Here is a 72,089-nt window from a genome sequence, read left to right on the forward strand (position 1 = left end):
CACTTGTTTGTACAAGCAATCATTCTCGCTTCATTCATGTATGTTACAGTACTTACTATATAACCAGGAGAGGGACAAAATCGAACCGTTCTGCTACCTGGGGAGTAGGGCTTACTGTCACTGCGGATAGGGGAACCTCCTCCTTAATCTTTTACCCTTGACATGGTATAGCAGCGTTTATGATTTTACTATCCTGATTTTATTTCTCGAAGTCTGTCGGTCTGTCGCTATATGCGTTGCCTCGTGGAACGATTTCCCCACCAGAGGGTGCATCTGCTCCACACATCTGACTGGATGTCTTCCTCGTGATCTCTTGTCATTAATCCTTCCCTTCACCACAAGCCTCTCCAGAGTGCCCGTTCTTCCGGCGGTAAGCCTGGCTAATCCACTCGAGAAGCCTAGTCTGGATGCCTAGTTCTTCCAGCACGGACGCATTAGTTCAGTGTTCAGTCCAAGAAATTTGGAGAATGCGTCTGTAAACCCTCATCTCGATTATTAGAAAGAGATTCAATAAGGCTAAAGGTGCATTTGCGATGCTGAGGCCGATCTGGAGAACTAGGGAGCTAAACACCAACACTAAATTGCGAATATGAAGTCTGTCCTGCTCAATGGCTGACCAGGAACTTTCAGACTTTTCTGACCAGCAGTCTAAGAAACATCCTGAGGATATGGTGACACCAAGTTATCTCCAACGAAGAGCTGTGGAGCAGAACTAAACTAACACCTGTCGATATCGAGGTGTGCCACAGGAAGTGGAGCTGGATTGAGCACACGCTGCGATGCGATACGAACAACATTGCCAGACAAGCATTGGAATAGAACCCGAAAAACACAAGACGAAGAGACAGGACGAAGAACACCTGGAGGAGGAGGGTAGAGACGGAAGGCGTTGGGGAAAAGAGAAGAACTGGCCACAGATAAAGGCCATGATGGAAAATAGAGTCCGTTGATGCCCTATGCTCCACATACTCAGGATCTACGTCTATTAAGTATCATGAGCACATTTACTGTTGTCCTAGGTTGACTTTGTATTGTAAAACGTAATCAGTCTATTTCTCCATAACTAAGGTAATCATGAAAACAAGGTGAAACTCTTTAGGTTTCAGAGAGAATGGTGCTCCGCGCCTTGCGAAGAAAATCTTGACTGTTACTTCTCCCGCACGCATCGTGTGATAGGAACGTCTTAATTGGAGCAAGGCCGACTGGATCCCTCGCTGCGCTCCTTAGGAGCTAGCTAGAGCGACGCATCAAGTCGGCCGTGATTAGAGCTTAATGGTGTCGTCAGCTCCCGCTTGGAGTGCTAGCGCTGTGCCAGCACACAAGGTCTGTCTAGGGAGGTCTGGTCACGCTACCACAATCCTTTGCGGTGGCGGCCATATTGGGTCTCAAATATAGTTGTTACGTGGGCGTGCCCGATGTAATAATGTGAGTTATTACTTGTGTTTTGAAGGAAAACGGGATACTGCGCCGCACCAAATTGTCAAAATAAGACAACTGACGGAATTAGAGTGTTTCGCTTCCCGAGAGATAAGCAAAGGAGAGCACAGTGGGTACAAAACTGTAGGCGTGACAAATGGCAACCTACAGATATTTGCTTCTCGTGCGAGGTTAGTGAAATTATACATTCGTATTATTCCTGAATAACAGTATGTTTATATGAAAACGATGTTTTATATTTATAGGTCTTATTATGTGTATATACTTCTTTTTTTTTTGCTAGTGGCTTTACGTCGCACCGACACAGATAGGTCTTATGGCGACGATGGGAAAGGAAAGGCCTAGGAGTTGGAAGGAAGCGGTCGTGGCCTTAATTAAAGCACAGCCCCAACATTTGCCTGGTGTGAAAATGGGAAACCACGGAAAACCATCTTCAGGGCTGCCGACAGTAGGGTTCGAACCCACTATCTCCCGGATGCAAGCTCACAGCCGCGTGCCTCTAACCGCACGGCCAACTCGCCCGGTGTATTTTCTTCTAGCATCATTTTGAGGAATCGCAATTTGAACTAAAGAGGGTAGATGGACGGAAACTACTCAAGTGGAATTCCATCCCAACAATTTTCAAAGTCCCTAATCCACCGAAGTCTTTGACATATAAAAGGAAACCTCCCAAAGAAAGGGAATTGTCTTTCAAAACAAGCAAGAAAAGTAACAGGAAATGTGTAATACTAGTATTAATGTTTATGAAAATTTCCTTTTCATGTGTCTGGCTCCATGGCCAAATGGTTAGTGGCCTTCAGTCACAGGGGCCCCAGGTTCGATTCTCGGGAGGTTCAGGAATTTTAACCATAATTGGTCAATTTCGCTGGCACAGGAGCTGGGTGTATGTGTGGTCTTCATCTTCATTTCATCCTCATCACGACGCGCAGGTCGCCTACGGGAGTCAGATCATAAGACCTGCACCTGGCGAGCCGAACTTGTCCTCAGACGCTCCTGGCAATAAAAGCCAAACGCTATTTCATTCCATTCCTTTTCATGTAAACTAGAGACAGTATCATTCTAACCCTACGTGCAACGTAGAAATGTTTCACAGATATTTGAAATGCTTGTTCCTGTTCAGTTACCAATTATAATCACAACAAACAATAGTCCTATCACTTCAAACCAAAAATTTATGTCCAGCTGGCCATCATTACAACGATTGTATTGATAATAAAAGACAAAGACACCTCCGTACAGGCCATGAACGCCCTTGGAGGAGTGGAAGGTAAAGGCTTCCACCATTGTTAACCGCGGCACGTGATGGGGTAGAGTGGTTAACTCTACGCCCGGCCGCCTTTGCCCCCAGGAATTAACCTGGTTCTCATTTTTGTGTAGGCTGAGTGAACCTCAGGACCATATGCACTTCCGGAAGTGGAAATCTCGTTTCTTAAATTGTCGATTTCCTGACGGGGATTCGAACCCACGTCCTTCCGGGCGAACCGAGCACGCCTTTACTGCATCGGCCAGGCAGCCCCTGTTGTATTGATAATAGCAGTCTTACTGTACTGCAGTTATTATTTACAGCTAAATTTCATTCATCTTGAATGCTCTATAGAGTACATTATATGGCTGGACAAATACTTAAAGATCACAACACTCGCTTCACTCGCACTAACCAACTACTGTAATTTAATGTATCGTAGCCTAACATTATATCCTAATGTAATCCCTAAAATAGCCTAACCTAGGTTAACGCAACTTAATAGTGATTGAATTCCTATTTCTTATGAAATCGTGTCTACCAATGGCTTTAAATTTCTTAACCATTATTATTATTATTATTATTATTATTATTATTATTATTATTATTATTATTATTATTATTATTATTATTATTATTATTATTATTATTATATGCACGAATATTAGGACTCAGCTAAGAGCCCCGTGGTCGCCAACTCACGCTCCCTCGTTAGGAGAGCCTGACGCCCCTTTCAGTCGCCTCTTATGACAGGCAGGGGATACCGTGGTTGTTGTTCTATTGCCCCCACCCACGGGGGAATCTATTTTGGGTTGTGACTACGAGGCCCTTAGCTGAGTCTTGATATTTCTTTCACTATTCTAGCCCATCCGACCTCCCCTGGTCAACACTTGTTCTTTTCCGACCTCGACGGCATTAGCGCATTCAAGGCCTAGGAAGTTTTTCATTTTCACGCACTTTGTGGCCTTTATCTTTCTTTTGTCGATACCTTCATTTTTCGAAGTTTTGGTCCCCTTCTATTTGTTTTATTCTGATTAGTGATTATAGAGGATGGTTGTCCAGTTGTACTTCCTCTTAAAACAATACTCACCATCACCACTTTGTACTATATAGCTGCATGGGTTATCAATAAACTAGTTAAGAGTAGCTAAGAACATCACTCCTGTTGTATACGTGCAGAATATTCTTGCCTTAGAACCGAAAGAAATACCACACGAATGGATAACAACAGTTACCATACATAATTTAATGCACTCAACTCAGGAGGCATTCAGTGTTTGTCAACATACTGGGGTAACCTTTTAGAAACGCAGTATCGGTAATTACTCTCTTAATAAAGAAAACGCTGAAGGTAATTTATTACAACCGTCGTTTAGTACTTTAAATACAGTACTTCAAGTTCAGTATTTCATGTACCGGTAATCATAATATGACGCAGGCACTGTATCTACAGATTTCTATGTTTCTGTCAGTAAGATTACGTATTTGACAGATGTTATTAATTAAAAAACACAGTAAGACAAAGTTGTAAGGAAGTAAAAAGGAAGAACATGAGCTTTTCTGTTGATTCTTGTTTCTCAAAAAAGAAAAAAAAAATAGAATTTCAGGCTCTGTTAATTATCTTCCTATTGAAATAGCTGTGGATGTATTCATATCATTTAAGTGTTATACAGTTATATATACATGGCCAGGAGATGCCCAATTCAATTCTTTATCAAAATTGGTTGGTATTTTGTTTTTATTTCATTGTACGGTACCGAAATCCTCTAAATTCGAATACACTTACCTTTGGTTACGCTCGCTTAAAGACCCAATATGGCGGCTCCATAAGTAGCATTCGTGACTTGACCTCCCTAGACAGACCTTGCAGCACACAGCGAGCCGTCTGCTGACAAATAAGCGTACCACTAACAGCGACGAATGGTAACTGCTAACCCCATGCCACTAGAGCCCTGAAGGGCCTTGGCCTATCAAGCCACCGCTGCTCAGCCCGTAGGCCTGCAGATTACGAGGTGTCATGTGGTCAGCACGACGAATCCTCTCGGCCCTTACTCTTGGCTTTCTAGACCGGGGCCGCTATCTCACCGTCAGATAGCTCCTCAATTCTAATCACGTAGGCTGAGTGGACCTCGAACCATCCCTCAGATCCAGGTAAAGCTCCTTGACCTGGCCGGGAATCGAACCCTGGGCAGACACGCTACCCCTACACCAGGGGGCTGGCGGGACGAACGGTGAAGCATTCTTTCATTCAACCCTCATTATTGTAGAAGTCTTCCACGTGAACAGTCGAGATTTTCTTCTGAAGACGCAGAGGAAAGTTTTCCGCGAAACGTAAGGAGTTTCGCCTTGTTTTCCTGACACAAGTACGGGCCGTGAAGGCATCAATGTTAACACATTAACGAGGTTTTAAATAAATACTGCAGATCTCTGAATTTGGTAAAGAGGGTATTTAGGAGTAGTAGTAAGGATGTAAAAGAGAGGGCATGTAAGTCTCTGGTATACCCTCAATTACCAGTGTATGGCACCCGCACCACGATTACTTGATTCCAAACTGGGAAATATCCAGAGAAAAGTAGCACCATTTGTTCTGGGTGGCTTCCTACAAAAGATTAAAGTATTTCCGATGAAAATATTGCAAACTTTGGGCTGGGAAGACTTGGGAATAAGGAGACGAGACGTTTGACTAAGTACTATGCTCCGAGCTGTCAGCGAAGGGATGGCGTGAAATGATATTAGTAGTCGAATATGCTTTGGTGGGGTTTCTAAAAATAGGAGATATGAAGATACAGTTGGCTTTCATGGTAAAAATTGGGCCAAATATTCATTTATTGGAAGAGGAATTAGGAAATGGAATAATCTACCAAGACAGATAGGTGTTCGATAAATTCTTCTTGCAAATCATTCAGGAAAAGCTAGGTAAACAATTGTTTGAGACTCTGCTACTTGGGCAACAGCCCTGAATACAGACCAGTGGAAAATTCAACCCTTCATCAAAACTGCAGCAGAAGTTAGCAAAATAACAGAAAAGGTGGAGATTTGTCCAGCCAGGAGTGGCAAGATGGGAGGGTAGTAAATGAATTTATGATACAGCTTTTACTGTATTTTTTGTGCATTTCATAGTTCGCATTAAAAATAATAAACAGATTTTAAAATGCAGTACAAGGAAGGAAACGTAACATTGAGGCACTGGCCGGTCTCGATACCCTCCAAGAACCACTAGACCAGCGGCGCTAGAGATACTCACACCCAAATCTCTTCAGTATGAAGAAAGGAATTAATATAACTGATACTTGGAGGTACCGATTACTACTAACCTTTGCACGTTTGGTTCATTGATGTGGAGTGGTTTGTTAGGTTTGATCAAATTAGTTCCTAAGTTGAGCGATATCGACCTTTTAATAGAACGTAGGTCTACTATTTGATTAAGTGATTGATTGGTAAAATATCCTTTTAAAACAAAATAAAAACTTATTTATGTACATGATTATTATATTATTAAGAAATAAAGGCACTGAATTATTCTTTGGAAACAGCCGGCGGGTGGATATAGGAATTAGGTTCTATGTTTTTAAAATGCAATTTCTTAAAACTTGTTTCACAACATTTTATTTAAAACTTTTGGTCATCTTGGCAGAGGAAGTTATTTGACGTGGAAAAACCAAGGGAGACACAAGGGATGTACTTTCCCGGAAATATAGTTTTTTTCCTCCCCTGAAAAGTGAGAAAATATAACTTAAATCCGTTCTCCACCGACTGATTCAATTACATTCTCAAGTAAGTTATTTGCGAATATGAAGTTTGCACACCATGGCAGACATCAGTCATACAGGTAATCAAGGGGTACACTGAGTAGATGAGGCTGTTGACCGTGATATCCCAAGTTCCTTACATGAAGTTTTAAACTACTCTAGGTACTAAAAAGTAAATATTTCCTAATTGTGACCTAACAATTCATTGATCTCACCCGCTGGATGAGATTCAGGTATTGGATGGGTAATAAAAGACCTGCCCTTATGAACACTTTGCAACTCGCTCAAAAATGAACACGTAACAACTTCTATTACCCACATGAAAATTCGTCTGAAATGAAAGCTGTCGACGGGTTTGGTATTCTCATCTGTCCTTGCGCAATCATCAGTGCAAACGAAGTAATGGCCACGTCTAGTACAGCACGGGCATGATTACTGCTTGTGTGCACTGAGTTTGCTTTTTTACAACGCACAGTAGCACATTTTGATATTTAAAATTGTACTCCGGGTGCGCTAGTGAGTGGTAATGATTTTATTTACAGGCCTGGTGCAATTTAACATTACGACCTACCTACAGTTTCCATGATAGCAATGTTTCAGGCACGGTATTAAATGTCACATGTTCAAATCCAATTTGTTCAAATATTTCTTTTGTTTTGTCAACCTTAGAGTTCGACATTTCTCTTATGTGTGTATGAGTAGCTCGAACTTTAATCCACTACAATCAATGATTGTCACCGGTTCGAAGGTTTTCAAACACATTTTTATACTTGTTTTAATCAGACGTTCAGTTATAAAACTTAATAATAATAATAATAATAATAATAATAATAATAATAATAATAATAATAATAATAATAAGCATATTAGCTTATATTATTTGTATCGGGGGTACACATTCTCCGGCCAGTTAAACTGCGCGCCTTCTATAAGGCCATCTATGCAATCAAACTTGAACTGATGTTCTGCAAGATACTTGGGTTTTCAACTGTTAGATGTCTCTACCCTCGGTCTAAGTGCCCCCTCTGGCGGGATCAACGATAATTAATTCTTCAGCGAAAATTGATTTTTACCATTGGCTAACCTTAGTTCTTGAAGATTGTTTTGTTCATGTATCAAAGTCAGCTACACTTCTGCTACTTCCTTCTTCAATAGCTATCAACTAATAAGAAATGGATAAATATTTTCGCTATCCAATTAAAATTGGGAGTGTGTACTGAAATCCTGCCTATCTGTAAAGAGTTCTGGAAACTTCCCCTCAACATGCTATAAAAGCTGGGCGCTTTAGGGTCGTACGTTCATCTTCATCGCTCCAGTTTAGTGAGTGCGGCATTTTCTTCGGAGGCAGGGGCCGCGGTCGGCGTTAGGAAGGCCCAGCAACTCAAGGTAATGGCAGAATTTTCTTAACATGTGATAACTCTGGCAGATAGCTTGAGGGGAAGGTTTCAATCCTGTTTAATTTTATGTAAATTTCTAAACCTGGTGGTTAAAATGTAGAATTTTCGGCCGGTCTGAGGACTCCGTTCTATTCCATATTGGGAAATATGAAATGCAAGGAAACAAAGAGTGATTGCCCTCTGTTGATTCCCATTCAACTTGGTATGGGGTGACTAAAGTTTCTAATTATCTAAAAACAATCTTTTGGTATTTAATGTTTCTCATTTAGTCACCCCGGCGTAGACTAGGCTTAGCCTCTGTATCTTTGGGTCATAAGCCCACTTAGGGTTTTAAGAACGTCTAGGAGCAAGTGTTTCGCCTCCTAGCCTTTTGTTCATGGCCAACCATGTTGAACCTTTTATTTTTTACATTAAGACCATTGAGTATGGGCACTCATTGCCCCTGTTTATGTTTTTGGAACAGAAAGTAAAAAAAAAAAACTTTGAGCAGAAGATAAGCGCAAACCAGGGCTAAGTGTCTGTAAATACCTTATTTCAAAATTGTCAGGTATAACCTTACGCGCTGTAAGAAATGTATGCCTCTGAGAGACTGGACTTTATTAGCTTTGGAGCTCAGACTCCTAGGCTATGTAATTCAGTCGAGCAAACATGCTCCTATAAAATAGTGTACCTGAGCAGAACTGTAATGCTCATCCCTTGGTATATTATCATGTTGATAATTCTCTCTAGGTTTGTACCAGATTTTTGGACTGTCATTGTTGTTGGAACTGACGAGCTCATTATTATATTGCTATTGTTTAATCAGAAGAAAAGGAAATTAATAAAATTTCAAATTTCGTTGTGTTAAGTTATGCTCTAGTTAATTCCTTGTCCACCCATTCACTCCAGCCGCTTCTTATACCTCTGTGACCCACGATATATCCGTAACATTATTCTTTACATTTCTAAAGAGAAAAGACGCAAAGTGGAGAGAAGCAGACTTAGACTTTAACATCACCGACGTCAAGCTGGAGAGAAACTGGACCAAAGAGAAACAGGAACAAAGACACGTCCTAACATGCTACGATGTACGCCATACATTGGTTTCACCACAAGACTTGCACGGACAGGGCATACGCTTAGTGAGGGATACTTTTATAATTTGTGCGATCGGAGATGTGACAGATATCCTCTAATAGCATACCATAACAGATAATAAACATTGCATGAATACTGCAGTAATAGTTTTTTAAATTTATCACTTTTTATGTCCATTCGGGTGACCATTTCCTGTTATTATTATTATTATTATTATTATTATTATTATTATTATTATTACTACTATTGTTGTTGTTGTTCCGAGGTTTCCGAGGCTTACCGGTGATGAAGAAACTCCCAGGTTGAATGGCTGGACAAGGAATTGCTTAGAGCAACTTTTAATGTAACAAATTTGAAAATTTTATTTCTTTCCCTTTTTTTTAAAAAAAATGAGAACATTTGAAAGAACAACAGTGAATATAACAAGTTATTAACGAGCTCGTCAGTTCTAACAATATCAAGGACTTAGAAGTCCGAAAATCAGGTACAAAAGCTAATGATAATTAATAGGTAGTTAATTTACAATATTGCTCTTGACAGGTAAAATATTTTATAAGAATAGGATTTGCTCCCAGAAGTATGAGCTCCACAATAGCATAGTCTAGCCTCGCGGAGGCATCAGTTTCTTACGGTGCATTTAAAATTCCGCATCACAATAAAGTGTTTATGCACCGTTGCCTCAATGTGGGATTATCCAATGCACAATAGACACTGTTCCCAAATGAAACTAACACAAGAAAAGAAATACGCTATAAAATTAAAATACAAGGGCCCAATTGCCCATAGTAGGTGGCCTTAATGATAAAAGAAAAGGTTGCACATGACCGGCCATAAACAAGAGACTAATAGACGAAACACTTGCCCTCCTTACAGAAATTGTTAAAACCCTAAGTGGGCTTTTGGCCCAAAGATACAGAGGCTAATACTATACTATAACTTAAGGTGTGACTAAAGGAGGACATTTAAGGCCCAGACAATTTTTACTGAATTTTCAACTTTAAAAACCGTTAGTCACCCAATGCAAGGTTGAATAGGAAACAACAGAGGGTCGTCACTCCTTGTTCCCTTGCATTAGATATTTCCGAGTAGGGGATAGAACAGAGTCCTTGGACCTACCGAAAGTTCTACATTTGAACCACCAATTTAACAAAATTACATTAAAATAAAAGAAGTTGAAACCTTCCTCTTAAACTACTTGCAGAAGCTATCACATGACTTGGTAAATTCTGCCATTATCTTGTGCCGCTGGATCTTCCTCGCCCCTGCCTCCCTCCGGACACGCCGCCCTCACAAACACAGGAGAAATTCAGACATACGACCCTAAAGCGCCCTGATTCTATGTACCATAAGGGAAAGATTGCAGAACTATTTACTAATAGGTTGGTTTTCTATACAGCCTTACCCCCTCCCCTCCCCCCGGTGTTAATTGGCTAGAGACAATATTTTCAAGTTTTTGATAGGTTGATTACAATCGAGGAGTAATCACCTGAAGTGTTGACAACTTCGGTACATTAAAAAAACAATCCTGACAACCAGGTTTAAAAACATCAAAAATAAACATTACTCTATGAAATTATTATTATTATTATTATTATTATTATTATTATTATTATTATTATTATTATTATTATTATTATTATTATTATTATTATTGGTCAGTCATAAGCCCGGAGGTTAGCTGCATCCTCACGGAGCCTGATCGGAAGTTATTCGATTATTTTAAAAATCCTAAAGCAATGTCAATTCTATCCTTAGGTGGCCTATACTAGGTAGGATGAAGAGTAAGATCATTTACCATTGCTTCCCTCACTGGGTCATAAAGCGCTGTATGTGAGGTACTGAAAAATAAGAAGTGCTGTTAGTCGTGTAGAGTAGTGATACTGAAGATAGGGAATAGTGTAAAAGTAATGTACTGTAGAAGGGGTCAGACACTCCTACTTTATAAAACTTTATATTCAGACATAGGAAAATGAGATCTACTGGTGAAGTGTTAGAGATGCTCGAAGAAGGAGAATTGTATTGCCAAACTTTTAACAATGGGGAGTGATCATGTTCTGTCTCGGCGCGTAGGAAATCACACTCATGATCGACCTTACATTCGGCTGAATAGTGTCGGCTCTGACAAGAAAACCAAACAACGATATTCAGAACAAAATTTTGCAATGGCAAAATGGTGAAATGGACAGATTGCTTTTTTTGAACTCTGTTTCGTACAAAGTTTAAATGTTATCTTTAGCTTAAAGATATCTTCTGATTAAAAATACTTGCAAGTTTCGTACAAATCTTCAATGTTATCGTTAGCTTAAACATATCTTCTGAATAAATTTGCTTGCAATGAAAGTTACTTATTATGTGGCTTACTGATGTGTTGCGGGAAGTGGCCAAGAGAAAACCACAGGTCTGCTGCTAGATGCGGAGTTCATGTACTGGTGGTAAGGACAGTTTTGGGCAAGTTGCGGAGTTCGGATTTTGAGTTGATAGAAGTTGTCAAGTTAATGTGAGCTACATCTGACCGGAAACGGATTCTTTCAGCATGACCCGTATGTGGAAATCTGGGTAGTAGGAAGGGTACGGGAATTCTGTTTAATGGGAAATTAAGCCATCTACTAAGTGTTCTTGCAAAAGGGCAAGAGAACCCCTCGCGGTGTGGGCTGTAAGATCTATCTTGCTGTAACCATTGTCGTGGCAGTGATAAGTTATGGAACGCCAAAAAAATAGTGCAAAGCCCGCACAAATGGGGCAATAATGAGGTTTTTGTAGCGTCCTTGGTTTAATGTTAGCGGATTCCGTGCGTCATCCTCCACAAAATAAGATCCCAATATCTCATGTCCGGACATGGCGGAACAAATTGTAACCCGTGCACTGCATATTGTTATTCTGTACGATGCCACCAGGCCGTTTAAATTCTAGAAAACGGGTTGTTTGTCGGTTCATGTAGCCATAGTTGAAAATATTGCTTTAATCTGTAAACCATAAGTTATGCTGCAGAAGATATACGAGTCCGCATATGCCATGGTCAATACTCAGGTACGAAATTGTACTCGGGCACGCTCATCCATTTCGCTTAGACCGGGGTTTTTTAACCTGGGGTTCGTGATTGGATTTCCGGGGGTCCATGGAATTCAAATAAAAAATTACCATTGATATTTACTATTATTATAACGTGAACAGCAGAAAGGTAGCCTATCTTAGAATTCTATTTTTAGCCATGCATGGTAATAATGATAGTCTAAAGAATCACAGTTAAACGATAAACTTGTATGTTTTTATTGTAAATTAGTTCCAATACATTAATTTGTAATCACTGACTACTACTTGTAAATGCACGAAATGTGAATATGGCAACAAGAAACGTTTGCCACGAAAATTACGCAGCTAGTAGCGGGCAAAATACCAACAATCTGCATGTTGCCTTGTCAAAGATTATTCCACGGTTTCATATTTTTCTTCATGCTAAACAACAAAACAACAACAATTTTAAATCCGATTTAAAGGTTTATTTTCTTTTATTCAGTTTGTATTTGATGACCGTATTTCATTTATATTTGGAGCGGCTACTCATTTTTGAGCGATGAAGACTGAAAAGCATGATTTTTGCTTAAAGCTGCTTGCTTCGTGAATGTCATACAAGGTATGAGACCGAGAAGACGCCGCTAGGCGACCTGCGATTCTAAGAGGATGGCGTCTTACCTGTGATGAATTATGATGAAGAAGTCACACACACACCCAGTCCCCGAGTCATCGGAATTAAGCAAGGAAAGTTAAAATCCCCGACCCGGCCGGTAATCAAACTCGGGAACGCTGTAGCCAAAGGCCAACCCGATAACCATTTCGCCACAGAGCCGGACACTTTAGGTACGGTATCACCTGTTGGAGAAGTCTTCCGTGATTCTCGTTTGTACCTCGCGCGCCCGTAGTCCCCTTCCGTTGCCACAAGACTGATCTCAATGTTGCAGGCTATTCAAAATATAGTCGGAAAACTCCATCAAAGTGATCAGCTATTCATTGAATGGAGAATATACCTCCAAACGAGATCGGGTGAACGAGGAAATTTTCGAATTCCTGAACTTGAATGGAAATTCTAAAATTGAAGCAGGAGTGCAGCTTCGTACATAGTGTCTGCTGTTGTAAATTGCATTTTGCTCATTGGTATGTTGAAATATTTGCTTTATATTTGCAGTGTTCAATTCTGTTTAATGGGAAATTAAGCCATCTACTAAGTGTTCTTGCAAAAGGGCAAGAGAACCCCTCGCGGTGTGGGCTGTAAGATCTATCTTGCTGTAACCATTGTCGTGGCAGTGATAAGTTGTTATTTCTCACGCGGAACCTTACAGGTATTATCTTTATTTCTTGCACTACTTTTGGCCATTCCATACTGTAACTTTGCATCCAGTCACATTATTCATTGAAATGTACGGACATAGAAGCAATGATATAAAGTTAACAGTTAATATGGGTTACTTCGCATCAGTTTTTAGATCACAATAACACTGTCATTAAATAACACACACGTGCATTCCTACCAACTTAACCTTTAAAGGGTATTGTGTATTTTCCGGCGTTGTAACGTCTCTGAAACTGTTTCTTCTTATGAACTATAAAACAAATACAAAGTATATCCATTTTACGATAATAATAATAATAATAATAATAATAATAATAATAATAATAATAATAATAATAATAATAATAATAATAATAATAATCCCTAATAGTTGCCTCAGTGGATCAGGGATTGAGTGTCCGACATACGATCTCAAGTTCCAGGTTCGATCCATCGTATAATTATTAACGTGGTACAGACCTCTGGTCGTGCAGTCTGCATCCATTCAATAAAATTCATTCGGTTTTAGGAGCCTCCCAGTATATGACAATAATGGTGAGATTATGATTGTTGCTTTCGGCGGCTTTCAGTTCATTAGCCTACCAACCAGTAGTTGTGCGTGGTTGATGGTGTTGTGATCATACCCACAAGACCTCCACTTTTACGTCGAATGTTTACAACAGTACCTGACGTTTTTGTTTTACATTTAAAATATCCTGCATGCATTGACTGAGATTTGAACTACGGCCTCCTTGGTGAGAAATCAGTGACGATGTCACTCTTCGCCTATATTGTACCCAATTTGAAGCCCGTCTTTACTGCTTTTATAAGAAAATAAACTAAGCAGAGATAATGTAGCCTACATAGGGTAAATAAACCGCTTTATTTTGCCATAAATATTGCGAATGCTGCTACTGAAACTGCTGAGTTTTGTAAAAATCATGAAATAATATTCGCCAAATTTCTTGCACATTCTTCCATCATTATGCGATTTCCCCATTTTTAAATTCCGGGTTTACACCCGATATTGTTTACTATTTTCGAACGATGTCATATAACACTCCTGACTGTTGTTAAACGCTACCCGCGATGCGTAAAATGTATGAATTATTTTGCCTTGCTAACTCTAAGAGTTTGGTCTCCCTTGCCACAGCCCCCGCGATCCATTCACTCTTGCAATAGCATCAGAATATAAGTGGGGCGATAAGAGGAGAGAATGGAGAAGATAACAAAAATTGATGTTGCGGCAAGGAGTACATCATATCGCAGAGTAAAACATGGAACGAGGCACTTAAAATAATAAAAGCGATTATGTCTCAGCTAGACATATTGTGTTGGTGTAGTTTTTTCCTGATATTTACATATAACTGGAAGTTTCCCAACTATAAATATGACTACATAACATGGAAGCAAAAACACGACATCCTGTATTAGCGAGTTTTATGAAGCTAGTAGAACACAATGATCACATTTCTTGCATGCGAATTTCATTTCATTGGACTAATTTAATTTAGGATGGCCCCATCACGACATAAACAATTCGACTTGAAAATGAATGACAACAGTTCACGAATAAGTGGCTATGTACAAAGTCTGTAGTCCCCACAGCAGATCTCCAGCTTGTTGGTATTTACCTGGAACGGGCAATCCCTCTATAATCTTGGTTCACAGCTCTCATCTTTCACTTCGCTACGCATGCACCAGTTCCCTATAGAATACAAGTCTGACGGTTATCGCAACATACGACTCCTATACACTTGGCTCGACTCCAAACAACGCCGATAACTCTGCTCCACACACTGAACTATCTGACACGTATCACTCGAAATTAACACAGCACAAATTCAGCTAATCTTCAACACTAACAGCGCAACACTCCATCACGGTCACACTCTCTCACCGAGTGAGTTGGCCGTGTGGTTAGGGGCGCGCAGCAGTGAGATTGCATTCGGGAGATAGTGGGTTCGAACCCCAATGTTGGTAGCCCGTGTTTTCCGATTTTCACAAATGCTTGGACTGTACCTTAATTAAGGCTACAGCCACTTCCTTCCCACTCCTACCCCTTTCATATCCCATCGTTGCCATAAGACCTGTCTGTGTCGGTGTGACGTAAAGCAAATTGTAATATATATATATATATATATATATATATTTCTCAGTTCTCTTCAATCATATAATTTTCCACTCTCCCTTTCCATTAAGGAAAGTCATTTTAAAAGTTAAATATTAAAGAAAATCAAACATTTCCGGAAAAATAAGATAAAAATCTCCATAATAGGCTGAAACCACAGCCGAGTGTATTATTTCCACTTGTAATCACAGTTAGAAAACAGTGACGATGATGATGATAATAATAATAATAATAATAATAATAATAATAATAATATTAATAATAATAATAATAATAATAGCTTTACGTCCCACTAACTACTTATACGTTTTTCAGAGTTTTTCTCACGAGAGTTATTGTATGTGCCAGTAAATCTACATACACGAGGTTGATATATTTGATCGCCTTCAAATATCACCGGACTGAGCCAGGATCGAATCTGCCAACTTGGGCTCAGAAAGCCAGCGCCTTAACTGGCGATGTCAATATTTTCCTTACTTTGCCCCAAAACCTTGCCAACGCTTTTATGCCTAAAATGTCACTTATTCGCTTCGTACGAGGGAACATTTTCGATCGTTGGGCAGAATTATACCAAAGACCTGGTCATTGACACAAAAAATAGCGAAATATACGTACCCCACTTCTAAACGAATGTTGTTACGAGAAGGCATAACATGTACAGTAGATTTTTTTGTGTGTTACTTAACTGCACATGAACACCGCCCTCTTCCATCGCGCATTTCTCCTGTATTTATGCTTTTTGGGCTTTCTTTCTAGTAGACAGAAGCATCACAAGTATACTGTAGTTTACAGTAGAATATTTACATGTAAGCATTTCAAACCATATCAGTATCCACACAGTTTTAAAAGTCCCCTATTTACATTAATGAGTACAGCCGAACAGCTGAGATTTCAACATGCTCCGCTCGCTACAATGATTCTCTCGCAGACGGTGGCGCCGCTGCTACCTCTAGTGCAGGGCCTCTCAAACGCCCAAAATCTCACGCGTGCAGAGCGAGGCGCAAGAGCTCCGTGCACTGTACATCGCTGCCGCTCGGCATGGCTCGGATCAACGCTTCGTCTCTGGGCTACTCGGCTAAGCTCGGCTCAACTCGCCTATACTCGGCTCAAGTCAGCCCGGATTTGGAGCGCTACGGCGCAAGTGGGGCAGAGGGAGACAGGCGGAGCGAGCGAGACAGGCGTGAGGAAAGAGAGAGTAAGCGCTATTGCTCCAAATCGAGGAGTGGGGGGTCTGCACTCTGGTCAACCAAGCCAAGTCGTCTTTTGCACCGTGCACAGTGCATGCACCACGCGCGTGCACCCTGAGAGGCCCTGCTCTAGTGTATTATTTACTAACTCTATGGTTGATTCTAGTTTCTAGTTTCTAGTTTCTAGATTCTAGTTTCTTTCCAAAGTTCCAGTCTCGTTTTCAAATTTCTAGACTTTCAAGTGGGAATAGATTCTACGCCCAAGCCACATCGTCCAAGCCCATACTGATAACTGATAGAAGACATATATCCAGTTATAGCTAACTGTATTTAACAGGAGCCCTGTATTCTACTGTGTTTTGAAGTCAGTTTTAAAGTAATGTAAGATTTGAGTTAGTAAATGTATCACCGCATCTTCTTGACAAGAAATGGGCTCGTTTATCAGTACTAACTACGATATTTGCCAATTTGTACATCATCAACTCATCCTATACCCTACGGAGTGATAGCCGTTTGGCTTAGTCACTGCATTCACACCAAGGCAACAGTGGTTCGAATACCTACCGACATATCAATGGCTTACTTCTAAAATCTCGTACGTCCCAATGCTCTTCCTACCCATTATATTCCTTAAGACTGGTCACGCCTCCCAGCCACAAGGTGGAAATGCAGTCCATCAGTTCGTGGTGTTCATTGTGGAAAGGAAAATGAACCTTAAATACATTATGCAGTAGGAGTGCGTGAATTCGTTTGCAAACAACATCCCTACGATACGGTAGGCCTATAGTAAGGTGTGACTAGTCTTAAGGAATATAATGGGTAGGAAGCGCATTCGGACATACGAGGTTTTGTAAGTAAGCCATCGATATGTGGGATTTTTAAGATGAGAAGTCGTAACCTTGTAGTTCTTATTTCACCTGAAACTGAAGGTCTTCATCTTCACCGCTCCTTTCTGCGTCTCGACGTCGGGCCTTCACTCATCTTCAGTACTCTGTTCTGTCCCGTGCTACTTGTCTTACTTCATTTGCATCTATTCTTTGATACTTCGCAATTACATTGACCATCTATTCCCAAGTCATCTCTGACTTCTGTATTCCATCACGTGTAGCCTCAAACACTTGTTTAGATTTTCTCTCAGCATTCATACGGATCAGGTGACCAAACCGTCTGAGGAACTTCTTGACAATGTCACCCACTACAGAGTCACCGCAAGCTGTTCTCTTACAACAGGCATGTCAAGCTACTGACAGTTCTGGAATCAGCTGCTACGAGCGCTAGCCCAGGACGTCACCAGATAGCGCAAGCCTGGAGGGCTGTACATTACACGATCATAACTTCGGTAATCCGTGCAATACACGTATATATTATTTCATGTAAGGATATACATAATTAAATGTGTTCAACACTGTGTTTGAATAAAATGCTTTGTAGTGACCGCGTACGAGGAAAATAAATAACTACATTAAAAGTTTCCATAAGCAATGAAGGCATTTATTCGTAGGCACTTAACAGGCTCAACTCTCCTATGAGCAATTATGAAGCAACATAATACCGACTACTATGACGCTACTTAATCACTTCTGTAGCAAAACGTCATGCTTTTATAAACATAAACAAAAGAAAATGGGCTATCATAAGAGCAGTGCCGAGCGGGTAGCTGCGCGGCTTGGGTCACGTAGCTGTCAGCTTGCATTCGGAAGATAGTGGGTTTGAACCCCACTGTCGGCAGAGCTGAATATGATTTTCTGTGGTTTACCATTTTTACACCAGACACATTCTGTAGGCCACACGGTCAATACCTTTCTAATCCTAACCCTTTCCCATCCTTCCGTCGTCAAAAACCTTTGACCTTCGACGTGTTAGTGCGACGTTAAACCACTAGCAAACAAATGAATATAAAAATAAAATTGTATACCTAATCCGAAATAAGAATGAAGTAAATAAATGGCGTATGGCCTCCGGAGAGGTATGGTGCAGGTCTTTTTCTAGTAGACGGCCTATTAGGCGACCTGCATGTCTGTGAAGATGAGGGTCCTACCTAGGATGATTTCTAATGTTGAATACGCCACACATACACCCAGCCCCCGAGCCATTGGAATTAACCAATTAAAGTTAAAATCCCCGACCCGGCCGGGAACCGAACGCGGGACCCTCTGAAAAGAAGGCCAGTACACTGACCATTCAGCCAACGAGTCGGACAGAACGAAGTATAAGGCGACAATTTGAAGTGCACAGAAGAATAACCTAATTTATTAAGATATGAACAAAAATTGTCTCCTTTAGTTTTGAGTATAGACCTACAATGTCTTCATAATAAAACTTCATCACAGCAACGAAAAAAAGGGTGCTCTTCATCTCCCTTGATATCTGGTCCAACGTTGTAGATGACCGTCAACATAAGGAAGTAAGAAGAACCAAGAAACTTACGTAACCACGGTAAAATATTTGCAAAATATTCACTCGCTCTTTCTCACTAAAAATCTTCACATAATAATAATAATAATAATAATAATAATAATAATAATAATAATAATAATAATAATAATAATAATAATAAGTCCGCTCCTGTGGTGTAGTGGTTAGTGTGATTATCTGCCACCCCCGGAGGCCCTGGTTCGATTCCCGGCTCTGCCACGAAATTTGAAAAGTGGTACGAGGGCTGGAACGGGGTACACTCAGCCTCGGGAGGTCAACTGAGTAGAGGTGGGTTCGATTCCCACCTCAGCTAGCCTGAAAGTGGTTTTCCGTGGTTTCCCACTCCTCCTCCAGGTAAATGCCACGGCCGCTTCCTTCCCTCTTCCTTGTCTATCCCTTCCAAACTTCCCATCCCCCCGCAAGGCCCCTGTTCAGCATTGCAGGTGAGGCCGCCAGGGTGAGGTATTGGTCATCCTCCCCAGTTGTATCCCCCGACCCAGAGTCTGAAGCTCCAGGACACTGCCCTTGAGGCGGTAGAGGTGCTATCCCTCGCTGAGTCCGAGGGAAAAACCGTCCCTGGAGGGTAAACAGATAAAGAATAATAACAATAACAACAATAATAATAATAATAGAAGGTGTTTAAAAATAGAAGGATTCTAAGGTCGGGAGGGAAAGGAAACAGGCTCAGAATGGTCCGAGGAGAGGAAAAGAAGGCGTAGTGAGCAGATGAAAGAGTATTGGAGGAGGAAGAAGGAACAGCAAAGGATGAAGCATTGAAATTGTCTCGTGTTCCTCAGAAGACTCTAACGGAGAAATAATAATAATAATAATAATAATAATAATAATAATAATAATAATAATAATAATAATAATAATAATAATAATAATATTAAATGGAAGATCGCAAACACTTCGAAGGATAACATTTAAATAATTCTTTTTTTCAACTACTGTATATGTTTCTCGAAATCCTCTCTGTTTAATACTAACTTTTGGAAAGAAAAAAAAAGGGAACAATCCCGGTTCTCACTCCAAAGCGCTTTGAAGGAATAAAAAAGAACATCCGAAACCTCCTCTTTTATATCGCCATTAAATGGGCGCTGCCAAACAATGAAGACAAATGACTGTCAGCTCCCGCTCGCTACAGCTCAGCGTGTTGGTTGTAATAAGGGTAGGGGGCCGTGGAAATGGAATTAAAGCTATTGATCACAGGGGGCGCAGGTGTCGCTTCTACCGACAGAGAAGGGAAACAATTATGTTGGACAATTAATAAGGATCTAGTAGTTCCGTCGTGTGTTAGCCTTCTAAATCTAAACTGCTAACACCTCCACACCGGTTTAATTTCATTACACGTGTGATTTAAGGACTCCCCTGCTCTTTTCGAGACTTACAAGCGGGAACATAAAACCAACCCACGTATCATTAAAACTGCTGGGCTATATACGGCAAGCAAGGGGAATGCACAGGTGAAAGAAAAAAACTATCTTCATTCATTCTCTTATGGATGCTGTAATATACCTAACAATATATTGTAATCCTCTACACATTATGAGACTATTCAGCGTTGAAACTTGAAACAGTGCGTCTGGAGAAAGAGCAATAAAGCAATGTTTTAGAGCCATTCTAATGCTATTTCAGATTTCCAAGACTGCAAAACGAGTGTCTCTTTCGCTCTCCCAATTACATTTCTTTCAAAGTAAAATTGATGTTTGAAGATACTTTCCTTAAATCTACAGTAGCTGAAGAGTGTTCGATTTTCTGTAGAGAGAGTTGATTGTAATGGAATTGTTGCTTATTTTGCGTTCTGGAGACTAAGCAGAACGTGGATATCAAACATATGTTTCCAAATCTTATGTAAGTTGTTGTATGGTAATAATAATAATAATAATAATAATAATAATAATAATAATAATAATAATAATAATAATAATGTCCCGGGCATGACGTTAAACTGCGTCCACAAACCGAGTGACCACCGGTATAAGTGGTCCTCCTCTACCAAGTGCCAACGGCCTCTTCGGAGGGTGGATGAGCGGGTAGAGGTTCAGGGCACTCTCTTGCCCTTGGGGTGGGAAACTGCCCCTAAAGGCGGAAGAGCTACTAGATGGCCAACGGCATAGGATAATAATAAATCCAGTAGCGTCTGTTCACCTATTTGGTGCGGCAACTGGTCAGCGTCTGTACTCCGAGTTGGAGCGGCTGCCTCAGAAAACCTTCAGGAACTCACCCACCTGATTGTACTCCGATCCCTCGGGATCAACCGAATCGCTTGAGAACAAGCACACCATGACACGTGCAAGTAAGAACAACATTACTCCAGGTGGTAACCAATCCACCCGCCAACTGAAAACGAAGGCGGCAACCGGCCACTCGGATTCTGGAGGAGCCGGGCTGACACGAAAGAGAGAGTCGGAGCTCTCTGACAAACTTCCCACTAAAACGGCCTTCTACATCGGCACGCTAAACGTAAACACACTCCTACAAGTAGGAAAACTTCTCAGATTAACATCAGAATTAGATCAGCAAAAAATCCAGCTACTCGCCGTACAAGAGACCAGACTCACTGAGTCGGAGACGTCAGAATATGGTAACTACCGGATTTTCAAGAGCAAAACAACACGAACAGTGGGAAAAGCCACACCAATGTTAGGCATGGCCTTTTTCGTACACAAAAAGATCGTGAACTCCGTAGAAGAGATCATACCCATAAACAACAGACTAATGACCTTACGACTTCGCTGTGCAAATCGCCACTATACCTTTGTAAATGCCCACGCACCCACCAACGACTGCAAAGATCAGAAACAAACAGAAAACTTCTGGAACAAACTTGAAACCACACTCATCAAAATACCTGAAAAAGACACCATCATTCTCCTCGGCGATTTCAACGGTAAAATTGGTAAAGAAAAGTGCTACAGAAAAACCGCAGGAAGATTCTCAGCACACGAAAAGACCAACAAAAATGGCAAATGCCTCATCGAGCTCTGTCAACAACACGACCTGGAAATCATGTCAACATCCCTACGGAAAAACCCCAATAAGCTCTTCACATGGGAATCACCCAACACCTGCTGCGGCAAACACCAGATCGATCATATCGCCATCTCCTTCCCAGCACAAAAAGAAGTACACAACGTTCAAGTCCGCAGAGGAGCCAACATTGACTCGGGCCATCATCTAACAAGAATCAAAGTGAAATTTACCCCAAAATGCTTCTACCGGAAATCCAAGGCAAACAAAAAATTGGACACAGCACAAATAAAAACATCAAATCTCAGGGAAACATGGGAAAAAATCCCAGCCAAAACTTGGAACGAATTCCACGAAAAAATCATGAAGAGTGCATCAGAGCAAATCCCACTACAGAAAAAGAGCAGACACCCGTTTTGGAACACCGAATGTGACCAAGCCATATTGAATAGAAAAAACGCATACCAGAAGTTCATCAGCAACCGTACACCTGAAAACGAAGAAAAATTCCGCGAAGTCCGCAGACAGACCTCTAAACTCATCAGACAAACCAAGAGGAAATACCTGGAGGACCAACTGAAGTCGGCCGAACAGGACTTCCGCAACTACAACACCAGAGATTTTTACAGCGTCTTCCGCAACAGATTAAATGGGTACACGCCCAAGAACCTCTGCTTCAGAAAACAAAACGGAAAATTGGCACTCACAGATGACGAAAACACCAAGGAACTCGCGAGATACTTCGAGTCACTACTCAACTGCCCAGAACCAACGGAGAGGTTTCCACTTAAACCCCACCCGAACCCAAACCAGACTCATCCCCACCTACACAAGAGGAAATACACCGACACATACAACGACTGAAAAACAACAAGGCATCCGGAGACGACGGCATCATAGCAGAGCTTCTTAAACATCTAGGAAAGAATTCTCTCCAAGAACTCACACAAATCATACAAGAAATTTAGACAACGGAAAAAACTACCAGAAAATTGGACAAACGCCCTCCTCGTTCCACTTCACAAAAAAGGTGACCGAACAGATGTGAACAATTACAGGGGAATTTCCCTGGTGCAAGTCACATACAAAATCCTCTCTGCAGTCCTCCTCCAAAGAACACAGGAACAACTAGAACCACTCATAGGCAAATACCAAGCGGGCTTCAGGCCCCCACAGATCCTGTGCAGAACGGATACTCAACCTGAAAACCATCTTGAAACTACGACACACAAGAAAACAACCCACAATCTGCACCTTTGTGGACTTCCAGAAAGCATACGACTCCATTGACCGGCAATCTCTCTTCCAAACACTGAGTGAGTACGGACTGGACAACAAGACTCAAAAAATCATCAGACTAACTCTCACCAACACAACCTCCCAAGTAAAATTCATGGGAAATATATCTGAAAAATTTCAGATAAAAACCGGTGTCCGACAAGGAGATGGAGTTTCCCCACTACTCTTTAACATAGCCCTGGACAAAATCATGAGAGAATGGGAACAAGCTCTAAAAGCTCAAGGAAATTGGCAACCATTAAGTATGACAAGAAGACATGTAAAAATCTAAAAATCTCCTGTCTCGCTTTCGCAGATGATCTCGCGATCCTTGCAACAAACGAACAACAGGCAATCAGCCAAATCGAAACTCTCAAGAAATGCTCAGAAAAATTCGGCCTACAAATCTCCTTCTCAAAAACCAAGGTCATGTGCAACCACTGCAGCCTCCAGAATTTGAACACGAAATTTGGCACAATTGAAAAAGTAACTGAGTTCCGATATCTCGGAGAAATTATAGTACCAACAGGAAAAGAACAGAAGGCCCTCGAGGTCCGCATCCAGAAAATGAAGAGAGCCCTCGGCCGAACGCAAAACATTTACAACAAAAAATGCCTTTCAATCTTCACCAAAATTCGACATTACAACACTGTGATCAAACCTGAAATACTATACGCGAGTGAAACACTGGATCTCCACAGGAAAACAGTACTCGAAGACATCCTGAAAGAGGAACGTAAAATCATCAGAAAAATTCTCGGCCCAAAACTGACTGACGATGGATATAGATTGCAATCTCGTACAAAAACCGAGGAGCTCTCAAACCTTGCGGCCGACATCAGAAAAAGACGCCTGAAATTTTACGAACACATCAAACGCCTTCCAGAAAACAGACTGACAAGAATCTTACTTGAGGCAACAGAAAACTTCAAAACAAATAGGTGGACAACGGAAATCCGCCAAGACCTGGAAAAATCAGGAATCAAAGTGGCCGACATCGCTAACCGAACCTGATACAGAACGAAAATCAACAAGTGGGAAGTAGAGTCAGAGAGAAACCACAAGAAGAAGACAGGAGCTAAGTGGACAGAAGAACGAAGAACCACGATGAGAGAAAAACTGAAGGCTGCCTGGCAAAGAAGGAAATGCACAACTTCTAAGTGAGCTTTGCGTGATCAGTTTTCTGGTCTTTTTCGCATCTAATAATAATAATAATAATAATAATAATAATAATAATAATAATAATAATAATAATAATAATAATAATAATAATAATAATAATAATAATAATAATAAAGTCCGCATCTGTGGTGTAGTAGTTAGTGTTATTAGCTGCCACCACCGGAGACCCGGGTTCGATTCCCGGCTCTACCATGAAATTTGTAAAGTGGTACGGGGGCTGTAAGGGGGTCCACTCAGCCTCGGGAAATCAGCTGAGTCCCACCTCAGCCATCCTGGAAGTGGTTTTCCGTGGTTTCCCACTTCTCCTCCAGGCAAATGCCGGGATGGTACCAAACGTAAGGCCACGGCCGCTTCCTTCCCTCTTCCTTGTCTATCCCTTCCAATCTTCCCATCCCCGTGCAAGGCCCCTGTCCGGCATATCAGGTGACGCCGCCTGGGAGAGGTACTGGTCATCCTCCCCAGTTGTATCCCCCGGCCCAGAGTCTGAGGCTCCAGGACACTGCCCTTGAGGCGGTAGAGGTGGGATCCCTCGCCGAGTCCGAGGGAAAACCGACCCTGGAGGGTAAACCGATAAATAATAATAATAATAATAATAATAATAATAATAATAATAATAATAATAATAATAATAATAATAATAATAATAATTTCTTCTTGCTATTTGCTTTACGTCGCACCGACACAGATATGTCTTATGGCGACGATGGGATAGGAAAGGCCTAGGAAGTGGAAGGAAACGGCCGTGGCCTTAATTAAGGTACAGCCCCGGCATTTGCCTGGTGTGAAAATGGGAAACCACGGAAAACCATCTTCAGGGCTGCCGACAGTGGGGCTCGAACCCACTATCTCCCGATTACTGGATAAATAATAATAATAATAGGCCTAATAATAATAGGCCTAATGTATGTTGAATCCTCAGCGTCTGGCTCTTTGCTTGAATGGTCACCGTCCAGGCCTACGTTGCCGACGGTCCGGGTTCGATTCCCGACTGGGTCGGGGATGTTATTCGCGTCCGGTTAATTCTTCTGACTCAGGGACTGAGTGTAACACTCTCGTCTATACGCACTCAACACACCACACTACCAACTATCACAGTAATACGCTATAGTGAATACATCTATCCGTATAATGTTAGCGACAGGAAGGGCATCCGGCCGTAAGTCAGGGCCGAGTTCACATATGTGACACAGTTTGCACCAGTGACCCCACAAGGATGTGGTAAAAGTGGTAGAATAATAATAATAATAATAATAATAATAATAATAATAATAATAATAATAATAATAATAATAATAATAATAATAGATGATGATGATGATGCTTGTTGTTTAAAGGGGCCTAACATCGAAGGTCATCGGCCCATAATAATAATAATAATAATAATAATAATAATAATAATAATAATAATAATAATAATAATAATAAAGTCTGGTCAGTCCTCATTCTGTAGGTTAATTGGATCCCCAACACCCTCACCATCACGTGCCATACATTCCCTAGGCATCACTGAAGAGGTAAACTAGAGAAATGAGAAGTGTGGTAATTTCCCGTTGCTTTCCTCGCTGAATTAAAATTGCTGTTACATATTAATCCTCCCAGTGCACTGAAATGTTCACACCAACCAACCGTACGAGTGACACATTCACAGCATTCGCGACAGGGGTGGATTCATAAGGAACGATATTACTAGCAAAAGTCATACCTCAGTCAGTTTCAAATTGTCAAAGCCAAGGATGAGACTGAGATAGGCTCAATGAAAGTAACAAATTTGATCTAGCTCATACCAGAAGACGTAGTGCACTGTTAACATTAGGTCTCATCAGGGACTGATATAGGCTGGGAAGAGAAAAAGAAGAAGAAGAAGAAGGAGAAGAAGGAACGAAAACCCCACCCAACCCTAGGTTCACAAAGTCTTAAAAGAAGTTGGTGTGGAGCGTGATAGCTGAGTGGCATAATCCAGTATTTTCACCTAGGCGGCCATGGTACAGATCCCGGCTAATGTGTGTGGGATGTTTTTTACATGAAATGCCACATCTTTACGATTCGGATCCCACGTAAAACTGAAGGTCCTGTTACTGATCACGATATCAACAGTCGACATAAACTACAAGACTGCTTACTTTCTGAATGATTGTGGAATGTGAGAGGTACACGAAAAAGCAGTCTTTAGGAAGGAATGAGAGATACAATCGAGAAGGAAATTGTCAAGCCACCAAACATCTCGGTGGCAGAGTGAGAATTGAGAAATCTAAACATTAAAAGCTTCTGACAGGTTTGCAAAGAAAAACAATGTGAGTCCGAGGGATATAAGGACAGGTAGATTGTGCCCATAGATGGACGTAAAAATGAATTAATGAACAGTGAATCTCCTTTAAGTTGGACACCTGTATGTTGGGTATTCAGCCCAAAGGCTGGTTTGATCCTCTACAGCTCCACCAACAGCTGTCATAGATAGCCTAGGTGTTACTGAAGAGGCGTACTAGGGAAATGAGGAGTGAGGTAGTTTCCCGTTGCTTTCCTCACCGAGTCAGAAGTTGCTATTACATATCAGTCTGCCATGCCCACTGAAATGCAAGCACCAACTGGCCCTATGAGCGATATTTTCACACCATTCATAACAGGGACTGGCTGCATAAGAAATGGTGTTACTAGTATCAATCATACCTCAGTCACTTTCATATTGTCAAAGCCAAGGATGAGACTGAGACAGGTCAATGAAAATAGCAAATTTGATATAGCCCATACCAGAAGACATAGTGCACTGTAAACAGTACATCCTGCCAGCAAAGGCGTGTTGGACACCTCATCATCATCATCATCCTCTGTTTACCCTCCAGGTTCGGTTTTTCCCTCGGACTTAGCGAGTGATCCCACCTCTACCGCCTCAAGGGCAGTGTCCTGGAGCTTCAGACTCTTGGTCGGGGGATACAACTGGGGAGTATGACCAGTACCTCACCCAGGCGGCCTCACCTGCTATGCTGAACAGGGGCCTCTTGGACACCTACGGTTCTTTAAAAACTGTCCAATGTAGTGAGGTGTCCAATCAGGTGGGTGCGTGTGCAGTGCAGAAAAGGAAAAACTTGAGCTAGTGTGTATAGTGTATACGTAACTTAATGAATTTTTTGAATTCATATACAGTACACTGAATTCCATGCCTAGTAAAACTGCTAAAAGAAACACTACAGTATTATTTTTCGATTTTTGAACACGCCCATTCCGATTCAATTTTCTGGTGAAATCTAAATAGAGTTTCAAACATTTCTGGTTGGTTATGCACAAACACATAATGTTCCAACTCATTAATACACTGTACAGCTTTTTGATGAGTAAGTGGCTCGTTGGGGACAGCAACTTCTTCTTCTTCTTCTTCTTCTTCTTATTTTTCTTCTGAAGATAATCTTTCTTCTGAAGAAATCGCTTTTTGTAACACTCCATCGATTATTCCAGGCACATCATCATGGACTTAAACACATAATCGAAATCATTAGAAACACCGACGTTTGACAATGCACTACGAAGGACTTTAGGGATAAATCTGAATTCCTCAGTTAACGATATGTTATATATGTGAGATGGTTCTTCTTCTTCATTTGATTATGGCACAAATCTTGCATGATGAAAACACTTCACATTTCGTCGTTGCCGGGATAATCCTCCTATGTTATAATGTTTTTGGAGATATACAGACCCGCAGCACATACGTTGTGAAGAGCGAAATGCCTTGACAATATTCACACAATATTGCACCTTAGATGACAGAAGTTCGCCTCTGTGGTGTAGTGGTTAGTGTTATTAGCTGCCATCCCCAGAGGCCCAGGTTCGATTCCCGATCTGCCACGAAATTTAAAAAGTGGTACGAGGGCTGGAACAGAGTCCACCTCGCCTCGGGAGGTCAAATGAGTAGGGGTGGGTTCGATTCCCACCTCCGCCATCCTGGAACTGCTTTTCCGTGGTTTCTCACTTCTCCTCCAGGCAAATGTCGGGGTGGTACCTAACTTAAGGCCACGGCCACTTCCTTCCCTCTTCCTTGTCTATCCCTTGCAATCTTCCCCCCCCCCCATAGGGCCCCTGTTCAACATAGCAGGTGAGGCCGCTTGGACGAGGAACTGGTCATTCTCCCCAGTTGTATCCCCAACCCAAAGTCTCACGCTCCAGGACATTGCCCTTGAGGCGGTAGAGGTTGGATCCCTCGCTGAGTCCGAGAGAAAAACCAGCCCTGGAGGATAAACAGATGAAGAAGAAGTCTAGTAGTTGCACTTCATTAGTTAAGTTGGGAGGCATACATTTTACCGTGACATTTTATAGACTCAGGTCCACGAGGCTTGTAGTATTATCAACGAACATCCGCATTTTACGCTTAGCCTTCTTCATTGTTAGATTGATTTCTCTCACCCTGTCACCGAAAATGCCTCCTGCCATCCAAGCCTCTCTGTAGTGATGCAAAAATACAGGAAGAATCTGTCTTAACATGATTTTTTAAAGTGCACTTGGACGGGCAGCATTTCCAATGACTGTTAAAATTGCTTGCACTAAACCATTACAAAAGAGCAGAGCAAATTAAACTTTTGAACCTGTCCAAACTCTCCCCGCCCAGAGTTAAAGGAGTGTCTAAAGTACAGGATTTTTAACCATGTAAAATTGCAGGGAATTCAACAGTTCGTTCAATATATGTCCAATCAAAAGCGGTGTCTAGATTATAGGGGTGTTCAAAGTAAGCGTTTTCACTGTATTGATGGTAACTAGGGGTTGTGTGTCTAGATAACATTAATGAGGAATATAGGATACTCATTTCTATGTACTCAGAAATTCAAAATACAGCATGATTCAGCCACCCCTTCCAATGTAGTTTTATGCAACGCAAAATATTCATTCCGCTCTGAAAACATCTGCCCTGCCGTTATGCTCAGACAACACAACCGGTTATCTTGGCATTTACTGCCTCACCATGACAGGACGCCGTAATGTTACACTTGTATTAAACACTGAAAGACATGCGTGTGCCTTCTAGATCATATGAACCTGACACGCCGGCGAAACACTAAATTATTGATATTGTGACCGCAGTAACCGAATACTTGCTATAAGCTGCCTAGAGTGCCGTACAGAACCGTAGTGTAGTTGGTAAAGGCGCGGCGAAGCGGGCTTGCATGTCAGGTAGGGGCTTCGAGTCTGGGGCGAAGATTACAAATTTTTGAAATATTTGTTTAATACCTACCATACACAATGTAATTTCAATACCCGCTTTCATGCAAATTGTGTGTGAACGAATGTGTTTGTGGCCCTAAGAAGGGCCGTTTAGTTAGCAGGCCGGACACATACAGACGGGAAATACACTGACTGACAGTGACAATGCAACACCAAGGGGGAGTGGTTCGAAAGGGATGAAAGTTGGGGAAAAAACAGAGACGGCACGGACGAATAATTGATGTTTATTTCAAACCGATATGCAGGTTACACAATGCGCACGGCATCGACTCAGTAGGATGTACGACCACCGCGAGCGGCGATGCACGCAGAAACACGTCGAGGTACAGAGTCAATAAGAGTGCGGATGGTGTCCTGAGGGATGGTTCTCCATTCTCTGTCAACCATTTGCCACAGTTGGTCGTCCGTACGAGGCTGGGGCAGAGTTTGCAAACGGCGTCCAATGAGATCCCACACGTGTTCGATTGGTGAGAGATCCGGAGAGTACGCTGGCCACGGAAGCATCTGTACACCTCGTAGAGCCTGTTGGGAGATGCGAGCAGTGTGTGGGCGGGCATTATCCTGCTGAAACAGAGCATTGGGCAGCCCCTGAAGGTACGGGAGTGCCACCGGCCGCAGCACATGCTGCACGTAGCGGTGGGCGTTTAACGTGCCTTGAATACGCACTAGAGGTGACGTGCAATCATACGCAATAGCGCCCCAAACCATGATGCCGCGTTGTCTAGCGGTAGGGCGCTCCACAGTTACTGCCGGATTTGACCTTTCTCCACGCCGACGCCACACTCGTCTGCGGTGACTATCACTGACAGAACAGAAGCGTGACTCATCGGAGAACACGACGTTCCGCCATTCCCTCATCCAAGTCGCTCTAGCCCGGCACCATGCCAGGCGTGCACGTCTATGCTGTGGAGTCAATGGTAGTCTTCTGAGCGGACGCCGGGAGTGCAGGCCTCCTTCAACCAATCGACGGGAAATTGATCTGGTCGATATTGGAACAGCCAGGGTGTCTTGCACATGCTGAAGAATGGCGGTTGACGTGGCGTGCGGGGCTGCCACCGCTTGGCGGCGGATGCGCCGATCCTCGCGTTCTGACGTCACTCGGGCTGCGCCTGGACCCCTCGCACGTGCCACATGTCCCTGCGCCAACCATCTTCGCCACAGGCGCTGCACCGTGGACACATCCCTATGGGTATCGGCTGCGATTTGACAAAGCGACCAACCTGCCCTCCTCAGCCCGATCACCATACCCCTCGTAAAGTCGTCTGTCTGCTGGAAATGCCTCCGTTGACGGCGGTCTGGCATTCTTAGCTATACACGTGTCCTGTGGCACACGACAACACGTTCTACAATGACTGTCGGCTGAGAAATCACGGTACGAAGTGGGCCATTCGCCAACGCCGTGTCCCATTTATCGTTCGCTACGTGCGCAGCACAGCGGCGCGTTTCACATCATGAGCATACCTCAGTGACGTCAGTCTACCCTGCAATTGGCATAAAGTTCTGACCACTCCTTCTTGGTGTTGCATTTGCTCTGTCAGTCAGTGTAATAGGAACACAACTGCCTTGACAATGTTTTATAGCAGCAAACGCTCGATGTGATGACCGTTTTGGTATATGCACATTCAGGCCCGGTGTCCAATAAATCGTCTTGCGCGCTGAAGCATTCCAGTTGTAATTGCTCGGCAGGCGTCCGTGATGACTTGCCAGAACTGGTCGGGGTTTTCCGACCCTTGAGTGTAAACGACATTCTTCAAAGAAGTCTAACGGCATTAAATCCGGTGGTCTCGCGGGCCAAGAAACAGGGCCTCCTCGTCCTATCCATTGGCCTAGCATTTCCTCGTTCAGATGGTTACGAACGGGCAAAGTCAAATGTCGCGGAGATCCATCCTGTTGCAACCACAATCTCAAACGATCGTGCAAGGGCACATCCTCCAGCAGCAGTGGGAGTTCCTGACGCAAAACGTCCAGGTAACGTGGGCCCGTCCAATAGCCCTCAAAGAAATAAGGTCCAATCAGGCGATCCCCCAAGATTCCATACCAAACATTCGCTCCCCATCGTACTTGATAGGCCGCCTGTCCCACCCAGTGAGGATTGTCCGGACTTCAATAGTGCAGGTTGTGGCGATTGACGTTCCCATTATTGTAGAAACGCGATTCGTCCGAGAACAAGATATGCAATACGAATGCTGCATCATTGTCCATCCTGCTAATAGCCACCGACATAACTCCATTCGAGCTTCGAAATCCCTCACATGGAACTCTTGGTGTAACTCAAGATGGTATGAGTGAAATTTATGTTCATGCAGTATTCGTGTGACGGAGGGCTGGCTGGTGTTCACCTGTCGTGCACTCACCCTTGTACTGATATGTGGATTATTACGAGCTGCCTCCAAGATGATCTCTTCCGTTTCACCCGATGTAACGGGCCTATCGCGGTTTAGTGACCGGTTGGAAATCACGCCTGTTGTTCTTAGGCGTCTTTGAACTCGGCGGAATGTCGTAATAGTCGGATGTCGCCTGTCGGGATACCGTTCCTGGTACAGATGTAGTGCCTCGCACGCGTTTTGTCTTGCTTCCCCATAAATGAGGAGCATGTCAACGTATTCCTATGTGGAAAACATGCCGAATGACAACAGAGGTTACAGTGCATTCAGGCCTTTTTTTTTTTTGCTAGTTGCTTTACGTCGCACCGACACAGATAGGTATTATGGCGACGATGGGACAGGAAATAGCTAGGAGTGGGAAGGAAGTGGCCGTGGCCTTAATTAAATTACAGCCCCAGCATTTGCCTGGTGTGAAAATGGGAAACCACGGAAAACCATTTTCAGGGCTGCCGATAGTGGGATTCGAACCTACTATCTCCCGGATGCAAGCTCACAGCCGCGCGCCTCTACGCGCACGGCCAACTCGCCCGGTGCATCATGTTTTATGAACGGATGATATAACATTTCGCTAGGGTTCATAATCGTGTGGAAAAAAATGTGCTCACTGAGCATTAGTACCATACAGTACGCCTGCAGGGGAATAGCACCCCTACTGTATAACCATGTGCACGTTAGTTGCGCTGCAGCAAACGATATTGGAAGGGGCTGCTGAATCACACTGTATTGTATGTCATAACTAGAGCCCGGATTTCCATGCACTATCAAATCTCAAAATATGCATGCATTCATGCACTATCATATGGCAAAACATGCTCAATAAACTGGAAAATATGCACTATCAAAATTCAGTTCCTTTTGAAACATTGTACAAAAACTAACCTAATTTCTCCAAATCGTCTTGATTTAAGCTCATCCGTTTATCTGTCAGTACATTCTTAAGCACAGAAAATGATCTTTTTTATGTCACAAGAAGTGATAGATGCATACTTCAATGATGACATTTGGACAAGGTGAGGTCAAATTGTACGTCTTTTGCATTTTCACCGCAATACGTCTTTTATAAGCTTGACGAATTCAAAATCAGGATTTGAACGAATTAATTTGCTCAACTTATCTCTAGCTGCGGCAGCTACTTCTCCATGCGATGACTGCAGACACATTTCAATGTCCTCAATAACTGGTAACATTGCCTGCTGCGATAACAGTGATGTGTGACGTGTGAGAGTTCCGGGTAGGAAATTCCAGGATAACAACAGAAGAGGGTTCAATGCAAAACCAGACTTTGTAACGTGCCACAGAAGTGCGATACAAGTTTTCTTTTGATCGCCTAACATAGACGAAAAATGAGCCGTCAATGATTAATGCACAATTTACGGTTCAATTTATAGCAATGTACAAATGTAAAACTGGGACACCTTATTCCTAAGAATGATATGATGTATAAATCCAATGTAATGTTGTGCAACATAGGGTAATAGTCCGGAACAACGTATCTTTGTCACTAGAGTTTTACAGAACATTCGATTCATTTGTACATAGGTTATTGGAGACTCGGAGAATATTCGAGTAAAACATGTTGTGTCATACTTTTCTAGAAGCCTGGCCAGGCAATGTATATAAAGAGGCAGTCTTGGTAGTTGGAGTTAAGTTGTTAGCGAGAGTTGCTTGTGAAATTCGTGAAGTCATGCTGAGATTTTGTTGTGTTGGTAGTTGGTTGACGTGCTAATGTTGCAGTATCTTCTTCTTCTTCGTAGAAGTATTTTGTTCAAAATGGCGGAGTATTAATTCGTGTGTATAATTTGTGAATAAACCAGTGTACACAATTGACAGCATCGCTTGTGTGCGTCTTGGTAGTTACATGTTTCAGCAGCTTAACTGTTAAACCACGGATGCAGTCAAAAAAAGACCCATTAACAATTAATGTTAATAATCTTACAATTATTGTCAAGAATCCCTTTGTACATATAATTTGACAGTATATTTCATAATATCTACCTGCTGTAATGACATTTATATTAGGTACTTATTCATGGGTTTTACTTTTTATTTGAGGTGGCCCGAATTTTTATTTTGGTATGTAGGCCCGTATCACAGTCGTTCCGCCTCTGATAGGTTGTATGAATTTCCTGTGTTAAATTGACAGATTTTAAATGACCTGACCATCCATCTACTAAATCTCACGAAGAAGGCCAAAAAAGAGTAAACAAAGGTAAATGTGTCAAAATTAAAAAAATATATGCATTTACAGGGAGAAACCACCGAAGCGTCCGGCTCCATGGCCGAATGGTTAGCGTGCTGGCCTTTGACTACAGGGGTCCCGGGTTCGATTCCCGGTAGGGTCGGGAATTTTAAACATCATTGGTTAATTTCGCTGGCACGAGGGCTGGGTGTACGTGTCGTCTTCATCATCATTTCATCTTCATCACGACGCGCAGGTCGCCTACGGGGGTCAAATCAAAAGACTTGCATCTGGCGAGCCGAACTTGTCCTCGGACACTCCCGGCACTAAAAGCCATACGCCATTTCATTTACCACCAAAGCTAAAGCGATACGTTTGGAGAGAGATGATCTGAGTTATGTTAAGTCAAAGGAAGGAGAAAGAGTAATATCCTCTTTTTGCATACTCCTAAGTCTCATATGAGAATGATCAGAAGGGGAGGAGGAAATAACACAGGCGAAATGAATCGTATGGGACGAGGCAAGCAGTAGAGTTACTGCAAAATACAATGAAAAGTGATTTTGCTTGGCGGAGACTTCCAACAGTTCCTGTCAGTTATTCCTCACAGTCACAGACCAAATGTTGTCCAGTGAAGTTTAAAGTTTCATAAACTCTTGCCCAAAATTACAATTTTTAAACAAAAAATATCATAAGGGCTGTAGACGTAACTTCGGTGAATGGTTCCTAAAACTCGGCAAGGGAGAACTACAGTACGTACATTTTCATTACTGAGAATCCATAAAACCAGATTTTAAAAAAATGAACGGGATGTATATTGTTCATCTTTTCATCCAAGTGAGAGTTCATATTTTTAAGAAGCAATTTTGTGCCCATGAAATGAAAAAGTTATGTCATCAACCAAACAGGTTCTGGACATTTTGATAAATGACCAAATAACGTACGTTAGCACTAGTTCCCTAGGGTGCGAGGTTATCAATTAAGTTAATAAAGACCGGGCGAGTTGGTCGTGCGGTTAGGAGCGCGCAGCTGTGAGCTCTCATCCGAGAGATAGTGGGTTCGAACCCCACTGTCGGCAGCCCTGAAAATGTTTTTCCGTGGTTTCTGATTTTCACACCAGGCAAATGCTGGGGCTGTAGTTTAATTAAGACCACGGCCGCTTCCTTCCCATTCCTAGGCTTTTTCCTGTCCCATCGTCGCCATAAGACGTATCTGTGTCGGTGCGACGTAAAGCAAGTTAATAAAGCTGATTTGTGCAACGAAGAAAGATTGACTGAAGCTAGACAAAAGTATCGTTCATGCAGAAATTCTAATGGGCTTACTTTCACCTTCACGAAGAAAGTGTTTCATTCCAAGCACCTGATAGTCCCTATGTACCGTTAGTTCATAAACAGAGGCAATTTCCTCTAAATTTTTTCTTCTCTGTCATAATGAAAAGGGCCAAAGTCACAAGGACAAATTTTATAGAAATTTGGGGTGAATCTCTCCACTTCGGTGTTTAGTCATAGACAGCTGCATGTAGCTTTCTCGAGAGTACACAGATCCATAGACGTCAAAGTAGCCTACAGTTTCTATCTACAGCCTACCCCGTTTCTTTGTGAAAATGATAAACACAATATTCCGTTGAGTCTAAAAGATAGACTAATAATAATAATTATATTATATTATATTTGCCTTTATTTGTAGTGGCGAAGTTAGGACTCATGGTCCTCTCTTACACTTAACCACACTTCATTAACATTGTACATCTGAGAGCAATGTTCATAAACTTATCTTAAAACTACCGTTACAAACTAGAAACAAAATATGAAACAAAGTAACATAAACTCTATAAATATTCTTAGTCATGTCGTAAAACTATCGTTGCTAATTAAAAGTTGAATGACACAAAATACCATAAGCACAGTAAACGTACATTCATACACACTTTCACTCTACCAGATTCATTCAGCCTGGCGGCACACATCGAGATGTTCACGGCAAGACAACTTGAAGGAATTTATGGCTCTAATGTTGTGGGGGAGAGAATTCCATATTCTAGCTCCATTTGCAACAAAGGAACGGCTAAATGCTGCTGACCTGCTGAGAGGGATAGCAAGTGTATTGCCGGAGCGTGTGTTATGCTGGTGGAAAGAGGATAGGAAATTGAGTTGTGAAGATAAGTAGTATGGGATATTCTCTTTTAATACTCGAAAGTAATAATAATAATAATAATAATAATAATAATGTTATTTGCTTTACGTCCCACTAACTACTCTTTTACGGTTTTCGGAGAAGCTGAGGCGCCGGAATTTTGTCCCGCAGGAGTTATTTTACGTGCCAGTAAATCTACCGACACGAGGCTGACGTATTTGAGCACCTTCAAATACCACCGGACTGAGCCAGGATCGAACCTGCCAAGTTGGGGTCAGAAGGCCAGCGCCTGAACCGTCTGAGCCACTCAGCCCGGCAAAAGATAGATTAAATAGGGATATAATGTACTAAATATATCGCATTTACCCTTAACTCGTGGTTTTTGTCTATTTATCCGATTACCGATTTTTTCACGTACATTCATACACATATACATACATTGTATATTAGAGACTAGAGTAAAAGTGACGTGTTGTACATTTAATTTGTTGCACTTAATTTAACTAGACGCTTAATTTAGTGGTTACACTTGGCTTCATTTAATTTCTCGAAGCTTCGTGGCATATTTAATAAAAATTCGTACTTTTTTAGCTTTTTGAAATGGTGAAAATTGGAACAGTATTAAAACCAGTTTGTTTTATATTTCATTTTAATCTCGGATTAGCTATACAAAAGTCGGAGCTAGGCTCAGTTCAATTTTTGTTTGTCTGTTTGTATTGACATAACGGAAAAAACAGAATTTCTTAAAAATCGATATGTAGCCTAAGTACAGGAACAGCCTGATTGCGCTTTAGGCTATATATTAACTGTACATAATAACAGTTGCGTAATAGTTATTTACACAACTGCCACAGAAAGCAATCTTTTACGTTACGAGTGAGATGTGAATTTCGAAACGACGAACGTAACTTTACTGGCTGTTGCGTACACTATTTTATTTTGTTCTGTGCTGAATTTCTTTATTTCTTTCTTTCTTAATCCGTTTACCGTCTTGGGTTGGTTTTTCCCTCGGACAGAGCGATGGATCCTACATGTACCACTTCAAGAGCAGTGCCCTGAATCATGAGACTTTGGGTCGAAAGTACAACTGGCAAGGAGGGCCACACTTCCTATGCTGAACAGGAGCCTTGTGGGGAAATGGGAATATTGGAAGTGATAGGCAAGGAAGAGGGAAGGGAGCGGCCGTGGCATTAGGTTACGTACCATCTCAGCATTTGCCTGGAGGAGAAGTGGGAAACCACGGAAAACCACTTCCAGGATGGCTGAGGTGTCATTTCGAACACCCCTCTACTCAGTTAACCTCCCGAGGCTGAGTGTGTCCCATTCCAGCCGTCGTGCCATTTTTCAAACTTTGTGGCGGAGCCGGGAACCGAACCCGAGACCCCGCAGATCGCAGTTGATCACACTTACCACTACACCACATCGGTGGGGCGAATTTACTTATTTTAAATTAAATACAGTATTTAATTATAAATAATTTTGACACGGCGTCACATAAATCATCCATGTTTGACTCATGCAGTGACGTGTTTTTGTTTTGTTGTATGTTGCTAAAAAGGATATACCAGTTTTATGGTTAATAAACAATCAAAATAAATGTTATTTGAAGCAGTGAAAAGTCCACTAAGCTACCAGAGTCCGGTCCTGGATTAATGAAGTTAATACGAATTTTTATGATACATTGTGATATATGGGAGATTTATCTGTCGGAAATGGATTAACCTATACATTACTCAACATGTTGATGGCGACAGATTACTCGAGCTGGGAATATTGAGGCGCTTTTTTTCTTTCTTTTCTTTTTAGATGGGTACGGAACCGCAGTGCTGCAATCAGGCGGGGAAACACTTCAACAAAGTTAAGTTAGGTGTTCTCTGATTCATAACCTGATCCATTACTGTGAAGCGGTGTTCAACCAATCAGAGACGATTTTGAAAATAGGTGCAATGAGTATGGTATGAAAATTAGCCTCTCGAAGACTAAATTGATGTCAGTAGGTAAGAAATTCAACAGAATTGAATGTCAGATTGGTGATACAAAGCTAGAACAGGTCGATAATTTCAAGTATTTAGGTTGTGTGTGTTCCCAGGATGGTAATATAGTAAGTGAGATTGAACCAAGGTGTAGTAAAGCTAATGCTGTGAGCTCGCAGTTGCGATCAGCAGTATTCTGTAAGAAGGAAGTCAGCTCCCAGACGAAACTATCTTTACATCGGTCTGTTTTCAGACTAACTTTGCTTTACGGGAGTGAAAGCTGGGTGGACTCAGGATATCTTATTCATAAGTTAGAAGTAACGGACATGAAAGTAGCAAGAATGATTGCTGGTAAAAACAGGTGGGAACAATGGCAGGAGGGTACTCGGAATGAGGAGATAAAGGCTAATTTAGGAATGAACTCGATGGATGAAGCTGTACGCATAAACCGGCTTCGGTGGTGGGGTCATGTGAGGCGAATGGAGGAGGATAGGTTACCTAGGAGAATAATGGACTCTGCTATGGAGGGTAAGAGAAGTAGAGGTAGACCAAGACGACGATGGTCAGACTCGGTTTCTAACGATTTAAAGATAAGAGGTATAGAACTAAATGAGGCCACAACACTAGTTGCAAATCGAGGATTGTGGCGACGTTTAGTAAATTCACAGAGGCTTGCAGACTGAACGCTGAAAGGCATAACAGTCTATAATGATAATGTATGTATGTTCTAAATATCTCCATAAATATCATTTCTCCGGAGACACTGTAAATAACAAACGTTAAAGAATTTGCCGATTTTTGTTATATAGGCCTACAATTTTGACGTATGGAGATACTCCGGAATTTAGACTTTTATTGCCAAGTCCATCAACGGCGAGCGTGAAAATATTATTATGTAGTCATGGTAACGAAGTAACTAACGCTGGTGCTTGTGGTGGTGGTGATTATTGTTTTAAGGCGACGTGCAACTGTGCAACCATCCTCTGTTAACATTTAAAAAAATTAAAAATGCTATTTGTTCGGGGCGTCGACCTATAGAAATCTTTTGCCCCTACTTGCACCATATGATATGAACCTGCATTTAATTGTTTTTTTTTTTGTTATTTGCTTTACGTCGCACTGACACAGATAGGTCTTACGCCGACTACGGGACAGGAAAGGCCTAGGAATGGAAAGGAAGCGGCCGTGGCCTTAATTATGGTACAGTCCTAGTATTTTCCTGGTGTGAAAATAGGAAACCACGGAAAACCACCTTCAGAGCTTCCGATAGTGGAATTCGAACTCACTATCTACAGGATGCGAGCTCACAACTGCGCGCCCCTAACCGCACGGCCAACTCGCTCGGTGTAATTGGAATTGCGGAAGTGTAGAGTGTTGAATGTGATGAAAGGAATGTTAAAGACGACACAAACACCCAGTCCCCAGGCCAGGGATATTAATCATTTACAATTAAAAACCCCTGACCCGGTCGGGAATCGAGCCCGGGACCGCCGGGTGACAGGCGGACGCGTTGCCTCCTATACTGCAGGGCCGGACTCTGTTAACATTAATCGGAGTTAACAATTTGAAGTTGTCTGAAACTTCGAAAAATGGAGTTATCGGCCAAAGAAAGACAAGGACACGAAGGGCGTAAGGACGAAAGACTCCCTTCGCCTCGAATGCTCTAATACCGTCGGGGTCTGAAAAGAATAACAGTTGACGGAGTGAGGTCGGATAGGATAGATGAAAGTGAGGAGCCTGACACAAGTAAATGGAAGCAATGCTACAACTCCGCTAAGGGCCCCGAGGTCGCCAACACACGCTCCCTAATTAATCGTCAGGGGTCTGGTGGTAGTGGTTATTGTGACATTTGTATGTAACAATGTCTTTTAGTTGTTAATCTCTTCTACTATTTTCCCTTTTTTTTTAATCGGCAGTTGTCTAAGCATATTCATTGTCTTAGTAATGCTTTGTCCTTGTGGCAAACTTGAGAATTTTTAAGGAAGCTAATAAATTACAATAAAATAAGCTGGAAAACAAGCGGGAAGGGAAATAATGATAATGACTTTCGAAATGAGAAGAAAGACATAAAGGAGCGATCTCTCGACGGTTATATACTGTGACAGCTAATATAAAGTAAAATGATGTAAAATGCATGTTTCACTTTCAAAAATCCTAAATATGGGGTCCAGACTGATAGGCACTGTGATGCTAGCTACAAAAATCCATGAAAACAAGGGATAAAAGCAATTCTTGGCATAACTTAAAAGTGAAATTGTAGGGTAGGGAAGTGAGAGGAAGCTTGTGGTAGACATTCGTCACAAACAGGTCATATTCAGTATAACAATACCCGAGACTGACTCCGTAGTCCGTCATAAAACAGAGTAACCCTGACCCAAAACCTTACTTTCTCTGGTAGCACTTTTGCGACAGAGTTATCCCACCCTCACCCTCCGTCCAGAAATACGGTCAAGGCCAGTCTTTAACAAGGGAAAGTTTATAGTGACGACCATTATTGTGATGATAGCAGCTGTCAGTTCAACAATGATGAGCAACTGGCAGACTGTAAATAACCATGAGGTGGGAGCCCACAGGAAGGAGCAAACCTCAAAGAGCAGTTTGTGAGAAATAAGCTCTCAAAACTAGTGCTCCAAGAAATACGCAATGAAGTACAGAACTAATGCTAAAAATAATGAACATCTGATTTTAGAGGAGGTTTATAATTATTTTGATAAGAAGTTCCTTACGAGAATATGATCAGAATGGTGGTGGAAATGTTACTACTCAACTTGATGAGCGATAGTCTCGATGAGTCTGTTATCAAAATTGAGTGAAAGATTGCGTGTGGCCTCCGAAGAAGACTGGTGCAGATCTTTCTAGTTGACGCTTACGGGTAACCTGCGCGCGCGCGTCTGTGTGTGTGACATTATGAGGTAGGGAGAGGGTGAAACCCGCCGGCGGCACATAGCTCACTCCTGTCGAATAACAGCAAGGGGTCTGCTTAAGGCTTTACGTCTCCATCCAACGGACGAATCACCACCAACAGCGTCATATTTCCTCACTCTATATGAACATTTTGGAGAGGTTAGAATTTAATCCAGGCTTTTGGCACGTAATCTAGTGATTGGACGTTGTAAGCCTATAGACCACTTCTCCTACCCTGCCGGCCAGCATTCTGATCACGATGTTTTCACCAACGGGACTCGAACCAGCTAACCTTGGTGTCAGATCTTAAAGACTTGACGCCTTAGCGAACATGGCCCCAGGCGGGTGTAATCAAAATAATGTTTGGTATCTTGACCAGTTAATGAAGTGCCACGTACAGTATTTCGTCACGTCTTCGTTCTTCTATTATACGCTACCCAGCGGTTAAGATGAGTCGGTAATCACCGGTACTCGATACTGGTAGTTCAAATTGAGACTGCTGACAACACAGTCATCTCATAGAGGACTAAATTCTGACAATTTAGAGAAATATATCTATGACTATTTAGCTCATCGCTCCAATGACCATTCCGGTATTAAAATATCAGGAACTTCAATCAATGAACATCAGTCTATCGGCACAATTTTATCATTTTCGTGTTATCATTTTTATTTTATCGGACCTGTGTGCACTTGGCTTTATATAAACTCATCAGAATAGCGCACTGAAACATCTTAAATAATACATTTGTCCATAGACCACTCAATTATTCTGATGAAGCCGACAGCCGACACATTAGGGGACTGCGGCTTAAAGAGTTTAAATGCAAAAATAAAACAGTAGGCTGGGCAGCGGTCGTTTGGTAGGCCATGGCCCTTCAAGGCTGTAGTACTATGGGGTTTGGGTTTTTCATGTGTTTCCATGGTGAAAGTTTTTTTCTCTGTATAAGTTACGAATACCTGTGTATTTGATTTGTTTTATAAGTATCGCCTTTTATTATCATAACGTATTTAATTTTGTAGATGTTTGCTAAATAGTCAACGTAAATATATCTAATCTGGAGTTCCAGATTCCCTCTAGATAAATTCTGGAGCTCTTGTTATAGGCATATTACTACCGATAATCTTACTACTTACTTTTTGTTGTTGCTATTTGCCTAACGTTGCACCGACACAAACAGGTCTTATGGCGACCATGGGACAGGAAAGGCCTAAGAATTGGAAGGAAGCGGCCGTGGCCCTAATTAAGGTACGGTCCCAGCATTTGCCTGATGTGAAAATGGAAACCACGGAAAACCATCTTCAGGGCTGCAGACAGTGGGATTCGAACCCACTATCTCCCGGATGCGAGCTCACAGCTGCGCGCCCCTAACCGCACGGCTAACTCGCCCGGTTACTAATTACTTAGATGTGATGTTGTGATAATACATATATCGCACTCTCGCAATGTATTCACAACTACGATATACTATTATTATTATTATTATTATTATTATTATTATTATTATTATTATTATTATTACATTTGCATATTTAGATATTCCTAATATTTTAAGCTAGAAGGTATTGCGATATGAGCAATTTGTTTTGTACAAGTGGATGGAAAAACAGTGCTGTTTCCAACTCGCAAAGTTACCGTGAGTCATGTGGAACAGCCAAGAATCCGATGACGCGGCCTTGTTGGGACCCGGAAGAGGAGTGGCGCGTGGTCCTGGTACGGCAAGAGGATCTTCCAGCCGTGATTGGATGGCCAGGATCAATCTAGACGTACCATGTGAGAGTAGGGGAAGCTGAGGTCTATTTAGGCATGTGAGAAAACGACGCAGTGGATTTACCTTAAAACATTTGTGGAATGTGGTTGACGTGAAATTTTGTGGAATGTGATGTGTGGTACTGACCTACAAACTGTGGAGTGTTTAGGTATTTGGTATTATATCATTTGTGGCGGCTTGGTGTCTTATATGTTGGTGAGAGCTATGGGGTGCTGTATTTCAGAATTTCTATAATTTACGGTTTGGAACAACAAGCATGTGTTGCTCAAGTGAAAGTATCTTTAAACCAAGTGTTAGAATCAGTGAACACAGAATTATAATGGTACAGTATCAATGTGATATAACAAGTGCCATTAATGAAAAGATGCAAGTTGTGTTGTTACACATAGGCAGTGAAGGGTATTTATCTACATATATATGCTTTGTAATTAATGTTCATCGGGATGACTACAAATAGTAGCTTGGTCCTCGTTTTTGGTTTCCCACTGTTTGCTGTTGTTGGATAATTGTGTAAATATTCTGTCTTCCAGCAGTATTTTGTGAGTGTATTTCATGTATATTTTGGTGTGTTGATGAGGTGCTCGTGCACGAATATTATTCAGAATATAGTTAGTTATTTTAGACCAGTGGAGTTATTGATGAATCTAGGTGCAGTTCCTACCTATTTAGTCGTGTTCAGAAGGTTAGGTAAGGCCTGAAGCAGATGTAGGCCTACCAGTACGCAGCTTTATGTACGCACCCTGGGAGAGAGAATTTTCGTGCTCTATTAACATTTGTGGGATCTATTTTGGTGAACTCTGACGCCCATACTACGGATATTTCGATTACTTACTTTTATTAATTTATTTCATTTCAATTATTTATTAAGTTATTTGAGTCATTTTATTTATTGAGATGTCTTATTTATATATTAAAAATGGCGCCCAAGCGTTAGGCGATCAAATCCTTTATTTAATTATATTTTATTATTTTTAATCATATTTCTTATTGCACCCAACATTGGAGTAACGGTTATTAATTCTTATTTCGATATATTACCATGTATCCATATGAATAGCCAGAAGTCTTGGATACATTACACACAGTATAAGGAGTAAAGTAAAACTTATAGACAGTTTCAGGAAAAAATGAAGCTAAAAACAGACGATCTCCTCCCCCTTTGAGAGTATTGCAGTATCCACAGTAAACTGTGAACAAGCCTTGAGTTCAATGAATGAAATAGTGAGTCCTATTAGAAGTGTGCTTTAAGGAGATTTTTTTTAAATTCTTACGGGACCTACTGTTCGGTAGTTTGACCCAGTAGAGTATGTGAAGACTTTGTTGTCTTCCTGCAGATGATCCCAACTCTCGGAAAAGGAAAATGACAACAGGACCTTACCACTGTAAATAATACACTCACATTAGGTGAGTACCGGCAGTTGATATTTTCCAACTAAAGCCCTACTGGAAGTTTAGTCGTCACACTGTTCATAAAGATCTGGAACTAATATAATTCCTGTAGAAGATGGCTTTCTCTTGTGGCGGCCAATCAGATATCTAAAGCTATCTATTTATCAACCTATCTATCTATATATCTATTATATATAATTGTGTTATTATACCAACCGAGTTGGTCACACGGCTAGGGTCGCGCAGCTGTGAACTTGCATTCGGGATATAGTGGGTTCGAATTCCACCGTGGGCAGCGCTGAAGATTGTTATCCGTGCTTTCCTATTTACACACGAACTAAATGTAGGGACTATACCTTAATTAAGGATATGGTCGCTACCCCCTAATCCCACCCCTTTTCCACCCCTCCGTAGTCGAAAACCTTCGATATGTTAGTGCGACGTTAAGCAAGTAGCAAACAAATTATTATTATTATTATTATTATTATTATTATTATTATTATTATTATTATTATTATTATTATAGACCCACTCCTTGTCTGAATGATCAGCGTACTGGCCTTCAGTTCAGAGGGGCCCAGGTTTGAATCCTGGCCGGGCCGAGGATTTTAACACGGATGGTTGATTGCGCTGGCTCGGGGACTGAGTGTTTGTATTCATCTACATTCAACACACCACATTACTAACACGCAAAAGTGAATACAACCCTACAAATAGGGTTGACGTGACCAAATCTTAGCCAAGTACTGATTCTAGTAAATTGGTAAAAGGCTATTATTATTATTATTATTATTATTATTATTATTATTATTATTATTATTATTATTATTATTATTCATGCGAAAGACTTCAATCCTTCATTATTGTTTTTCAAACTAACGTGTTTCTGTCTGTTACGTAAGCTCCAGGCACAGCCATAGAGATACATAAATCATGTTATGTCTGTCCTTTAACATCGCAAAGAGCATAATTCAAAACCAGAAAGATGAACGTCGTTGAGTTCCGTATTATAGTTATGACCTTTCGTGTATGTGAGAATGATTAGACGTAAAAGTTCAAAATTCTCACCAGTATATTCGTAGGGCATGTAACGGGTGCTGTAGCGAACGTAGGGATTCACGCGTGGTAATTCAATGGTTAATGTGGTAAAAAGTAGGCTACTTTGAATTCTGGCCATCTCGAGATAAGAAAGAGCTTTAATTGTTTCATTAACAGCACAAGTCTGACGTCTCGACCGTGCGGTAACAAGACAGGTGACACGATAAAGACACGGGCTGAACCAATGACAGCTCTCCCGTTTATTGGTGCCAATAACTCAGCTGTTCGTGGCCTTATTGAGCTGCCCCTGAGAGAAGTTAAGCCCGCCAAACATCAACCCCAGTTAAAATGGAGCATCGCTCATGTCCGCCCTTCGAGCCGGCGATTTGCCCTCCACTTATTATTTGCTAACATTTAAAAAGAAATATTTACCTTATATACTTTCAGAACTGTCATACTGATTAAAATACCAGGAAGTATACGGGGTATATCAATGTTAAATACTCAAACTTCTAGGGATGACAGAAGAGACAAAACTAGTTAGTCCTTATTAAACAACCATAGGTCGAAAACGAATCGCTGCGAGTACATTTTCAGGTGGCTGAAAAAACTATTGCACGTCATTTAAATGCAATCTTATCAAAAGCTGTTCAAAAGTGTGTCCTGCTTCAACACACGATCTTCAATGACGTGTACACATTCAAAGACCCCAGGCATGTGCTGTAGAGAGCAAGTAGCTGCAAGCACCCGAGCACCCTCAGCTTCATTTTGAGTCTCGTACACTCTCTCGCTACGTTCCAAACCAGGAGTTCCCAAATGGCGGCCCGGGAACCGCATGCGGCTCGATTTTAATTTATTCTATTTTATTTGTTTAATTTTTGTTTTCATATTTATGTTGTCGAAATCTGTTTTTTTAGCTTATCTTTGATCTGATAATAGAATAGTACATTTCTTTTATATACATATTACCTGTAAATTATGTGGTTAAGTGTAAGAGAGGGCCATGAACCCTAACATTGCCACTGCTAAAGTCAATAAATAAATAAAATAAATAAATAAATAAATAAATAAATAAATAAATAAATAAATAAATAAATAAATAAATAAATAAATAAATAAATAAATAAATAAATAAATAAATAAATAAATAAATATACTTCGTGGCCCACGAGGGCTTTAAAATATTTAAGAAATTTGAAGACAATTTGTGAAAAATATTTCATAGCTCGTTCAAAAATGTACTAATTTTTATATAGATCCAAGTCAGAACCAATTCATTCTTTAGCATTATTTCCTTTTTTTAAGTATCACTTTGTCTGAATAGATTATTTTTGATTGAAAAAATAAAATCCGAACTTCGGCAGAAAATAAGCCCTCACAGATGCCAAAAATGGCTATGGGATCCCTACCAATTCTTGATTTCCATGCCAACCTCACTGTGGACATTTTATACAACGTAGCATGCAATGAATACCAATAAATACAAGAAATACTTTAATTGCCATGGGTGTAAGAAGTGGTTTAAATTCTTCGTTCTTCTCTCATTGGTAGAACGGACTGGTACACGGTGCTGCGCACTTGAAGACATTTTCAGCGAAGTACTCCTGGAGGCCACTGTGTGCCAATGCACTATGAGAGACTTTGTCTCATTACCAAAAATTGATGCCTGCCTCGCCATCAGATGATATAGATGTTGATTCTCATAGGTAACCTGAAATATTTGTCCTGAATAAGTAAATTTATAATACCAATATAAATGGTCCGTTATTGGACGGTATGGACTAGCCATGCGTCTTGGTAGGTGTGCTACGTACCAACAGATGAGCCCAACCTAGTACACGGGGGCGAAACGCTGGGAACCAGGAATGAGTTAGCTGGAAAATTTATAATGTCCAATAACGGACCATTTATATTGGTATTATAAATTTATTCATTCGGGACAAATATTTCAGATTCCCTATGGGAATCAACATCTAGGCCTATATCATTTTGTCATATGTCAAATAATTCAAATGAACTTGTATTGTTGGGTAATCTTCTTCCAAATTCAATTATCCTGGTTATAATTGTGCTTATGTTTAATTTCATTTTATGCAATTGTAAAATAGCGTTTTAAGCAATTAAAATTATTAAACCATTTCAATTGAATCATGCATATTATTTCATACTAATCCTTCTGTTCTATTTGCAGATTTTACGAAAATTGGCCTGTTATTACGGTGCGGCCCACGATCATACCTAAGGTTTTCCAATATGGCCCTTGAGCCCCTACAAATTGGACACCCCTGCTCTAAAGGGACAAAGGAGTACTGCGTGTTGTCACAGCACAGACGGCATGGCATGTTTAATAAAATGATAGAAATTCAGTAAGTGAAGCCTAAGTTTTATAGCATTATAATGGATTTTAAATGGTACAAATCTTATGTGAATAATACAGGGACTGAGTGGGCCAGGTTGTAGAATGTGGCTATCTGACGCCAAGTTCGTGTGTTCAATCCTGGCTCAGTTCGGTGGTATTTGAATTCTCAATAAGTCAGTTTCATGTTGGTAGATTTGCTCGTTAGCTGAGTTGCAACCGGTAGGAAATTCATGAGCAGCCGTATAAAGATCTGTACAAAGCCTAAGTCAATAAGTACCCTTCACCTGAACATTGCAAACCTTTCTTTTACTTCTTTCTTCGCTTTTGGACACACTGACAAGGGAACTGTTTCGTTCGGACCAGGCATATTTCAATGAAACTTGAGGGAATGATCAATTAACATATCCTGAATTTAATAATAATAATAATAATAATAATAATAATAATAATAATAATAATAATAATAATAATAATAATAATAATAATAATAATAATACAGTTGTGGTAAAGTCAACGGTAGTTAATTGCCGAAAACAGCTTGGTGGCATGATGTAAATGATGACGATGATGATGATGACGTAAATAGTCATTCTAAGTCATCATCATCGGCTAGCTGCTATCTTTCTTTCTCTCTTTCTTAATCTGCTTAACCTCCAGGGTTGGTTTTTCCTTCGGACTCAGCGAGGGATCCCACCTCTACCGCCTCAAAGGCAGTGTCCTGGAGTGTCTGACTTTGGGTCGAGGGATACAGCGGGGGAGGAGGACCAGTGCCTCTCCCAGGCGGCCTCACCTGCTATGCTGAACAGGGGCCTTGGTAAGGGATGGGAAGATTGGAAGGGATAGACAAAGAAGAGGGAAGAAAGCGGCCGTGGCCTTAAGTTAGGTACCATCCCGGTATTTGCCTGGAGGAGAAGTGGGAAACCACGGAAAACCACTTCCAGGGTGGCTGAGGTGGGAATCGAACCCACCTCTACTCACTTGACCTCCCGAGGCTGAGTGGACCCCGTTCCAGCCCTCGTACCACTTTCCAAATTTCGTAGCAGTACCGGGAATCGAACCCGGGCCTCCGGGGGTGGCAGCTAATCACACTAACCACTACACCACAGAGGCGGACTAGCTGCTCTCTACTGTTTAAAATACCAATAGTTCTATTTCTAAATTACATGAACACTTTATACCGAAAATGAGATAAAGTAAACAAGTAAATGTACTGTACTTTGAATGTGATATCCGTGTATATGAATGCGTGTGTTTATGAATATATCTATGGTTTTAGCCCGCCTGGTGGCCATGATCGGTAAGACTCTGAAGTCTAAAACGGTCTGACACCGAGGTTTGCTGGTTCGAGTGCCGTTGGTCGAAAACATTTTCACCATCAGAATGTTGGCCGGCAGGGTAGGGGAGGTGGTGGTATACAATTTCTAATCACTAGATTGCGTACCAAAAGCCTGGATTAAATTCCAAACCTCTCCGCAGTGCTCATATGGAGTGAAGGCATATGACGCTGTTGATGGTAATTCGTCCGTCGGATGGAGACGTTAAGCCTCGAGCAGACCCCTTGGTGCTATTCGACAGGAGTAGGCTATGTGCCGGCACCGGGTTTCACCCTCTCCCTACTATCATATATCACGTCATTCATTTCATCTTATTAACTCCTTTGATGCGGTTGACGTCAGGAAGGGCATCCGGTCATAAAAACCCGCCACGACAGATTCATCTCACCTCATACCCGACCCCGTAGGGAAACGGGACACGGGTTGGCGAAACAAACATTATGGTTTTAATACTTCTGTATCGCAAATAAGAGAAGCTAAAATATGAATTAGTACGAAATCTTAATCGTATACCGTTGATACGCTTCGAAATACGGCTATGTTGAGGGGATAAATACTGACCCGCAGCACATGTATCACAGAACGAAAATTCGTTTAAATGTACAGAACCTTAGATGATATCACATAGCAGTGTTTATAGGCGCAACGGCGGTGTACAGAATGTGTTTCAAATGTGCACCATCACATGCCACACATTCCTCATAACGTTTATGAACAAATGCTGTAAGGGCGCAAAAAAAAAAAAAAAAAAAAAAAAAAAAAAAAAAAAAAAAAAAAAACCTCTCGTAATTTGGGAATATTTGTAGGGGGAGGGATGTCATCTCCTTTGAAAACTGATTCTTTCAACATGCCCATGTGTGGGCATGTGAGTTCTTGAGATGCCGGGAGCAGGAAGGGTATGGAAATGGAGTTCCACGAGAAATTAGCTGATCACCAAAGTGTTGTTGCCGAAGTGTAAGTGACTTCACCACGGTGTGCGCTGTAGCTCCATCCATTGTCGTTCGAAGGGTGAGTTCCAGCGCGGCAAAAATGGTGCAAATCCCGCATGATGCGGTAGTAATGAGATCTCTGTACACTATCTGGTTCACTGTTTTTGTTGCGTGCGGCATCATTAACAAATTAAGGACCCAATATTCCACGAACGGACACATAATACCTGTTCGCTAAGTAGTCCATGATTTTCGTCTGTGGCGTCTGTTTTCTCGCATTTCGTTGACATAAGACTGATCCCTATGACGGAATTCATCAACGACAGCTGCTTACAAAACTATTTGACCAACATGTAGCCTATAATATATGAACATATGAAAATATTAGCGGTTTAACACTTTTGCATCGCTTATAAGAGAACTAAAATATTATGTAATATGTTATTCGATGCTTGCTCATTAAATCGTTCCTCGTACTGTTCTTTAAGGTGGAGCAAACTCGGCCCATTCCAACGCTCCACTCCATGTGATCGAAAATAAAGTTCCACGATAAAAACCTTCTCCTCTGTTATGAAAACCGTAATTGTAAAAGAAAAAAAAGACATCGCAACTCTGAGTTCGCAGTACATCACGCTATTATATGAGGAGTACCTGTTCAAAAGGAGCTATTTCCACTTCAAATTTCTTTTTGGTATTGCAGTAGTTGAATGTCATGAGCAATCCAGGCTAGAAAGATGTAATTCTTTACAAGTAGTATGATACCCGACTGCCTGTTGCCATTTCTTGATGGATGCAGTATTTTTGTATCCGTCTCTTGGCACAGGCCAGAGCAAAGTGTAGCTTCCACTGAAGTCCCAGTCTCATCCATAGCTGTGACAATATGGAAGCTGCTAGGGTATGGGTGGTGCTGAGTAATGACATTTGGGGCACAACTAGTGTCTGAGTGTTATGAAAGGTGTTGCTCATAGGATCAGTCGTGCTGCAGTGGCACCTTCTGGTCCAGTGAGGAAAGCAAGGGCAAACTACCTCACTCCTCATCTTGCCTAGTACGCCTCATTTGGGCTCTGCCATTGGTTTGTGCAGTTTCCCTATAACTGCATAGCCTTTGGTGGTGCTATTTGAGGATCAAACCAGCCTCTGGGCTGATGACCTAACAGACAGACATGATACCCGATCACGGGTGTGTTCCATGCGCCGTTTATTATATTTTTCCTTGCGTTTATTTCACAACTTTCTTCATAACATTTTTTTCAAGCTGTGGACAGATGTAACAACAGCGATGTTCGGATGTTTTAATTAATCATCGTGCCACGTTTCATTGCAACCGATTCCTTCAACACACCGCACCCCAGGAACAAATTACTACGTTCTAAATAATTAAATATTGTTTTACCGGAGAGTGACTGGAATCATTTATTCGTTACAGGCTGTGTGGTCCAGCCCAAACAGCTCATTGTTCAGCCGCATTTCAAGATTAATTTGAAGTTCTGAAACGGAGTGTCCTCGTCTTATGGAGGCACAGGTTGACGTAAGATTCTCCTACATTTCGGCGGAGTTCTCTTCTCTGCATTACCTTCATTTCCACCACCGGCCGGCATTTCACCGGTGTTTGCTGACAGAGACACACTCGAATGTACTGCAGTCATTTTCATCATTACATATCCTTATGGTAGAGTCGTCGATTATGAAGCCGATATTCTGTATACTGGCAATCTCAAGTTGAGGACAAGGCATGAAAATTCAAAAAATTACATTCAACTTTACGGAAGATCAAATTAAAGAACGACGACTCGGAAATATTTCGATATGTTTGAAACAAGGCAGGACGTTCACTGAAATAACTAGGCTTGAAAAATCATCTGAAGGTGTTTGGAAGAACCCAGATCGTTGACTGAAATAGACTGTAGATAGACTTGGGAAATATGCTGTTTGAAACAGGGCGGGATAAATCTGGACCAATTAGCTGACTTTACAAAACAAGGGACTAAAGATGAAGGAAATCGTCTCCAAACAGTGCTACGAACTTGAAATAAATTGTAAATTATAAATTGATGAGCAAAGGATAAAATATCATTGCCGCTAAAATACAGAGTTCCCAGTTATCCGTCTGCTGCTGCTTATTCTTCTTCTTTGGCCTTTATCTGTCTCCTGATTATTTTAATATCTTCCAACGTTTTCCAGCTCTCCCATTTGGGCCAGCTGGTACCATCATATGCCACCTAGCATTTTGACTTCATCCCTTCTGGGTCTTACTATGTTCCTATGTCCCCATATTCGAGTGGTTTCCGTTGAATAATCTCAATGGTTAAACGTGCTTTAAGGATAAAAGTAAACTTGTATCCTCGTCCCGAGGTAGTGCATCTCTTTTCAGGCACAACCCCAATGGAGGAGAGCTTCATGTACCATTTATTTTTAATTTCATTGAATAACGTAATGTGAAGTCTTTCCAGACAAAAATAACTCCTTGTTGTCATTTGTAGAATGATAGTATCTGCCTTACCCTCATGTCTTTCAATCCATCTACTTGTGAAGCATATAAATAAATATGGAGTAAATATGGTAATGTTGTAGACGATATATGCAAATCCCGCAGCTGACTGATGATATACCCAGTAACCCGTTCGTAAGCACAACCCTTGTGGAGAGTTTTGTGTCGTCTATCGCCTAGAGTTTAGCCAGCCATAACAAAGTCGGGTATAAAATATTGATATAATGTAGACATATATATTGATGATAATAATATATAATAATGTAATGTATATTATATATATTACTCAGTCGATAGACAAACATTGTTCAACATACTAGACGAATTCGGTGTTGATCACACGACCAGATCACTGATCAAAGAAACACTCACCAACACTACATCTAAAGTAAGGTTCCAAGGGGAAGTCTCAGAACCACCTGAGGTCAAGACGGGATTGAGGCAGGGTGACGGCCTTTCACCGATACTGTTTAACCTGGTGCTAGAGAAGATGTTACACAAGCTCGAAGAAATTGCAAGAAAGGCAGGACTGAAAATATCATATGATAAGACTCGAGTAATGAACACACTGACAGACTGGTAAATGGAACACGGGAAGATAAAGAAAGTATCCAAATTCAAGTATCTCGGTGAGTGGATACAGTTCAATGGTCCTGATAATGAAGCGAATAAGAGTAGGAGCTTAAAAAGTCACACAAAACGTACACAACAAAATATCATTGTCGATAAGAACAAAATTAAGACACTACAATACAGTAATAAGGCCAGAAGCACTGTATACGTTGGAATATCCAACCCACAACAGAAAAACAGAAGGTGAGGGAGAAGATGAGGAAGATAGAAAGGAAAATTTTACGTAAGATATTAGGTCCTAGGAAGACAGATGACATCTGGAGAAAAAGAGGGAATGAAGAACTGTACAAACAGATTAATGAACTGACCGATGAAATGAGAAAGAGACGACTGAAGTTTGCTGGACACATTCATCGGATTAGTAACGACAAGATTGGCTAAGAGGATATGGGAGTACACTAGGAAATGTAAGAGTACCACAACCTGGACGAAAGAAGTTACCAAAGATCTAACTGAACTAGGTCTAAACACCGAAACAAGTTCGACAGAAACAAATTCCGGAAAATAGTTGACAGGCACAGGGCAGAGGGAGGGTAGAAGTCAAAATATGAAGACGTTTTGGGAGCAGAAGAGACAGGAAGCCGAGAAGCAGAAGCACAGGCTAAGCATGGTCCATAGAAGACCAAAGCGAATTTAATAATAATAATAATAATAATAATAATAATAATAATAATAATAATAATAATAATAATAATAATAATTTTACAAGTATTCACCATAGTGTACGGGTAGCGTACCTGTCTCGTTCCTGGAGGCCTCGAGTTTGATTCACGGCCAGTCCAAGGATTTTAATTCTGGACTGAGGGCTGGAACAAGGCAGCAGTCATCTAGACAAGCCACGCCCATTACGGGCTGTAAGTGCCACGGGTTTAATTTGTATTTTAATAATTTTATATTCCAAGTGAGTTGACCGCACGTTTCGAGTCACGTAGCTGTCAGCTTGCATTCGGAAGATGGTGGGTACGACTCCCATCGTTTTCCATGGTTTCCGATTTTCACATCAGGCAAATGTTGGGGCTGTAAGTTAATTAAGGCTAAGACTACTACTTTCCCAAACCTAACCTTTTCCTATAAGTTATTTATGTCTCCGAAAACCTTACAGTATATGTGTTAAAGCGACTATAAACTAGTAACAAAAAAATCTGAAGTTAACGAAATCCGTAACCTGCAATGTAATAAAAGGAATGAAGGTAGGGACCAGAGTAAGAAAATCTGACTGTACTCGGAGTAGTGTTATTGACCACACGAGCTCGCTAAGTCGCAAATCACTCGTTGCTAACCCGTCAGCGTGATTCCTAAGTCTCTGGCTCTTCGGGGATCAAATTAACGAGTCTCTATCAAATTAGAGTCTCGCCATCATTTCCGAGACGTGAAAGTGGCCTAAACATTTCATTCGCATATTCTAAATGTACTGTGCGCACTAGCAGAAAAGACTGATGAGGTTATAGGACTTAGTAAGATCATAAGAAGCAGAAAACAAAAGGAATCAATCAATCAATCAATCAATCAATCAATCAATCTATCTATCTATCTTGCTAGTTGCTTTACGTCGCACCGACACAGATAGGTTTTATGGCGACGATGGGATAAGAAAGGCCTGGGAGTTAGAAGGAAGCGGCCGTGGCCTTAATTAAGGTACAGCCCCAGCATTTGCCTGGTGTGAAAATGGGAAACCACGGAAAACCATCTTCAGGGCTGCCGACAGTGGTATTCGAACCCACTATCTCCCGGATGCAAGCTCAGAGCCGCGTGCCCCTGACCGCACGGCCAACTCGCCCGGTATATCTATCTATCTATCTATCTATCTATCTATCTATCTATCTATCTATTTATCTATCTATCTATCAGTCAATCGATCAATCAATCAGTCAATCACCACTGACAAGCATTTAACGATGTCGACCATGTGGCAAATTCCCTATCAGTTGTTTACCTAGACTTTTCTTAGTAGAGTAATTTCAAAGAAGTTGGAAATTTAACGAATTTTTTTGGAAACTTATCTTATAGCTTATAAAAATAAATCAGTCCGTAATTATTATTCCTATAAAAGTTTATTTGCCCCTAATTTTCCCCTTGAATTCCAAATTTATTTTCGTGCTATGAACTTTCCTACTTTTAAAGACGCCCGTCATGCTTACTTGTCTACTATGTCACTTCACGCCATTCTCCCATGAAAGCTCGAAACATGCCACTTAGTCGAGCAGCTCGTCTCCTTACTCCCGAGTCCTTCCTGCCCGAAGTTTGCAACATTTTCGTAACACTACTCTTTTGTCAAAAATCACCCTGAATAAATCGTGCTGCCTACCTTTGGATTTTTTGCAGTTTTCGAATCAAGTAATCCTGTTAGGGGTCCCACACAATAGAGTGACTTATACTCCTATTCCTACAACCACTAAATACCTTCAAAAACACATGAAGAAATCTGCAACCTTTATTTTTAATCCCGTCAATGTGATTACCTACCGCAAGGAAGATCTTTATAGAATATATATATATAATAACATCTAGGAACTTACAGGGATCCCCGTGAAGTACTTTCATTCCATCAACACAGTAATTAAAACCGAGAGAACTTTTCCTGTTGGTGAAACTTTCAGCCTGAATTTCCATCCCGTTTATCATCATCTGCTTTCCATCTCACAACATTTTTGAGGTCCTTCTGCAGTCATTCACAATTCTGTAACTTATTTAATTACTCCATAATGTAATATCATCTGCAGAAACCTTGCCTGTTATTGCAGTTCTTTACTCTTATCATTTATATAACTTAAAAGGAAATATAAATTTATAATACTACTGCCTTGTGTAACCCCCATCTTAATAATATTACAGGATGAGCCTACTTCGTCTACTCTAAAACTCTGAGTTGTATTTTCTAGAAATTTAGCCGCCCATTCAGTTCTTGTTTTATCTATTTTATGACCCTCATTTTCGTCAGTAATCTTCCATGATCTATCCTATCATAAGTTCTGGTTACATCAATTCAGTCCATTTGACACCCTGAATCTAAAGTATCTGCTATATCTTGCTGAAATCCTTCAAGTTGACCCTCACTGCCTTCTATCAAACCAGTTAGTAATTTCGCAGATTTGTCTAACACAACGAGAAAAGCATGCTTTCCCAGAGCTTACATTCAACATTTATCAAGCCGAGTGGCCTGTAATGATGTGCTTTATGTTTGTGACAATTTCATGTGTACACAGGCGCTACTGTAGCAACTCTCCATTCATCTGGTATAGCTCTTTCGTGCAAACAGTAATCAAATAAGTACTTCAGATATGGTACTATATCCCACGTATTTGAGCACCTTCAAATACTACAGGAGTAAGCCGGGATCGAACCTGCCAAGTTGCGGTCAGAAGGCCAGCGCCTTAACCGTCTGAGCCAGTCAGCCCGGCATTAATATCAAGTAAGTTGTTACAATGACTACGAAGATTCAAATAGATAAAATTCTTTGCAGTAAAGAGCTATATCGAAGATGGACGAGGACTTAGTTTAATAACTGTAAATCCTACAAAAAATAAAGAATATTTATTTATTTATTTATTTATTTATTTATTTATTTATTTATTTATTTATTTATTTATTTATTTATTTATTTATTGACTTTAGCTGTGGAGAAAAAACTACTGGGATATTTTAAAATTTGCTAGCTTATGGACAACGGAATGTTGTGCTCAGTGCAGTATTTACAAGAATTCTTCACTAATTCATCCCCCGTTTCATTTTTCATTTCATCATCTGTTTAAGGTATAAGTTTGGCTTTTCCCTCGGACTCCCACCTTTACCGCCTCAAGGGCAATATCCTGCTATGCTTAACAGGGGCCCTGTGGGGGATGGAAAAATTGGGAGGGATAGGCAAGGAAGAGTGAAAGAAGCGGCCGTGGAAAACCACGGATGGTTAAGGTGGGAATCGAACACCCTCTACTCAGTTGACCTCCGGAGGCTGAGTGGACGCCGTTCCACCCCTCGTAACACTTTTCAAATTTTGTGGCAGAGCTGGGAATTGAACCCGGTCCTCCGGGGGGTGGCAGCTCAACTATCCACACTAACCACTGCACCACAGTGCAATGCTTATTTAATGTATTTAATTACTAGGAGTTGCTATATTAATTCAGGAAGCAGGTTGTGTGGGTGTGAGTGGTTTTTGAGAGACGTGGTGTTAGCAGAATTCGCATATTAATGAAGATCAGAAGTATTAAAATGTTATGATGCTCTCTAAAGGAAAATTGTTGAATTTAACTGTAAAATGTATGGGGATCTTAAGTGCATATTTTGTGTATCAGTTATTTCTGTCATGGACGGTGTTCTTTAATCGGGATAGGTTATGGAGAGAGAGGAGGGGGGGGGGGTGCTCGTGAAGATACAAGCATACGATCTTAAGTAACGTAATTATGTAATTCATTCAGGTTATAAAAAGCCTATTAAAATCTGCACGGTTAGTCTATGACTTTGAATTGAACACGTAGACTATTTCAGAGTCGATCAGAACGATTATAAAACCTGTTGGATGAAAAATAAAAGACCAGAACAAGTAAATACGCCTACAATCAATAATGTGAACCCCTTGTCCTTCAGTCACTTCTTAACAGTTGTTAGCCTCTAATGAAAGGTGGCAGACATTCCTCGATAACATAAAGTAATATTCGTATTGCCATGTAATGGTTCCTTTTTTACAGATATAAAGATAAAGCCAGTGAAGTAAGGAAAGAATGGTTGACAGTTGCACCTATTAGTCATGAGGTGCTGAGGACTCGGTCGTAAATCAGCAGAACCCGTGGTCACTCGCCGACCAATAAACAACAACAAACAATGGTGAATGGCAGGCTACATCAAGGAGATCCTGTCAACCACTCTCCCCGTTTGCTAAGGAGCCTTCCTGCACCTTCATATCTGCTCCTTGAATCTAAAGCAGATATCAAAATATTTAAAACTCGGATGAGAATAAATGCAAGCGGGTCAGAAAAAATATCTCTCTCAGTTCATTTTTCGCCCTAGTGAGGTTGTGGTTTCAAACTGTATCGCCCTGTTTACGGCCGGATGCCCTTCTTGACGCAACCCTAATTGGGAGGACGTACTCGCTATTGTGTGCTTCTGTGGTGGCTGACACCGCGGTGTGCATAAGAGCAAACACAAAAACCAAGTCCCCAAGTCAGATGAACTAATTATACGCATTTCAAATTCTCGACCCTGAAAGGAATCGAACCCAGGGCCCTCTTAACCGAACGCCTTGAACCTAAAAATTCAGCCAAGGAACAGTACTAAAAATTATTGTCATCCTGAGGTGGTGCAGCTCTTTCCAGTAATACCGCCAACAGAGTTGAACTCCTGTTTCTTTTTAACCACGCACCAGCCCTACCAATCTTCAATTTCTGGTAGTCCTCCGGTCCTCCGAGGACGGTAGCTTATAGCGCTACCATTATACGTACTTTAGGTGGTAATACTAGTACTACTAATAATAATATGTAGATAAGTCTTTCGACACGAGGCTGGCCTAGGTCATATGAGCACCCTAAAATACCAGCGGACTTATCAGGGATAGAAACAGTGGCGTCGATTAAGTGGGGGGCGAACACTCCCTGCCCCCACTTCGTGGAGAAATATGAAATTTATTCCATTTTAGCCATCTAAAACTACGAATTATTTTTAAGAAAGCAATTTATAAAACCCGGTTGTCTATTCCCTCTTTCCTTCAATGTACTTAAATATTTAAAAAATTAAGTATTAAGTTTATTTACAGATTCTGGACTTCAAGCCCCTAGTTTTACAATTCCAGAGGTACCGGATCCAGTTTATAAAACTTTAATTAAAAATGAGGAATCCTTTAGTCAATGGCGAAAATCCCCTAATTCAAGAGCACTTGCTCCCAAAATACAATATCTAGCCTTCCAGAGACACTCGTTACTATTACAAAACTTTGAAAACACCTTACAGGCTCTCAGTTTCTTCCAGCCTACTCAAGGCAACATCAACTTACAATCTCCGGCCTCTCAAAGCACAACTTACAAATTGAAAATAATTTTATACAGTGGTATCTAGTACCCAACTTACAGGGCCTTTGCGAAAAAGAACGGGTTAAATAAACGGCCCGAACACAAACTGAATGGAGGCGTACACTGCACTCCCAGATAATGAAAAATTAAAACCTACAGGGCTCTCGGCCGATGATCCCAAGCTACTTGAGGGGACGCGCATGGAAAGAACGGTAATACGTTACAGAAAAAAGGTTGCTAAATCGCAGACACCTCAAATCAAGATGAAGGGGAACTCGAGAGGGTAACTCACTCTCTATCCCCGATTTACAATTAAAGATTTAATGAAGTCTTTACATTAGCCGAAAGAAAAGTTACATTTTAGAAAAGTGTAGTTCCATAATTAAAGATTTGGACCTTCCCCTCGAATTAAGCTGCGGAGGTAGTAAGAAAGAATGATTTTATGTGGCCATTTCCTTATAGATGTTCTGCTGACTGAAGAAAGAGGCGGCCTCGCCTCCTGCCTTAACACACACACTTATACAGACGGTGATCAATTGACCAGGAAACGTGAAAAGCCGCAGTTTATGAACCCTCAGGGAAGGTTCGAGAGCATTCAAGGCTATTCAGGACACACCCTCTTAATTTTTATTGGCAGATCCAAAGTGAACAAGAAATGAGGGATTGGTTGAAAATTAATTACAAAAATTCGTGATTGGCTAGATCCAAAACTGGCGGAAAGAAAAGGAAGTCTTGCCAACCCAAAAATAAATGAACATAGATCAGTTATAAAAACCTAGAAATACAAAACTTCTTTCACCTTGCACCAGAGTGCGTGATCAGAGTTTTTTTGGTAGTGAAATCTGTGGAAAAATGTCCAAACTTCTTGATGAATGGCAAACAAAACAAGGAGGATTTCAATCAGTTTAGGAAACTTCACAATGATACAATTACTTAACATTTCACTGGTGACATCTTCTGATTAAAGTACCAACTTGTTGTGTTATCAGTTTCACTTTTTGACCGATAGAGGAGTTCATTAAGGCGCTAATTTTGAATGCGCGGCGTTGAGGACATAATAATAATAATAATAATAATAATAATAATAATAATAATAATAATAATAATAATACGGCCCCTTGGATGAATGATCAGCGTCGAGGGCTTCGTTTCAAAGGGTCCCAGGTTCTTCGCCTGGTTAATTCCTCTGACTCGGGGACTGGGAGTTTGTATTCTTCACAACATACTCCTCTTCATTGACGCACAAAATGCCTCACTACCAATCAGCACAGATACACGCAACAGTAAATACATCCACACAGAGTTTGGTGTCGGGAAGGACATGCGACCATAAAATAGGGTCAGGTCCACATGTGCAACAGCGTCTATACCCGCGTCCCCAATAGAGTGTGGGAAAGTGGAAGAAGGAAATTAATAATAATAAATAATAATATGACTTGAAGTACTGAAGCCTCCGTGGCTCAAGCGGCGGCGCGTCGGCCTCTTACCGCTGGGTTCCGTGGTTCAAATCCCGGTCACTCCATGTGAGATTTGTGCTGGACAAAGAGGAGGCGGGACATGTTTTTCTCCGGGTACTCCGGATTTTCCTGTCATCTTTCATTCCAGAAACGCTCTCCAATATCATTTCATCTGTCAGTCATTAATTCTTACCCCAGAGGAGTGCGACAGGCTTTGGCAGCCGGCACAATTCCTATCCTCACCGCTAGATGGGGCTACATTCATCCCATCCCTGACCCGGTCACTGACTGGAAAACATTTTTCGCTTGAGCTACTGACGCCATCTAGGCTGCCTGCGGGTCACTTAAGACGTGTTCTGCTAGATGACAAAATTAATCGGATGACATCTCTCATGGGCGATCTTTTACATGTCGTCATCATAGGACATGGAGTATCGAATGGACCTTTCCGCGCCCCTTAAAAATCTGACTTCCTCCGCCAGGATTGAACCTGCGATCTTGGGATCTATCGAACAAATTTTTAAAATACTGGCCATTAAATTTATGTAAGAACTCTGAGAACAACTCTTCTTATACATCCATACATACATACATACATACATACATGACACAGCTATACTATCAATTTACACACCTCTGTGAAAGACCTAAACTCCTATTTGTATTGTGAATGTGGAAGGCTTAATTACGCACTACAACAAGTGAAGTCGTCACAACGTGCAGCTAGTGGTACTATGAAGAGCAGCAGTTAAACCCAGCTTCAGAATCCATTTGATGTAGAAAACCTGATTCAGGCGAAACAAAGTTTCGTTTCGCCTCGTTGCTGTTTCTGACGAAAGAATCGTGGGAACGGACGACGAGTACAGCACAATAGCTTTGTTTCTATCCACTGGACTCCTTCCCGCAATAGAAGACGTGTCTTTTAGGTGGCCATGACGAATGCGGAAGAGCTGAAGCCACAGAAGGCCTTGACCAAGTTTTGACATCATGGGAGACAATGTTGTGTCACTATTCAGAGTGATGAATAGATCACTTGCCTTCCATTGGTCTCTGCTGGCGAAAAGGAAGGGAGTCTACATGATTTATTCCTACCGCAACCCTACAAATTCAGAATAAGTTGTTACAGATCTAACTGAACTGAAATATTGTCTTCTCGTAAGCAGTAGCCCGCTTTAAACATTTTATTTTAAAATTTAATTCCACATGCCACCAAAAAAAAAAATTTTGGGAATATCAACGATGCAATGGAATAAAGTTACAGAATGTTGTTTATTGTGTCAGAGAGAGACAAAATCTGGAAATGTACAAACTCTAATATCTAACGCAAACAGTAATAATGAATAGGTTACAATTTGTTATTTTTGTTAGGTTGTCCGTTTTTCACTCTGCTTTACTACCGTGTATGACCTCTTGTGGCATTATTCAGGTCTCTGACGCATTGTGGCATGTTTGCGATCAGTATGTTGACGTCATCTTGAAGAAGAATCAAATCAATCAATCAATCAATACTGATCTGCATTTAGGGCAGTCGCCCAGGTGGCAGATTCCATCTGGATATCTCTAATGACGTCTGAGAGTGTCTACGGAGGTTGTGTACGATCAAAAAGAGCAGTTTTTAGCCTGTCCCATGAATGCTCAATGTAGTTCATGTCCGGTGAATTAGCTGTCCAATTCATATGGTTGATACCCGCCCCTCTCATGAAGTTCTTCACTGATGCACTTCGATGAGGGAGAGCATTGTCATCGAAAAAGTTCATTATAGCAACATTTTCTTCACTGAAGCGTTGTACAAATGGTGACGAATTTCATCTTTATACCACTAGGCAGTTGATGTCCCTGGAAATGGTATCAAAGGTGTACAACGACCATGCATAGTCGCAGCCCAAAATATTACACCACCACCTCCAAATACATGCACCTCTTGAACATGCTGGCACTTTCCACTGCGTCCTTTACGTCTCCACGCTCTTTGTCGTCGTGTATCTGGCCTAAATTATATCTGCGTTTCATCTGCAAACATGACATCACGCCATTCATCCAACCACCAATTAAGATGTTGGATGGTCCATGTTCTCTTCACAAGACGATGACGATTCTCGAGTGGAATACGTCGAATCGGTCAAAATGGCCTTAATTAGGCACTATGCAGCCAGCTTGTGCAGATACATGGACCCCGGTAACCCTCAAGAAGTCATCTCGTAATTGTTGAGCAGTCGAAGTTGGTCTCCTCTGTGATTTTTCGCGGATATACAGATCTTGACGTGATGTCACCCCCGGTAGATCTTCATTTCGCCCGTCGGTCACATCATGGGTCTCACGGTACCTTTTTGACGTTTTTGACACTGAATTTTGGGTAACTCCTACGATCCGCGATACTGCTGGTTGTGTACGTGCACCCTTAATCAATGCAACAACTCTGACTCACAAGAAAACCCTTCCACCCGTAAGTCTCCTATTTGATTGAGATTTAGTACGACTTCGGTAGGAATGTTTTATTCAGCCATATCAAAATTAGACGCCCAGTCGTATAGTTAGCACCTGTTTGGGGTGTCAAAATTTGCTCATTTAAGCACCGCATAGACAGGAGTGAGCGGCGGGAAGCAGGTAGAGGCGGGACGGCCCGCCACTTCTCCCTCAAGTACACACCAACATTACTACCTCACCTCTGCCTGCTTCCCGCCGTTCACTCCTATCTATGCGGGGCTTAAATGAGCAAACTTTGACACCCCAAACAGGTGCTAAATATACGACTGGGCATCTGTTTTGGATATGGCTGAATAAAGCATTTCTACTGAAGTCATCGTACCAAATCTCAATCAGATCGGAGACTTATAGTTGGAAGGGTCTCCTTGTAAGTCAGACTGGGAAATGCGTGTTGCATATGAAACGTGAACACTGCCTGAAGCTCGTACTGCATTGTATAGACTACCACCAGTCATCACCCTAGGAGCAACACAGACCGTAGGCAGCGACATCTATTGTATTATAACCAAGCAATGGACTTACTTGTGTGTGTACAGCACTCTCTACCAATTACAACAGGACTTCACAATCCCTACCACATAACATGCGTGATCAAAAGTATATTCCAAACTTTTTTTTTTACAATTGGCTTTACGTCGCACCGACACAGATAAGTCTTATGGCGACGATGGGATAGGAAAGGGCTGGGAGTGGGAAGGAAGCAACCGTGGCTATAAATAAGGTACAGCTTCAGCATTTTCCTAGTATGAAAATGGGAAACCATGTGAAACCATCTTCAGCGCTGCCAACAGTGGGGCTCGAACCCTCTATCTTCCGGATGCAAGCTCACAGCTGCGCACCCCTAACCGCACGGCCAAATTGCTCGGTATATTCCAAACTTGTATTGAGGTGTATATTTTACAGCCTCAACTGAATTTGTTTTTATTAAATAAAATATCTCTATAACACGCGGGTTACTCATAAAACACAATAATGAGCATCATCCAAAGTTACGTCGCTGCAATCCATTCTCCCGTTTTACAGCTGTCCTTTCCATTTCCTGGTAATTCCGGTAACATCCAGTAATCTTCTATCATGTTTACGTTTTCCGCCTTTCCTCCCTCGCCGTGAAATTTCTCTTCAACCAACTGATGAGCCCAGCCTACCACACGGGGGCGAAACGCTGGACCAGGAATGAGTTAGCTGGAAAATTTATAAAGTCCAATAATGGACCATTTATATTGGTATTATAAATTTACTCTTTCGCAACAAATATTTCAGATTCCCTATGGGAATCAACATCTATATCATAAGTTTTGTTACCCTCCTCTGCATATTAGCTGTGTGATTCTTTTAAAATTCTTCATTGGTTTCTCTGTCTGCCCAACTATTTTTCTTAAGTCTTCTCCACATGCACATTTTGATTGCCTCTTAACGTTTATTTTTTGTCTTACGTAAAGGGAATCCAGCATTCGCAACCGTCTCCATACAGGTACATGAGATCTCCCCTACTATGAGATCCTTGATTTTCTTCCCACTCATGAGCTAAAATCTGGCGAAAATTGTTGCAACCCATCGTTCCTCACCTGTGAACTCGCCATTAGTGTGAGGAAATCTGGAATGTGAGAAGTGTATTATTATTATTATTATTATTATTATTATTATTATTATTATTATTAGTAGTAGTAGTAGTAGTAGTAGTAGTAATAGCAGCAGTAGTAGTAGTAGGATTATATATATATATATATATATATATATATATATATATATATATATGGTATCGCAAGTGACTGCGGAGTTTGAGTCACGTAGTTGTCAACGTACATTCGAAAGATAGTGGGTTCGAACCGGCAGCCCTAGCATGGTTTTCCGTGGTTTCCCATTTTCACACCAGACAAATTCCTGGTCTGTACCTTAATTAACGCTACGATTGCTTCCTTTCCACTCCTATCTCTTTCCTATACCATCGTCCCCATAAGACCTGTCTGTGTCGTGTGACGTAAAGCACATTGTAAAAGGTTGATCCAGTAGGTTTTCATTAGCTCGCTGTGTAGAGAGCAGGGCTTTCATCGGATCACTTTGTACCAGTTGTCCATTTCTCATCTCGGAAATTCCCAAAAGTATCGTTTGTGCGCGTCTTCTGGTCTTAGGCCCATCTCTTAGAGGTCTTTCTTGTCGTTAACATACTAGGTAACTTTTGGTTTTGGGTTCTATTATTATTATTATTATTATTATTATTATTATTATTATTATTATTACTGCATAAGGGCAGGAGAGGTAAAGAAGCGGCAGAGCCTAGGATCCTGGACAAAATAACCACACAAAAACTTTAAATGTCGAATGTATTTCCTAAATAACTCCTTGTTCTTTTTTCTATTTCCTTTTTTTCAAAACAACAACAACAATTAACAAGTATACATATTTTGAAAACCACTTAAACAAAGATATGTAAAAACCTTTTATAAACAAGCTTTAGAACTTCGTAAATTACCGGAGAATACAAACTCCCAATTTTCAGGAATTATTAGCCTTTACCATGGTAGGACAATTCTTTGGTATACAGCACCAGCAAGAAGCCCGAGCTTCCGAAAATGTTTACACTCCAAAGGGAAATCAAACTTCCAAACTTAAAGACTCTCAGGTCTTTGTACCCACATTAAGATACCTCCTAAATACATTACCAGAGGGAAGTTATGAACCTTAAAAGCTTACAAGGACTTAAACTTTCAACACTCACTCCCTTTATTTCAAAGGGAAGCACCAACTCAACATCTGGATAAGAAGGATCCGGAAGAAACAGGAGCCGTAACTACAAAGCCAAGAATAATTAAATATAATGTTCAATAGAAAAGGCTAAAACAAATAGAATTGCATGCTGAGCCCACTCAGTAAATCCCATAACAAGCCTACAATAAAACCTAATGGGACATAGGGCCCGGTGACACAAAGAATAAGCCATATTACAGTAATACTAAGATCAGGAAAGTTATTGCCCGAAAGGAAAGAAGTAATATAATTAAGTTAGAAAAAAAACGTAGTCGCAATAACACAAAATGAACAAGGGAAACTGGGGTCCACACTCGTGCTTCCGTATGACTTATGACATTGCACCGCCCACTCGGGGGTCACACCGTAGCTAGAAAACCTAGAAACCTCCATTTTACAAGGTAAGTTAAATAAAAGAAACCTTATATTAAAACAAGCTAACCGCGGCTCGACCCTAACCATTACATGCTAGAGGGGAACGGTGGTGTCTTTCCGTTGCCACAAACAAGTATGTTCACATGAGAGTAAGATTATAGCCGCGTACCTTACCTCAGATGTTGGGGCCGATGATCTAGATGTTAGGCTCCTTTAAACAACAAGCAACATCATCATCATTACCTTAGATGTTGCCTCAGCACGTCTGTAGCCTTATGTGAGGAGACCCTCACCGGTCGTTGCACTGATCAAGATAGGTACATAAGGTCCAAGAACACTTTTATTTATAAGGGTGATGATTGGGTGACTAGATTTGAAATTCCTGTTGCGGCAACTTAGAAACAGAAGACATAAGCTAGCGAGTGCCAACCCATAACAGTTACAATACTCAATTAAAGAAAGTTAATTCCAAGTCCCTAGGTGGCACCCCAAACCAAGGTAGTGACATTTGTTAGCAAACTTCGAATGTAGGTGGTTTTCGTGAAGTTCATCATATCTCCGCGAAATTTTACCACACTCAGGCGTTTAAGGTGTTGCCTATCACTAGGGAGAGGCCTTGCTGCTGTCACAGTTATTATTATTATTACCGAGCAAGTGGCTGTGCGGTTTGCGTCAGGTAACTATCGCCTTGCATTCGGGAGATAAAGGGTACGAACCCCACTGTCAGCAGTCCTGATAATGGTTTTCCGTGGTTTCCCCATTGTTATACTAAGCGAAGGCTAGGACTGTACCTTAATCAAGGCCACGGTCGTTTCCTTCCAATTCCTAGCCCTTTCCTATACCATCGACGCCGTAGGACCTATCTGTGTCGGTGCGACGAAAAACAGGTTGTAAGAAGAAAAATATTATTATTATTATTATTATTATTATTATTATTATTATTATTATTATTATTATTATTATTTATTATGCTATTTGTTTTACGTCTCACCAACTCATACAGGTCTGATAGTGACGGTAAGATAGGACAGCCTCAGGGCTGTGAAGGGCACGACTGTGGCCTTAATTAAGGTTCATAGCCGGCCTTTGTTTAGTGTAAAAATAGGGAAACCACGGGAAACTATATTTAGTGCTGCCGACAGTGGGCTTGAACTCACCACCTTCCGAATGGAAGCTGACAGCTACACGCCTCGAACCACGTAGCTAACTTTCTCAGTAAGTGTATCATTGCGTTATAGTCTTAAGAGAGTTTTATTCTGGAATTAGTTTTCAGATAATTCTTTCAAGTAAAGGTAACCAAAACAGGTTTATCTTGTAGACTTGTTTTTCATGTGATGTTAGTATTATATCCGTCGATCTGTATTACTTCGTAGATAATTTTCACATACGCGTACCTGGCGCTAGAAGGCGCCTTTGTTCAGGTCGCAACCGTCCCTATTGTGGGAATTCGGCTGATTAAAAGGAAAAAAAGACCTCAGGTCTCTCCTAATACGAGATCGGTCCCATATACGGAGCTTGCAAAGGTGTGTTGTATAGAGTTGATACATCCTCAGTCAATACCAGTGTTGTTTGGATCATCAGTCAATAGTCCTATCCTATGCCAACCTTATCATTTCTACGTCTGCTATATCCTTCATCTACTCTAAATCTGTTTGTCATATCCATGCCTGGTCTACCCCTACCATTCAGCCTTCAGGCATTGTTCTCAGCGTTGAGGACCAATATAACAATATGTAGTGAAAGTCGGTTTAATACCAAAAATTAAAAAAAAAAACATCTTATCAATATAGATTTTCTTCCATTCCTCTCCTGTTTCAAGTGTTTGCCGATATTAAGGGTTCTGGTCACTTCCTGTGGCAATGGTGATCAATAGTAATTTTCAACATCATTCAGGAGAGGCGTCTGCCCCTGTTGTGTTGTTCCACCATAATTTACTGTAGTGAGACCACTCTATCACTCAAGATTAACTCTTCATAAGTCCGGCATACGAACATGAGTACATGAGCTGTACCTGGGCAGTTTCTATACATCACCGGGAATCTATAACGGCGAGGATGTAGTGTGTCCAATTAAATGAAACAGACAACGAATACACGGCTGTCATTCCTGTCTACCACACCGACTGTATTCCGCTGATTGATGTTGTTAGATATCATGTAACATTAGTGTCCAGAGAGCAATTACTATATACCATAGTCAGATAGTAAAGTACCATTGAATAGCTAAGAATGTAACCACGGAACCCAAATCTCCACCTTTAATAGTCATCAGCTGACTCTTTCATACCTTAATTTTTCTCCACGCGTTGAAAGATGAAATATTTTAACAAAATTTGGCCCTCTGAAAGGACACACATTGAGCAGCATGTTGTAAAGGAATGTAGCGCCTTAATCTTGTTTTAAAATAATATCAGTGTAGGCCTATCAGTTAGTAAATATAATACTACACCGTATTAAAATATTTAGGTGTCTTTATTTGAGCGAGGAGTGAGGGAAGAAAGGTGTTTGATTGTCAGTAACTACCTTAATTACCCGTTCTACACATCGGGGTTGTTGTTTATAAAAATGAGTTTTTATATAAGAAAAAAATAGTCTTTGATTTTTAGATTGTCCAGAGAAACATCGCAAATAGGTGCCCATAGTTTCGACGTACAGTAATACTTACTTGCCCGTAGCACGTACACTATGCCATTACGGTGAGAATTAATTATTCGATGTAAGTTATGTCGTTCAATATGCCACCCGAACTCTTCCATACCTTAATTGCTTCCCCACACGTTGACAGATGAATTATTTCAACAAAATGTCGCCCTCTGAAAGGAAACACATTCAGCACCAATTTTTAAAGGAAAATGTTTTAAACAATAAACAAAAACGAAGATAAAATGCAGATAGTCAGCAGAAGTAAATTATATCGATAAACACTCAAAAATACATCACAAATAGAAATTGAATTACCGAACTCGATAGCTGCAGTCGCTTAAGTGCGGCCAGTATCCAGTATTCGGGAGATAGTAGGTTCGAACCCCACTGTCGGCAGCCCTGAAAATGGTTTTCCGTGGTTTCCCATTTTCACACCAGGCAAATGCTGGGGCTGTACCTTAATTAAGGCCACGGCCGCTTCCTTCCCACTCCTAGCCCTTCCCTGTCCCATCCTCGCCATAAGACCTACCTGTGTCGGTGCGACGTAAAGCAACTAGCAACAACAACAAGTCTCCTGAAGAGCCGTAGGTTCTTCGTCGACTGCCAAACGACAGTGCAGTCGATGGAGAGCCTACGAGTGGTTTCTCTGTTTCTAAAATGAAAAGCACACATTTGTGCCTTTGATGGATTTGGTTTAAGCTGATTTGTACTGTAGTATCTTGAGTGGCCTTAAAGTTCATTCGTTAGGGTGCTCGCTACTGATTCAAAGTCTGTGCTTTGAGTGGCCAAAGCGAAATCATCAGCATACAAAAAAACCCTGCTATTGGTGGCGATAGGTTGCTCGCTGGTGTAAATATTGAACAGAGTTGGAGCCAGCACAGTTCCTTGGGGAAGTCCATTCTTCTGCAATCTCCACTGACTTTGCTGTACTTGGAAGTCGACGAAGAACCTAGGGTTCTTCAGGAGACTCGCGATGAACCTGGTAATATTAAAACAATGGGTCAGGTTGTAGATCTTAATTAGTAGAAGCTGATGATCGACGGTGTCATACGTTGCTATTAAATCAACAAATACCATTCCTGTCATCTTACGAGTTTCGAAACCATCTTCTATAAAATGCGTAAGATTAAGCAGTGGTCCAGTACAGCTTTTACCAGGACGAAATCCATCTTGCTGAGGGATAAGCAGGGGATCAATTATAGGCAAGAAATGTTTTAAGATTATTCTTTCAAGCAATTTATAAAGTTGACACTGCAGTACAACTGACCTAAAATTCTTTTTATTTTTTTCTTTCTTTGCCAGGTTTCAGCAAAGTGATCACTCGGCTCCTCCACCATATTTGTGGAATTTGACAACCGTTCATGCAATTGTTGGAGAGTTGGAGAATTCATTCCATTGTTGTTAAGCCAAGGTGCTTAATTTGCATGTATGTCATTCAAGAAGGCTGATTTTCCAATTTTACACTGATAGCCTTCTCGAATTCTTCCATACTGAATGATTGTGCAAGGTTGTTATTTTCTTCTTGCTCACTTCTTGGCAGTTTTAGTATTTTGAATTTGTGAGTGGACTTCCCGTTCAGCAATAAATAACTGATGTGCTATTTGATTGGCAGTGATAGTATGATACAGAGTGGTATTAGGCGGTTCATTACTTAAGCGTGTCAGAAATCTGCAAGCCTTATGACTGGTAAATTTCTCCGCTACACAGAAAAGCATAGAATCATGGATATGATTTTGGACTTAGAAGACGAGAGAGACATGCACGGTGTAGAGACAATGCATCCTTTCACTCCTTCCACAGTGGAGAGATAGAGTTCCGTTAAATCGAAAGAAATGTGTAGTATCATGGTCTGTGCCCAACAAAATGGTTGCTGATTTAGCACACAATTTTATGGCCATAAATATTCGTAAGATACGTATTAAGAGAAAAATTCTGCTACTTTCGGTGACGATACTGTGTGTAAGAGGCTTTGCTGTGACCTGGAGAAACGTCAGTCAAGGACAGTGGAGACTCGTTTAAAAAAACCCGGCGCGCCATTTGTACCTACAGTATATAGAAAACAGAGTTCTGACATCCGGTAATAACGTGACGAAGAAGATGACGAAGACTGGTTACCAATATGTCGCCTTTTTGTCTACGCTAAAATTGAGGCATTAGCCTGGGTATTAAGTCATAAAGTCCGCCTCTGTGATGTAATAGTTAGTGTGATTAACTGCCAACCCCGGAGGCCCGGGTTCGATTCCCGGCTCTGCCACGAAATTTGAAAAGTGGTACGTGGGCTGGAACGGGGTCCACTCAGCCTCGGGAGGTAAACTGAGTAGAGGTGGGTTCGATTCCCACCTCAGCCATCCTGGAAGTGGTTTACCGTGGTTTTCCACTTTTCCTCCACGCAATTGCCGGAATGGTACCTGACTTAAGGCCACGGCCGCTTCCTTCCCAGTTTCTTGTCTATTACTTCCAACCCTCCCGTCCCCCACCAAGGCCCCTATTCAGCATAGCAGATGAGGCCGGTTGGGCGAGGTACTGGTCCTCCTCCGCGGTTGTATCCCCGACCCAGAGTCTGAAGCTCCAGGATACTGCCCTTGAGGCGGTAGAGGTGGGATACCTCGCTAATTCCGAGGGAAATACCAACCCTGGAGGGTAAACAGATGAATAAGAACAAGAAAAAGAAAAACCACATGCACTTAAACGTAATATAATTTATATTATACGCGCGATTGAGTTAAAAATTCTTTAAATAAGCATTATATATTATATTTCTCAAAAAGGCCAAAACGTGCCGACATGCACGACAAAAGTAGGCGTACACTGATTTGGAACCGGAAAGTAATGAAATGGGTAAGTACTCAGTTTGAGATATGTCTTAAGTTTCTATAAAAACATGCATTTTCATTAAAATATCGTCTGTACTGATAAGTCAGTGTGTGTGTATTTAGTGTTCAATCTGAAGGCCGGTTGGGTACTGACCAGCTTCACCATTAGCTGTCATAGGTAGCTTAGATGTCACTCAAGAGAAGGGCTGGAGAAATGAGTAGTGAAATAGTTTCCTATTTCTCTCTTCCACCGAACCAGACAATGATACTGCCCGACAGTCTGCCAGGCCCATTGAAATGCATACATCATTTGACTCCACGGGTGACACCTTCACACCGTTCATCACAGGGAATGGCTGAATGAGAAATGGTGTTAGTAGCATCACTCAGACCTCAGTCACTTTCATATTGTCAATGCTAAGGATGAGATTGAGACTGGTCAATGAGGGTAACACAAACTTGCTCTAGTC

The sequence above is a fragment of the Anabrus simplex genome, chromosome 5 (assembly GCF_040414725.1).
Source record: "Anabrus simplex isolate iqAnaSimp1 chromosome 5, ASM4041472v1, whole genome shotgun sequence".
NCBI classification, from domain to species: Eukaryota; Metazoa; Arthropoda; class Insecta; order Orthoptera; family Tettigoniidae; genus Anabrus; species Anabrus simplex.